The following is a 60,948-nucleotide window of genomic DNA, read 5'->3' on the forward strand; positions in this document are numbered from 1 at the left end:
CTAATCCTTGAGTATTCTAGGTTGCATACCCTGTCTGCAAATTCTAATGCCACTTCTTTTAGGCTACAGTGTTAATCAGCTTCGACAAGCAGAAGTGAAAATTATAAGTACTGCGACTTGTAATAGAAGACAAGTGTACGGTGGAGCAATAACACCTGGAATGTTGTGTGCTGGATACTTGGAGGGGCAGGTGGATGCCTGCCAGGTAAGTCTCTTCATAGGTAATAGTAAAAAGCAAATAGGTGGGGTGGGAGGTGATGTTTCCTAGAAATAAAATATACTTTGAGGAATCTTGATTAAGTTTATGGGGTACGGTATCTTGACAGATGTAAATAGCAAGCTTCATGGCTCATGGGCTCAAGTCTGCACTTAAGTGCTTGGGGTTTATAACTAATGCACATGTGAGAGAATACAGACGTGAGGGTGTGGAGTGAGAGACACTGAATTAGACACAGGCTGTCAGCCTGTGTCTTGTCAGTAAACTGTGTGGAGGTTGAATTATAGCTGTGGTCTAGAGACAAACATCTGTCAGTTGTAACAGAACAATTTGAGGCTTGCTGCATTAGTGAGGTGAACACTGTTTATTTTGTTCCTACCTGTTGACATTTTTCTCCTTAGGGTGACTCTGGTGGGCCACTGGTGCATGCAGACTCCAGAGGAATCTGGTATCTTGTGGGAATAGTGAGCTGGGGAGATGAATGTGGCAAGCCAAATAAACCAGGAGTGTACACGCGAGTGACTTACTATCGAAACTGGATCAACGCCAAAACAGGCATCTGACACCTGCAGCGGGTTAAGTTTTGTGGGCTGTATGCGGCTATTCCTCTGACACATTCTGCTCTGTGGTTACCCTCTAAACAGCTGCTGGCTTAGCTTGTGGTCATGTATCAACTGCTAGCAAGCTTGGAGTGGTCTAGGACTTGAAATTGGTTTAGCCTACAGCCAGACAGGAATAGACTTGATCCACGTGACAGCTGTTTGCTCAGGAAGTACTCTGTCAAAGGGACAACTGTCTTTGTCTATATGCAATCTACTGACCCTTTTTTCTCCATGGCCAAATGTCTTGGCCCCTACTTTTATACCCAGGCAAAGTGTTTGAGCCCAAACAATCATATTTACCAGCATCTAAGACAAGTTACAACTAAAAAGTGGCCCGCTCATTTGCTGTGTGCTCCCGAGGCCCCATCCATCTGTAGACCAGCTACAATCCAGCCCCTCACTCCAACACTGCTGCGCTTCTGAATTCTTCTTGAGCTTTTTCCCACTTCGTTCCAGGGAGCATACTCTAATGAAGAAAGGAAGATGGCTTAGAGAAGTCCTGGTTCCTAATGTCACGTCGAACTGTTACTTAGGCGAATAGAGAATTTTTCCTTGCTGCATTGTCCTGAAAAAGGAATCAGTGGAAAACACCAGCTTCTGTCCACCTTCTTTGAACAAGTATATGTATGCCCACTCATCGCTTCATATGAAGAGACCCTGCCACAGCATTTGCTGTGAGAGTGATTGCTGGACTGAAGACTAAAAGCCACTTTATGTTCATACCAGTCTGTTGTCATATCAGAATATTTGGCTGAATTAATTTCCATTTTTAACTTTCCAGATCTTATTGTTCTGAATAAAAGTCCTTGGCTTTTTGAGCAGGATGGAGGATTGTAACAATCTCAGTATGACCATTGCAAAAAAACCCCAAACCCTCTAAAACTGCTTATTCTTGCGAATACTGTTCTCAAATCTTTATAATTTAATATGTGCATCTTCTGCAAGCTTTTGTGTTATGGTGGAAATACCTGTCTCCTTCAGATCAGGGCAGAACTTCTGACTGACCCAGTAATGTTATGTAAAGATCTCTCTCTTCTGTCAGCAAGTAAGAATTGCCTCTGCCTCGTTGCCAGACCATAGCTAACTCATTTGATCTTGACCATACAAACTTCCTATTCTCTTTGACTTCATGTGTTCAGGAGCCTATGTTTCCATCTGCCAGGTGGATCTCAAACATTTTCTAAACCCCAGCACCAGAACACGCCTATTCCGGGTGAGGATGCTTTCCTTGGTGTGTCTGCAGACTCATTCCAACACTGTGTGTGGATGCTGATCCTGACAACAGCAAGTGCTGTGGTCTTAGTTGCTAGATAATGAGCCACTCAATTGCTCTCTTTTCCCTCTATGGTCAGAAGAGAAAGAACTCGGCAAAGGAGATACCAGCCACACTGCCAAGACTCAGAGCTGGTCCAGTATGGCAAGCAAGCAAGAATCTTAATGCCAGGCTAGAAAAGGCAAACAGCAGGCTTTCGGCATGCTCATAGTTAGAAGATTTTGGGGAAACAGGTCCTCACTGATCACAGTCTTAGGATCAAAGTGTTGTCCAAATTGAGTACAAGTCAGTTGACATAGTCAATGGCTGTTCAGGGGATCCCCTCTGGACTATGCAGTTTACTGCAAATGCTGCCGAACAGAGCAGCAATCCATCGAATTAACAGAAGTATTTTGATTATGCATCCTGTGATCTGGCTGCTTGCCAGTATAGAGAACCATGCTTTTCTAGAGCCTCACTGGAGGTAATAGAATATTTCGATGCCCAGAGAAGGTCTGTGTGAAAGAGAAAGGGTCTGCAGCTGTTGTGTGTTCTATACTTCTGTATATCAGGAAACCTAGCACTTAAAAATTTTTTCTCAGGGAACTTTTCCTGTGGAATGTTGTGAGTTTCAGAAACAAAGCTTGGTGGCTTAATTTCTACAGAAGGAGGGAGGCCTGAGCCCAGCAAGTCTCATGTTAGTCCCTTAAGAACATGGCTTTGAAGTATCTTGCTTGTAGAGGAAGCTTAGTGTGATGTATGACAAGTATATACAATTTTTTTTTTCTTGCTGGTAGCAATTGTCTTACCAGGACAGTGAATAAAATTTGATCTTCATGAAGAAAAGCATCATTACAAGATGCCATGGATTTCCAGTTCCCAAAGCACTTTATTCCTGGGTTTTCAAAGGGCATAATGGTTTCCCTATCCTGCTGGACTTCATTGTAACTTGGAAACTTAATATTTTTAGGCTTGCAAATCCCAGCTATCTCACTGTTTCCCCAAAACAGTTAAGTAGATGTCAAAAAAATTTATTACGCATCTGTGAACTTTCCAGTTGTGCTTATTTGGGGTACAAAATCAGAAAGCCTTAAGCATTTTGCTCTGTATCAAGGGCTGCAGTAAATATTATTTTCCAAAGTGGTGCACACAACCCTGAAAAAGTGAACTCGTCCTTTGCTTAAGGAGCTACCAGTTCTGAGCATCTACTTGGAGAGATACAGTACCTGATCCACCTTAATGCTGAGTGCCAGCACAGTGCACCCAGGAGGAGTGGGGCTGAAGAGGACCTGACATCTACATGGTGTATGTTTTGGGAGCCTTTATTTTGGACTGCCTTGTGGAGTTTTCCTTATAGCTGCTGGAACAAGTCTTCTGATCCAGTTTCTTCTGGAAGCAATGTAGTTTACATGCTCTGAGGCCTCTTGGTGATGCAAAGCAGTATAAATGGGGACTGTCAAGAAGAGCACTTGAAAGAACACCCCTCATCCACTGGGAACATTGGTGCAGATGGATGTGATAGGTCTGAATCCCTTGTGGCAAAACTACGCTGATGTCAGCATTGTCTGGCTTTTCCTGAGGGAAACTATGGAAACCTGAAGCAATGTAGGCAGCCAAAATGTTTTATTTGGTTTAGGTGGCATCACAGATTTGTATTTTTTTTTTAAGCTGCAGACTCACCTATTTATGAAGCCACAAGCTTAATCTTCTCAGCCATGTTTTCATAGGAATTAACATCTTCACTCAAGGCAGAATGGGATGTATGTAACTATACAATCGTGGATGACACACAGGAATATAATTTCTATGTAAATTTAATAAAACCTGTTTAAAAATTTCCCTTCTGTTTCATGTATTTTTTGATTTCTTGTGTTATGGTAAGCAGCTGTAAGATGGGGACTCCTCTGTTTTAGAACGTGTGACACTGATCCTATGCCATGTATTTATGTACTGCCTTTTATATAGCCTTAACCATCTGGTTTTACTGACTTGTTAGAGGAGCATAACTGGAAGAAGAGCGTAACTGTTAGAAGAGCAGGCGGTCATCCAGACTTGGGCAGAATTTACCCACCTGTGATACTGAAAAGCTGGTTGAAGAAACTCTCGAAGACTTGTTTTGGAGTTTTAGAAAGCAGGCATTCTTTATTGCAGTGCTGGATGCACGGGGGATAATTCCACCTAGTGTGCATGCCACAGCTTCAGCACAAACAGGTTATATGGAGTAACAATTACATATTAATCAGATTAGCATACATATACATAAATATTATTGTAACTGATTATCATAGTACTGCCTCCATCCGATCATGCGCAGAAGAAATCATTTGAGTCGAAGGGCTGCTTTTACAACCACTGACCCATTTGAGATTCTGTTGGCTGTCCTTGAAATCTTTGTTCTTGTCCTTGTTCTTTGATCTTGAAGCTTAACGCAGTTTCAATCACATGTGGTCAGTTTCAACATTGTTCTCAGCTAGCGTACAGGAATGTCTAGTCGTAAGAGCAAAGAACTGCAAAACTTATGAGTAATTACCTCTAGTAGTTAATTGCTTGGCTTTACTTTTGTCTATTGTTTCAATCATAGCGTTAGTATAAGATTTCTAATAATTATTTACCAAATCTCACTTTTACAGTCACCTAGCAGCAAAGCAGTTTCCACGGCTGGTACAAAATACTAAAACCATCAAAATATTTAGACATACCATACAGAATGTATAGAAATATGCTATCACCTGGCCAGAGGTTGCCCAAATTTGTGTGCAGGCAAACAGGTCTCCTGTCAGCCACTAGAGGGTGAATCGCGTTGTCCAAGAGCCTCCATCCCTTGGCTGCTGCTGCTGCTGTTTCAGCTCAGTAGAGAGGATCTGGAGGACAAGGCACCGTGTCCCTGTTGCCTTGAAGATGCAGGGATGCTGCACGATTGTCTCGCAAAGTTTGAGGAGACTAGAGCCGTTCAGCTTTTAGCGTAGGACTCTGCAGCACTGGGTGAGTCTCAGTCTTTTCCCCCATCAGAAAGTTGGCATCAAGTGCTCCCCTTTAAGTATGTTAAGTACAGCGTGCTGTGGCTGTGAGCAAGGGGATGAGCAGGTTTTGCCTGCTTCTCTGCCACACCATAGCCAGACCTTTGTCCTGTGGAAAAGTAGACTGGAAAGGCACATTGTCAGGTATTGTTGGCATCATGGGTCTCTTTTCTGAGCTCATCAGCCTTGCTGCAGACAAGATAGCAAAGAGCAACAGTAATTTTGAGAATCTGATAGGATGGGAGGTTTGCAGGGGCATATAGCTGCTGTTTGCTTTGACCTACCATTTCAATAACTCCTAATGATTCTTGTAGATCGAAGACACTTACCAGATTTCTTCTTGTCGCTTTCCCATCAGGATGGGAAACTTGGTATAAATGGCACCATGATCTGAGCTAGAACAGCAAGCTTTTGATGAATGAAACATGCTGGAGTTCACTGATCCTGGTCTATAATACCTAACAGCTAAAGGGATGGTCTTGGAATTTGAGATTATCTAAGAGGGTAAAAAGGAGTGCAACAGCTTTATTGCAGTATTACAGGACGTGCCAGGTTGGCTATGGATAAGAAGGTGGCTCTTTGTTTGGAAGAACAGTAGCCCTTTTGTCACATTTCACTCGATCAAAGTGCAATAAAGAGACAGACTTCTTAAAGGACATCATTTTAACAAAACTGATTTTTTTATTTCTTTTTTATGGCTTAGAGAAAACTGCTTTGTGCTGAGCTTTTGACAGAGCACACGCTGTGTATGTGACACTTAAAGCATTTATGAGCATTCAGTAGCTGGTAACTGTGCCATGACCCAAGGATATGTTCAGCTGGGTGGTCGTATCTGGCTGGGGAATCTATGTGGGTGGAGTTTCTGTCAAGGGGTTTGAAGTGAAGTACTGAACAGAAGAATAACTCTCATATTCTTCTGTATGTGTGGTTGAACCAGGATGCTTCTATAAAACCTAGCTGTCAATATTTCAGCTTGCTTGGGGTCTTTGATCCATTATTGGTGTAAAGAAAACTTTTAAAAACTCATCTGGTTAGAATAGTTCAGAAACAAATATAACAAATGGCAGTTAATCTGCTTTATCTTAGGGTAAAGTTTTATTTTGTTGTGGTTTAACCCCAGCCAGCAACTAAGCACCACGCAGCCACTCACTCACTCCCCCCTCACCCAGTGGGATGGGGGAGAAAATCAAGGAAGAAGTAAAACTTGTGGGTTGAGATAAGAACAACTTAATAGAATATAAAAAGAAGAAACTAATAATGATAATGATAACACTAATAAAGTGACAGCAGTAACGATGAAAGGATTGGAATATACAAATGATGCACAGTGCAATTGCTCACCACCCGCCGCCAATTGATGCCCAGTTAATCCCCGAGTGGCGATCCCCCTGCCCCCACTCCCCCCAGTTTATATACTAGATGTGACGTCCCATGGTATGGAATACACCGTTGGCCAGTTTGGGTCAGCTGCCCTGGCTGTGTCCTGTGCCAACTCCTTGTGCCCCTCCAGCTTTCTCGCTGGCTGGGCATGAGAAGCTGAAAAATCCTTGACTTTCGACTAAACACTACTTAGCAACAACTGAAAACATCAGTGTGTTATCAACATTCTTCTCATACTGAACTCAAAACATAGCACTGTACCAGCTACTAGGAAGACAATTAACTCTATTCCAGCTGAAACCAGGACAATTTTTAATTGAACCCATTCTTAAATGACACTTTTTTGAAGAATATTCTGTTTGCCATTCATTGCTGGTGGCTTTTTCTCAGGTGCAAATAAATTGTTTCCATAAAGACAGAGAAAAGGCTTTTGGGAACTTCTTAGCCAAAAATGCAATTATTTTCTTTTATGTAAGCTTAAGTAGGTCCAAGAAATACACGGCATGTCTCTGATTCACTTGATTAGCTACTTAATTGCTTCCTCCCTCCAGTAAACCTGAAAGGTTGTGCTCACTATTTTGTCCCCCTTGGCTCTTGTGCTTTTCATCTTCCAGTTGTGCCACTGTGCGGTCCCTTCCTTGAGGAAGGGCTTGCCATCAGCCTAGCATCCAGGGCCTGTTTTAACCACAGATCGTTCTTTGTTAGTCAATACAGTCAGCTGCTTGCAATTGTCACGCATCTCTGCCCTTCCCCAGGCTCTTGGGATCACCTGCAGTCTGCAGCCTTTGGAGTCGTGACCCAGACAGTCTGGCACTGTTCTCCAGGCCAGTGGAGATGACCTGCATACCAAGGGGAGCTGTTACTGGGTTCTTTCCTTCTCCAGGAGACAGGCCAGATGGAGGGACTGTCCTAGGAAATAATGCTTCCTATGCTAGAGGATGGTGAGAACATGAGAAAAAACTCTTTTCTGTGAGAGTGGTTGAACATTGAAACAGGTTGGTAGGAGAGGTTGTAGAGTCTCCATCCTTGGAGATATACAAACCCCAGTTGGACATGATCCTGAGCACCCTGGTCCAGCTGCCCTTGTTCTGAGCAAGGATTTTGGGCTAGACCATCTCCAGAGTTCACTTCCCACCTCAGCTACTCTGCGATTCTGTTCTCCCAAAGTGCCTAGCAGCTTCAGGGAAAGGTACATGGCCATGGCTAAGTGGCAGGTACTGTCTCGGATGAGCTGACTGCCCCTCACTTGTTTCTGTGACGGGTGGATGCTTTGGTAGACAACCTAAAGACGACTGAAACCAGGTTGCCTTCATGCTTGACCCTTAGATGTTGTCCCCAACTTGTCTGGCACTGTTACCATTGGTTGAGTAATCAATGAAAATAGCAGGGCACAGGAGGGAAAACAATCCATTCTGTGCCACCTAGGTAGAAAGCAGGTTACCCAAGAGTGAGCTCAGCCAGAAGGTCTCACCGGGAGGCAGCAAACCAAGTGGGACCCTCTTTTGGTACTGAGCAGTCCTGCCTGAAGCACGCTGCATTTTTCCATCGGAGTGACTCAGCTCCTGAGCTGTGGCTGAAAGGACAGCCAGAGTTGAAACAGCTGCAGGACGGAGGTCTTGGACTTGATTTTCATTATGTCTAATTTAGTCTATGAAGCCTTGAAGGCTAATACAGTGTATGATAAATCAGGTGACTGCTCACAAGAACCACATTTAGGATCTTGCATGCTGCTGCAGAGCCAACTGGATCGGATAATAGCTGTGGCAGAAAGCATCTCAAAGAGCCAGACTCCGTTTGGCTTCCACCAGGCAAGTTAGCTGCTAACAAATAATATGAAATCAAATCCAAGCAAACCATTTTCTGGGGACATATAAGTGTAGGAAAAGTCTTGTTTTGAGTGTGTTGTCTTCTGCAGAGCTCTGTGTTAGTGCTCTCAGTAAGTCTCTCTAGCACTTCTGATGTGTGAAACAGTGCTGCTGTTCTTTTGTTTAATTTGAGCTATGCCTTTAAAGGATTAATTTTTATCTTAATGTGCCTTATTTCTTTGTAGGCCTCGTCCCAGTCATATAAAGATCTCCTGCCTCTTTGGAGATGCTGTGTATGTTGACTGGGAGCAGAGGATTTGTGCAGTGGATGTAGAGAGCAGCTTGTTAGCCTGATTGCTAGGCAACACCTGGAAGAAAATGCGGGCTGGCTTGTTTCACTGTACCAAGTAGCAGCTCTGGCTGAGCAGCTGCAGAGCACGGGTAGATGTGTGCTACCTTTTTGCCTCGAACGGGGCAACGGGCTATGAATTCTTTTTTAATGACACTGGCAGTGGGGGACTTCTGTTGTCTAAGGGCGTTGTTGGTATTCTGGGCTGGCCTATCTGGCTGCAACTCAGACGGGTGTAGCAGTTTCTGTTATAAGGGCCTGGAAAGAGGGACTATTTGGAAACCAACCAGGGCAGGATCTAGCATACTTCAGAGCTTGAGGCCATTGCTATAGCATCTGAGAGCTTCCGCACATTCAGTATCTCAAAGCTGCATAGGCATGTAATAAAATCTGGCCCCAAGTGACTTTTCAAGGCTCAAGATAAAGGACCTGGCTTCTCTCCCAAGCCATGACGTTGGCTTTGGAGAATCATTCTGTCTTTTTAGTGGATTTTCTGGTTTTGTTTTTCTACTTATCAGTTATTAAAAGCCATGGCTGGGAATTTCCTGTGGCAAAGGAAAGCATGGGATAATAAACTGGTGACCTTTTTTTGTCAAAGCAGTGAAGTTGTATAGCATGTCCATAGCTGAAGTTAAAAAATATAAAGAAATGCAGCTCATTTAGAGCTTCCCCTGAATTTTGAAGGCCAAATGCAAGATGCCTTTGTATTTTTCAGGAGGAGAAGGCCTGAAGCCATAACTGAGTTGTCAAGGTGTGCTGATTGGAAAATGAGTGGGGACTTGTCCTGGGGAAGGATTTCATTGCAGTGTACCAGTTTGGTCTTATCAGATGCTCACAGAATCACAGAGTAATTGAGAATTGTTGAGTAATCATTGGGAGGGATGTACAGAGGTCATCTCGTCGAACCCCCTGCTCAAAGCAGGTCTAATTAGTTCAGGTTGTTTAAGGCCATGCTATTTAACAGTGCTTCTGTCAGTTCTGTTAAATATTACTGGCAAGAACATTCACTTCTCAGTCTAAAAGTAATGACTGACCGCTGTCTTTGGTCTAAAATTCATGGCCCGGGTTGAGTAACTGGTAGACAATTATGTAAAACATAGTTGCTTGTAAATTCCGAAGATGTCATTGCTACGGGGCTGGCCAATGGTCTTCTCTAAAGGCATTCTTCATCTCTACAGCCAGGGAGCCTATGTAAGTATGCAAACATAAACCCAGGTGGCCTATTATTACCATTTAGGCAAGCAGTCTGTCTGACCGGCTGGGCTGACTTTGCAGGGTTAAATGGAGAGAATGGTCATTACATCTTTTTACACTTTCATTCACAAAGTCTTGTGCACCCACATTCTCAGACTTCCACCCCACACTTTGATAGCTAGTTTCTGTACTGCTTCCCTAGTATTAACCAAAAAGCTTAGTAACTGCCTTACCTTACTGAATAACCCCGTAACACCAAACACTTTGCAAGTTGCTAATTTGTTGTGAAGAAAATTGTTCCTTAATGATTGTCTTTTCTTGGCCTGCCTGTACCATTGTTCCTGGGGGGAGAGGTATGTGTGAAGTGATTTTGCATAATCTGACACAGGCAAGTGTATTTCCTTGTTTTCCACTGTTTATTTTAATGTTTAATTAATTTTAAAACAAAAGCAACCTACTTCAATTTTTATTAGGCAAATCGCAAGAAGTTCTTGATTGTAAGGAAATCAAATCATGTTTTTGGAATATCTCTGTTGTTCATGATCCGGAGTAACAACAGGAAGGTCTGTCCTAGGATACTCTGGAAGTTCCAGAAGTTCATTCGTCTGTTGTCTAAGACCCTTCCTCTAGGACTACCTCCTGAGACACTTCTAATGAATGCTGTTCATCTCCATGAAATCTTGTTGCAGAGCCCAAGATCTCAAGTAACTTTTGTCTCAAACTCTAGCTGTTACCTAAAACCTACTTCTGCTGGAATATGTTTTTTACTTGACCCAGGTAGGTAGAACTGGCCTTTGAAATTCTGGGCATGTCAGGGAAAATTCTGTGCATCTTACAGGGCAAACACATCAAGGGCCACATCCTCCCAGTGTGCTTGGCCTGGGTACTCAGGGCACCTGATTAGTAGTCTCTAAATACTAATGAAGAAATTAATGTTAGTAACCCACTAACAATGCTGTCAACTTTTATCTCTGTGAGCAGACCACAATGCACACATCCCAAACTTAATTAAACTTTTTCTATTCTAGGAGTGTGTTTTGTAAGGATGACAGGTTTTGTGATCACAATATTAAAAGAGAAAAAAAAAGTTAAACCAAGGAATTCTAAGGTATTTTCTTGACTCTGGGATTGAATTGGTTTGTAATTGATCTCCAGCACTCCATCAAGTGCTGGAGTTCCTGTGGGTGTGCATGTGTTTCTGGGTGGAGCAGAGATTTCCTTTGTGCACAAAGTTTTTTGAGTTTTACTAATCTTGACAAAGAAAATAACAGGGCTGGGGGGGAAGGGGAAGGGAATGCCCAGGTCGGATATCAGTACTTGACAGGTAACTGTATATTCAGTCAGTAAAGCCCCACGTAAGGTAGGTAACTGCAACAATGCCCTTTCTACAGGGGACTAGGAGAAGCCAGAAAGAGCAATCGATTTGATCAAAGCAAAGGAAGAAATCAATATTGGAGAAATAGGGGATGCCATGCAGTAGTACTCAGCTTTTCCCATTGTCCTAAAAATGGGCTGCCTAGACAGTTGCTGCTGTAATTGCATTGAAGTGCCTGCGAATGGGCATCTTTGGGGAAAGATGGGAAAGGACTTGGTATGATTAGCTGAAATTTTCCTATTGCTGATTTTTTTTTTTCCCTCTGTTGCTGAGGTTCTTTTTAGAAAATAATACGCGTTCCCACAAAAATAACTGTGAGATCTTGAGACTTCATTGGAAAACCAAATGCTTCAAACTTCTTGGCACAAATCCAAGTGTATCAAAGACTAGAAACCAGAAGCTTGCTTTCTGGTAATTTTGCTTTTTAGTTTGGGATTTTAGATGCAAGCGCAGAATTTCTCACCAGAGAATATCCATTTTTTCCCTTTTCCAGCTGGCTCTGAAGAATCACGTTTGTGCTGGGAGAAGGGAATTCCAAGCAGATTGGTGGCCCTTTTCACAGAGTAAGCATTTTCCACAGGCGGGGTTATGCCAACCATTAAATGACTAACATGTAATTAGGAGGCTGGATACTTATAGTTGTCATGTCCCTGATGCCAAGGGAGTCCAGGACAGCTGTGGAGGAGTGAGCACCGAGGGAGATCAGGCTTGGCTGACCAAGCCGTTTATGTCTGTATTTGTTTTTGCGTTTGGCCTTTGTGTGTTGGCTACCTCAGGAGGCAAGTGACTTGGTGTCGCGGACAGTGCGGTGCCTCTTCCATGTGGGTTTTACAGTGAGCGTATGGTAGAAGGTGCTGCCGCTCGGGAGAGGGCCTGCTGTAGGGATACAAGTTGGACAGAAAGGGAGTGCTGGAAAAGGGAAATCTCACGCACTTCCTGTTCTGCTGTGGTGAAGAACAAGTCTTCTTGCCTCGGCCGGTTTATCTGCTCTGTCCATCTCTGCCTGGGGAACTCTTTGATGCGGAGCTGATCGGAAGGTTACAGTCTCCTTATCAACTCCATGCTTACCTCTGTTTGTTTTTATTCTGAAGTTCGCTCCCTCATTTTGCAATAACCCACAGGGTGCTGGGTGTTGCGCCAGCAGTGCCTCAATGAAGGATCTTCATTCAACACCTTTCCCTTCCCGTCACACCAATCAATGTGACTCCTGCATTTTCCAGCAGCATTCGCTACACGGTCCAGACTTTAGTCAAGCTTTGGTTGGCGGTCAGAAAGGCTACCAGACCTACCGGGACCTACCATGGGATCTTCAAAAGTAGGTGGCATGTTTTAACTCAGCAAGTCTGATTTGGAGTAATGGTGGTAAAGGGTACTGCCTATGGGACAGCTTTAGGACTTCAAGGACTTACATAGGTCCAGAAAAGAAATCTGTTTGTTCTCTTGCCTGATCTTGGACCTCACTGCTCTATCTCTGCCCCTTTCATCCTTATAAACCTAGGGTGCATCGTGGATCTGTCTGAAATGTGCAGCCTGAAAAGGGGCGATAGACAGAGGGAAAGCAAAACAGCAGGTTGCCGGCTGAAAGGGAGGTTTTGGAGGTTGTGGTCTGTATGAAAAGAGTAACATATGGCTGGAGTGAGAAATGCAGAGGGAAATCCTTCCCTAGCATGGCCAGGAGCACAAAGATTTGATTTCAATTTAGAAACATGATGTGATGGCTTAGGTTGGCATTTACCTCTCCTCCCTGTGATTGTCTTATCCTGTCCCCAGCAGGCTTTTATTGCAGTAATGCAGAATCCAGGAAGCTCTTTTGTGTAATAATCAAATGTTAATAACACGATTTTTGGAAGCCATGGCTTTTGGTCAGGTCTAGTTGCAATATTATTTCCCCCAAACCCTACAAAAGATTCCAGTTAAATCAGAGATGGCAGCACAACTACATAAGAAGAATGCTGTAGGTGTTCATCATTCCAGTTTTGACCCTAGTACTTTTAAGGAAGAGGTCGTGATTTCTAGGGCTTAATGACAAGGTGTTTTTAAGACAGTGCTGGAAAGTTCGGAGTATTTTTACAAAAATAAGTCTCCCAGCTGCAGCACTCTACTATGCTCTCTTGGGTCAGAGCAGGGATCTGGTCATAAAGGTACAGTGAGCCTCCTGGAATTTGTTGTTTCTGTTTAACGCTCTGGCTCCTGATTCATGTGGCAATAGGAGATGCTCAGTCTCCCTTGAGTTTGTTTTTTGCTGGTGCCTCAGCGACTGATGAAGTTTAAAAGTATGACCTCAGAAAAAACATCCGAAAGAATCTAATTTATTTTTTTTTTAACACCCAAATAATTTGGCTGGATGGCTGAATTTTTGTGTGTGATTGCTGAAGACTACAATATTAGTCTCCTCTCTGGCATTGCTTTGATTGCAAGATACTACTTATTTTTTCTATCCTCAGTATTTTTAAAAATTAGGGTTTTTTTAATAATTTCTGGACACACTGAAGTAGAAATGTAAAACTTATTATTTTAGTCAATACAGTGTTGACTTTTGCCAGGAGAAGACTAACTTCAGCTTTTGGTTCTGTGCTCCTTAGCATTACCCTGCTCAATACCCAAAGATCCTCTGCCCTGTTTAATATCCATACCTTAAAAGCTATGCTGCTCTAACTGTCAGGGGAGGAAGAAATCCCCATCAGTTGTGAATACGAGTTTGTGCGTGTTATGTAAAGAGAGAAAACTAAGTGAGAGTTCTCTACCTAGCAGAATTGAAAAGCCATTCCTTTTTCTAGTTAGATGTAAATCTAGTTGCCGTGTCTTGTTGATATCGACAGTGGTGTAAATAATTTTAATAACAGTGTGCTAGAGGGTAGTTAAACAACATCTGAGTCCAGTTTGGTTGCCTCCTAGTTAGGAAATTATTTAGTTGTTTAAATAGTTGTTTGGATTATTATAAAATCTAAAGTGCATTAGGGGAAATCTGTGCTCGATAATTAAATATATACACATTCGGGAAGGGATAGAGACTGCTTGGCCTTAATCAAAGACCCTGTGTAGCCTGTTAAATGTCCAGAGCTCTTCACTGGGCAGGGATGTAGATGTGAGCATGGAGCTGTAAGCCTTGCTTGTTGAGCTCATCATGCTGTCTCTTATAAGAGTGGTGCTTCAGTATTAGCTTTACCCACTTCCAAGATGTCTCTTTTCACAACATTTCAAGCTAAGTCGGAATGTGTGCTCCATAAAATCCTTCAGGAAGCAAAGGAAAACTGGGTGGAGTAGACCGCCTTGCTGGTCTTGTCCCTCTGTTGTGCTGTGCCCTGCAGTCTGGGAAGCAAATGCAGTGTCCTACCTGCAACTTCCTCGTGAAGATCTTGTGCCCTGGCAGGGTGAGGTACGGAGTAGCTGGTGTTGTGTATGAGAGTCTAAAAGTGAATATGTAGGTGGAAATGCAGTGCCACTTGCACCAATTTGTCATGCAGTAGGTGGGCAAAATGAACGTAAATTATAGACTGCTGAGGTGTAGCAGGAACACTCATGTCCCATCGGCATTAGTGGGAGTTAACCTTGATTATTGCAGGAGGCAGATGTGGTTCCTGCGTGGTTCCAAACAGAAACCTATTCTGCTCAGTTTGCCCCAGAGTAGATCCTGATTCTGGGAAACCCCAGTGAAATACTTTTGATTCTGATACACACCACACCTGATTTGCCTCATATGTGTTTCCCTGCCACATTCACTCAGTTTCTGACCATTTTAGACAGGAAAACCAGAATGAGAAAGGATCTCTTCCTGAGCCTTAAAATCTAGTAATCTTCATTGACTGAGCAAGCCCCAGTGTAAACCCAGCAGCTTTTCTGGCCTCTGCTGTTTTTATTAGAAGTGCTTCACTATATTAATTTTTCACAGACAGTTTTATGATTGGGCATTTTGGGTCAGCATAAGCTTTTAAAATCAAGTCATTCTGCTTCCATCACATACTCCTTCCATGTCTGTATTTCTGGTTACACAGAGATCTTAATTCTGAATGAAGTCGAGCCAACACAAAACATGGGACGGCTTAATTTGACATGCTTCTGATACAAGACAATCTGAAAACTTCATGTGGACTATGGACAGATTTGGTGATAACAGGGGGACATTTCATATCGAACTGAACATGGGAATTGTCTAGTTTCCCTGCCACTGGAGAAGTGCCTGGAGTTTCAGTCTCAGCTGAACCTCTTGTCTAAGGAACCTTCTCTAATTTCAGCAGCATTTCTCCCATGAAGAAATTTGTCCATCTCTGTTCAGTGAAAATATATTTTGCTAGATGACAGCATCCCATTGTTTATCTACCCAGCCTAGCAATTGTTTATTATATATAAAGTATAAAATACGGAAAAACTTGTTATTCAGCCAGAAATATAAGCTTCCAAACTCCAGGAAAAGCTAGGTACTTTGGGTCTGATTCTCAGTGGATATAAGCTGTCACAGATGCACACAAACTATCACAAAGGCAGAAGGGCTGGTCTGTTCTTTCAGACTTGCAGAACTCTTCAGGAGCGATGTAAGTATAGTTGTTCTACAGTGACATTTCACATACCAGTGAACAGATTTATCTCAGTAAACTTTAAAACACCATCACTGTCCTATTATGAGTATATTTATATATTACAATTATTGCTAAGGCCAATACAGTGGTTTTATCATTTTTTTTTCCTGAAAGCACTTTAGTAAGAGAGAAGTACCGCACGTATTTTAAAATTGTGGAGAAAATTTGTCTGTCTAAGCATGCCTCTCTTATAGGACTAAAACCAAAGGACATTTAATAGCCCGCAAGAGATCATCTCTAGGTGACTGTTTTGGGTTTGGCTGTTAGGCTGTCCTGTCAGCACCTTTCTTGAGCAGACACTTTCAGTGCGTGCATGCCAAAGCAGACCTTGTGCTCTTTTCCATGCTGCATGCTGACTTAGCTAGACACTGCCTCTGATATGAGGCTCACTGCAGGTAATGGAGAGGTTCCCACAGGTGTCAGAGCGTGCTTTCTGCCCTGGTGAGGAAGACCTTTGAGATTTTTCCTCTGAAGCAGGTGATTTGACTCGTAGAAGGCAGTTTTAATTCTGCTTCTTTGCAAGAAGTAAATCTAAATTCCAGTAGGTAAAAGACACTCTTACTTCCTTTGTAAACTAACAGTTTCAGGCTGCAGTGAGGCAAGTGCATGCAAGATTTATTCAATGCAATGTTTATGATATGTTTATTGAAAGGCAACCTTAAAAAAACAAGTTAGGATATTAGGTAAGGTTTTTAATTTTTCTTTGAGACTGACTTTTTTTCCCCCCCGAAACGCCTCTGTTACTAAAAGTCAACAGACATAATTAGCTGTGTCCTTCTTACGTCTGCCTTGTAAAATGCATAAGGGGAGGCATCCCTCTTGCTCTTGCTCACGCTACTGGTGTGAGCTCCTTGTTGAGGAAAAGGTTCCTGGGTGGCCTCTTTGTGCTCATGATGGGTCGGAACACAAGTACAGAATGCAGGGCTTCACCTGCTACCACTCAGGAAAGGTCTCAGCGGGTATTTCTAGGAAAATGCCAGCTGAATGCCAGTTGAAAAAGCCAAGACAGTGTTAGGAATTATTAGGTAACAAAGAGAGGACAACCAAGTAAAATTGTTATGTCAGTGTGGACAATTTTATATCAGTTTTTCTTGTTTCTCTTTGTCAGCAAATATTTCACTCCTCTTCCTAATCGGACAAATCTTAATCTGGGATTTGGCAGTCTTTTGCCAAGAGACAAAATCCAGTCCCTGATTGCAGTGTATTTAAGATTACTGCATGGGCATGGTCTCTAGGAAAGAGCAGAGTCTCTGGGCTAGAGGGGAGGATCACGTAGGCTGCAGGCAGAAGGGACCCTGACAGAAAGCCCACTGAGGGCAGTGGGAGGCTTCCAGCCGGTATTTGGTTCAGGCTTCAAATCTCCGTTTCTGCTCTGGAGGATTTCAGTGACCTTCTCAGCTGGAGTGTTTTTAATCCTGCTGTGCATTTCTAGGTTACGCTCCTTGTTCCCTCTCTGTTGAGCAGATAGTTCTGAAGGAGTCAGCAGGGACTACTTGACTCCTGATCTGAGAAAATAAATTCCCACCGTTGAACTTTTATCAGCTCTCTGCAGAGTATTCAAGCTCTGATGGGTCATCATGTGCATTGAAGCTGTTTCAGTTCTGGGGTAGTTAACTTCTCTTGTGTGTATTGAATCCCTCTAAGTACTGTCCAACTTTACACAATGGGACACGTTGTCAGATGAAATAATTCATCTTTGAGGAATGAACCTCAGGAAACAGAGCAAAGCAGCAATAAAGCTCAAAGTTAATGGGAATGAAAAAATATTAGCCCAGCAATCTTTGTGGTTTTGTCTCACAGATACCTTTGAAAACCTGGATTTGAAATCCTCCTGGTGTGCTCAGTCTGCACTTCTATTCCAATGGGGAAGCATCCAGATGGTACAGCCTAACCAAGGACATTCTGCTCAAAAATACCTGTTGTTTTTAAAACTAGTTTTTGTTTTTTTAAAACAAATTAGGAGTGGAAAGTAAACCTTAATAGTCATTTTGTCTTGTTATTTAAAAGGAAAGGGGAAAGTTTATTGAGAAAAAAGGAAGAAGAAAGAAGACATCCCAAATTTTGAAACAGCCCCCCCCCCCCCTTAAGTGACTTTCTAAGATGTATTTATCAAACAGCTTCTCATCTGAGGAAATTCAGTTTAGAAGCTGATGGTGAGTCCCCTCTGCACCTCTTTGAAACGATGGTCTCAAACAGGTTTCATGAATTAAGTGAAAGTCACGTGTGTGAGTAAAATTACATGTGTGAGTTAACTGTTGTGGACTGGGTTTCTGTTTGCTAAGTGGTAAAATGGAACTTGAAAGGGAAGAAATAAAGAATAAGAGTTAAAAAAAAATGTTATACTATGTAGAAAAGAAGGCTGAAAAGGTTTCAAATTATATAGTACTCGATATTTAACTGTGTCCCAGCCATGTTACTTCTGGTCTGAAACCGCTCTTTCACTGGTATGAGAGGCAGTAATTTCTTCACGTTCACCGACTGCGGTGTAGAGGTGGCATTCAGCCTTTCAAATGGGCTTCTCAAACCCAGCATTTTGGTTTGGGGCAATGCCAGGATCATTATAGCTGAAAGACCTTCTGAGTGTTTTTCCTTCCGTGCAGCTTAATCAAAACAACTGCTTTTCAAATGAGAGTATCCACAAGAATGAATGTGAGTAGTTGTGTCAAGTTAAATGTGGTTTTTTGTTTATTTTGTTGGTTTTTCTTGTAACTTAGTCTCAGTTTTGCAAAGCATGTAAGCCATGCAAAGGACTACTAGCTGGAGTAGTGAGGAAAAAAACCCAAACCAACAAACCCACATGACAAATTAAAGCTGAACTTGCCACTGACTTTATGGTTTCACCTACAAGCTACTATTTAGAAATATTCTTCTTAATGAGGTAGAGTCCTGACTATTTATACCTGCATATTTTAATTTCTCCAGTTAAAGTTTTAAGGCAACTTCCATACAGTAGTTTCAGAAATAACTTTGGAGCTGCTCATCTCCAAACTCTTAACAGGACCGTTTAATTTCCTTTTTTTTTTTTCTTTTTTTCTGCTGTGGATTCACAGATGTATTTTGAAGCAAGCCAGATGAGATGATAGATTAATTAATAGCCGTTTTAAAGGATAGCAGGAGTGAAGGAAATGCTAGCTAGGGGATCCAAGACAAGTCAGAACAGATATGAATGACAAATGAGTATTCCCATTTTCACTCAATCAAATGTCACGATATTTAGCCTGAGTCAGTTGTTTTCCAAGCAGAAGTATATAAGGCTGTAATCATAAGGCTTTACAATGAAATTAAAATGAAATATCAGAACCTGCTCTGATATTTAGATACAGTGCACAGTGTGCTTGTTCTCTCAAGCAGCTGCAGTGGTCGGTTGCAATTATTTTCAGCTTATTTTATTGTATTTAAACTTATAGCTCATGAGGGATGTGTTCTGGAAGTGAGCTATGTGTACTTTGTTATGAATGTGGGAACTTGCTGAGATGCCTCGTACCTTCAGGGGAGGATCCCTGCAGCCTGCTTTCCTGGGGGAGGCTGTACCTTAACCTGGAGGTGTACGTGTTTGCATGAGTGAGGTAGCTGGCTCTAGAGCGAAGGACTCCTTGCCAGAAACTATGGCTTCCTGTTCTGTGTTTTGTAATGGCTGATAACGTAATAGGAAATGGCTTTAAGGATCTTCAGATGTCTTTGAGTTTATAGCCAAAGGCAGAATTTGCTGTAAGTAACCTTTTTCAGGCAGTTTTTTGCCTAACCATACTACTGACCTACTGACTGTTGCCTTGCCTTGAGTTAATTTGGATTAGCACCTGTGTAATTATGAGCATGGCAGAGAGAAGAATCTGGCAAGGCTTCCCAGCTATGTTCCCTGGTCTGCTCACATGTCCTTGTCCTTCCCTGTCACTCCATCACTTCAGCAAATACTGCTTAAAGCAGTGCTTGCCTTTTACTTTTATATTTAGTCTGAGTAAAATAGGAAGCAGAGGCTGGCCCTCTGAAATCTCTTTATTTTTTTTGTCCAGCCCTGCTTTACAGGCTGAAATGGACTGAGAAGCTTGGATAATGTATAGATATGTACTATATAAAGCATGGGACGCTTTTTTGCCAATTTTATTGCACAAAGCAGTTTTGGGAGCAGAGGTGCCAGTGTATCTGTGGTAACTGATTTGTTTAAGCAATTGAAAGCTGCCTGCATTGCTGTATGAAAGTTCACCTAGCTGAAAATGAAGTTTTATTCTTGCAAATTTCCAGTCAGGGATCACGTAAGAAAGTACTTAGTGGGACTCCTATTTAATTTGATATAAGAAAAAAAAAATGCAAACCCTCAAACCCTGTCTGTGTTCCACGACTTCTAGCATATCCCAACATCTATTTCAAAATAATCTTGAGTCATGGTTTCATTTTCAAGGGTGTTGGGTGAGAAGTCAATTAATACTGCTGGGAAGAATCAGCTGATGTTGAGGAAGAAAACTTGAGCTTCATTTTGCGGAGGGGGGGGGAGGATTAAATAGAAAAGGATCTCTTCTTAATCTTCTCCCCTTGTTCTTATTTCCCCCCAGAATTCACCAGCCAGTCATCAAAATAAGACATCTTGAGCCCTGGAAAATTGCTCTAATTGTTATTGGAACAGCAGTGGCAGCAGCTATCACCATTGGTCTCCTAGTTTATTTTCTGGCATATGGTAAGTTTTATGTAACATATCACTGTTCCTATGTTTAGTGCATTTCGTTTGTGCTTGTTGTGCTACACAATGCTGGGAGTTTGCTTTGATTAGTCTGTCTAAAGCCCATTTGGGGAAAAAACACCGGCTTCTCTAGAGCTCTCTTTCGTTCCTCATTTAGCATCATTGCAGATCTCATAGGAACATTTCCTGCTGTGCAGGGTGGTTTAGGGCTGTGGTTTCTGTTGGCGTTTGCTTGCTTTCACTCCTTTCACATCTTCCTCATGATCTACTTCTGTGATGAGGTCAACACGCAAGCCTTCTGGTCTCCCTTATGCGAGTGACAAACAGAGCCTTCCACTTGTGCCTACCTGTGGTGTTTCTCTGTTCCCTTGCCCTCACCACCCGCAGCTGCCTGCCAAGGCTTGGCGTTGAGTGGGCGTACAGGCCAGGAAGGAACGTAGCTGACCAGCAGGATTGCGATCCCGCGTGAGCCCACAGTGCTGTTGGCTGCTCCCAAATGTAACTTTTGGGACAACTGGGCTTTTTGTGCACTACTTGGCTTAGAACTGAGTTCTTGCTCCTGGGCTCCTAGCTTTTGGAAGCTGTATTTGAATGGGTTGGATACAGTTGAAGGCTCATCCATTCCCTAGATGTCTGGGTATCAGTCAGCCCCAGGTGTTTCTCTAAAGTTCATTTGCCTTGGTGCTTTGAGTGTTGCCTGTTCCTCTTCTTTCCCCTACAGATCAGAAGCTGTTCTATTACAGCGGCAACATAAAAATCACCAACATCCGGTACAATAATGAATTGTCCAGACAGTCCTCAGGAAGGTTTAGAGACCTGAGCGAGAGGGTGGAGAGACTGGTAAGTTTGGACCATTGTGACTTTCTGTTATTAAGGACTGCGTGATAATACAGGAGTCATTAATATGAACAGCACACTCTTAGACCACAGGTGTCTGGTGTACCCTGAGCCCCCATGGTTAGCAGACCTGGGAAATGGATAGCATGAAAGTCATGATCATACCTGGCAGACCAGGCACTTGCCAGTCTGCTTGTTCCAGCATGTCACCTCTCTTTGTCCCTGAAGTGGATTAACAATAATCTCAGCTTCCTCCTATATCACTAATCTATGTGTGTTTTCTCTTTCCCTGCCCTAAGCCTGGCTTTGTGATTTATGGCCCAGTGTCTTTAAGGAAAGCATGCTTTTACGCCCTCTCCTTGGGTGTAAAGGGATGGAGAGGGATGGAGAACTCTACCTGTCAGGATGTTTCTGTGTGTTGAGAAAAAAAATACACAAGCCCTTTTTCTGCGCCTCTGGTACGTTTTGTTGGGAAACCCTCCTACAAATAGCAGAGGCTGCTGAGTGGCTCTCAGTCATACAGTAGCTATGGAAATAAATAGACACATTGCAATTTCCTTTCTTGTTTTCTCTTTGAGACACTTCCCCACAGATGATAATTACAGAGTTCAGCTCTTTACAGCAATAAGCATGTGATTGTGCTTGTATCTTTTTGTGTTTCATTCATCAGAGTCCGATGTGTATCTCTTACCTCCTGTTTAGCAACCTTGCACAGATACTCAGTTAATAGGACAATCAATGCTGTGGTCCCCACTATCATTTAATTTAGGGCCATGCCACTTGTCCACAGCAAATTGTGAGCTGTGGTGAACATTGTTCTGGAGAAGTAGGGTGCTATATAGGGATTCAGCAGTACTAATGTCTCTTCCCAGCTCTACTGCTGAAAGCCTCGGAAATCTTAGTCAAGTTGTCCTCTTTTCTGTATTTGTTTCCTTTCTGCCCTCTTTGCCTACAAGGGACTGTACCGTATTTCCCAAGATCTGCTCCTGGTGTATGTCTGTATGTATAGATTCTTACATAAGCTGCATTTACTTAGGTGCTGCCACTTTACAACTATTACCTAATAATTGCAGGCTTTTAACCTTGTGATATAGGACCTTGGAGAGGGAACATTCTCCCTGACCAAGAAGACATTGTGTATTGCTGAGACAGGAGGAAGGCAAGGGCTGGGGAGAAGTCTGAGGATTAACTCTTCATTGAGTAAAGTTGCATCCCTTTCTCTCAGTCCATTCCCTCTTCATTTTTTTAAAAATGTGGCTCCTTTGGCAAAGAAATACTTATTTTAGCTAAGAAGTTCTTTCAAACAGAGTCCAATGCAGTCAGATTTCCTCTGAATGTGGCTATTAATTTAGATGCTTGAATGGAAGCCAGTGCTTTAGAAATCCTGTCTCCTCTATGGGTGTTGAGCACTTCTGACAGTAGTGACAGTAAATACCAGTGCTGGCTGAGCAGTGAGAACCATTATTTCAGAGCACGTTAATTGTAACTGATAAGTAACACCATAAACATACAGAGAACTGTGTTGCCTTTCCTTCATTCCTGTGACTTTTCTTAAGAGCTGTCTTTAATTCAGCCATTAACTTCTACCTCCCTCTCTCAAATTTGGTGAGTTCTTTGCTGTAATTTTAGGTCAGCTGATATAAATGGTACGGTTTTATGTCTTTAGCTCCAGGTGTTCCATCTAACAAGGTTGTATGAGATTGAGAATTGTCCATAAGCTTATTTAAATTGACTCCATACACTGATGAATAACAGTATGTTCCTTGTAAGTCTGATTCTCTACAAGCAAAACTCAGCTTGTGGTGATAAAAATCAAAGCAATCTTTCCAAAGTCAGAAATATCCTCTTGACTTCTTGACAGCTCAGAACATCCACACTTCTATATTCATGGTTTTCATGCCACCTCTTTAACAGAGGACTTGAGTTTTTTATCACATTTTCTGATTTGTCTGGGTTTACCAAAATCCTTTGCAGTCTTTCTCCAGCTGGTGTCAAGGTTTTGGGTGTCCAATCCTTCCCATCCTCATAGTAGTAACGATACCTTACGCTCAAGTTGTGTAACAGTGAGTCAATGCAGATAAATGCAATGTCTTTCACAATACTTGGTGCAAAGTGAACAGAAGTGAATCATCTCTGATAATCAGAAGCATTCAAATTACCTGAGTTAGTGCAACTCCCTGCCAAGTGCTCCCTTCTCTGATCCCTCCCTGATGAAGCCTCCTTTGTTTGTCCCCAGAACAACCCTGAAAGGAGCTCTTTTGAGAGTTGATATTTCATCAGAAAAAATGTTTTTCCTCCCATAGGGAAGTCATCCCAAGCCTTCCTTGGGACTGGCAGCAAACGTTCTGATGTTTTCTTTTGTTTCGAGAGTTCAGTAGTAACACCCATTGTGTGAACGACATTCCTGACTCTCTTATCTCATTGAAAGTGGGAGGGAATGCAACGAGATCATGCCAGAGAGCTGATGAAGCTGGTGCACTAGTCAACATCTCAGGGCTGACTGGAAAGTCTGGAAAATGTCTTGTGGGGTGGAGCTGGGGGGACTGAGGAACAGATGATGAAATGTCTTTGTTCCTTGCCTGGCTTCCTGTAAGTGGTTGTGAGGGTTCCCTTTGTGTTCTCTTGAAAACCAGACCAGACTGAATGCCACTGCGGAAAGAGATGTTCCAGCTCACCAGAGCCTCCTCATTTTTCTAGCTGGACCAGTCATCCTTCCCTTGCCAAGCTAAAATGCACTGTGCCAGACCATTCCCTCTTGCACTGGATAAAAAGGGCACAGTCACAGCCTTCATGGCTCCTTCCCCAAGGAGCCTCTATTTTATAGTGGGTTCACTTAATGCTTGGCTGATATCCACAACTTTTACCCACTGGTTTTCTCCAACTCCTGCACCAGAACTGGATTTTTTTTTTCTTCTCCCACAAAATGTATTCATTCTTTTGGATTTCCCAAGAATGCCTTGGAGGCCCTAACTGCCCTCTTACTAACAGCATCCCAGGGGAGATTTCCAAGGCCCTGCTCTAAGCTTTGCTTCTTCAGCCCATCTGGCACCCCAAAGTGTGGAGGGAGCTGAGACAGCCAGCTCAAGATAGACCTGGGTGATGGGATGATCCCAGTTGCCTGCTCTGTGTGCAGGGAGGAGGGTGGAGGGGCTTTGCGTCCAGTGTGGAAAGTCATCTTTGACCCCAAGGTAAGGAGGTGTGCACTCAGAAGAGCTCGAAATTAGTGCCTCATCAAGCCCATCTTAATGAGAATTGTCTTGGCTGAAGGCTGGCCAAGTGTCTAGTTGTGAGAGAGCAGTGGATACCAAGCAGCCACAGCAGGTTACCCCTTCAGTACCTGGCTGGTTGCTAAATAGAAATGGACACCAGCCTTTACCCTGCCCACCAGTGACTTGCAAATGTACCTGTCTGTTCTTTTTACCACTACAATAACTTTCTGATACTTTCTCCTAGATGTTGTGGACTTTCCCCTCTTCAAGGACAACCTATGCCACCTTTCTCCTTACGCTAGTATCTCCCTGTCTCCTTCTCCTCTGGCCAGAGCTGTTCCCAGCCCTGCTGTCAGGCTGCTTCTCCCTCTCCTAGTCCATGTGTCTTTGTGGACTCTTGCATTAGACACTGTACCCTCCCCTGCTTCTGGGGCTATGCCCTGTCTATTATCCCCTACTCCTTCCTGCTCCCATGTGATGGTAAGCCAGGCTGTGGTTTGGGTGGATGGATGCTTCTCAGGTATGAGTATAGCATGGCTCCCTCCTTGGCTAATTGGGTGGCTGGGGGAGAGGCAAGGTGTTTGTTTCCTCTCCGTGAGTGCCTCGAGCTACGGAATGGACTGGCATGGATTTGCCCTGTCGTCTCATCATCCGCAAGGCACCTGGGCTCTTCCCCTATCCTTCCACCGTCTGAAACCAACACAGAACTGGATCTGGGCAGAGTGGTTGGGGATTGTATTAAGAGGATACCTGGGTAATTCCCCGGGGAAACTACTGCCTATCCCAATATTTCTATTGAAGTAATGGAATTTCATCAAGTGATTCTTGCCTCAGGACTCAGTGTTGTGTGTCAGGACATCTCTCTTAGACATCTTGCTTCAGTGACTTCAAGTGATAAGAGAATCTTCTGTGCCTTAAGTGCAGACATTGGGGAAAGTTTTTAATGAATACAGCTGTTGAAGTTTGTCCTGCCTGATAGAATTGAATTAGTGTGGGTTTAATTTAGAAATAGTGTCTCTATTGGGTATGGCAGAGACACTTGTGATACCACAGGAAAGTGCTGCAGAATAGTTCTGATAACTGTGCCTGTTCTTGGTTGGTTTAAGGACTCAACTGATGAGTCCCTGTACTGGAGCTGGTAAGGAAGGAGGCAGTTTTCTTCCCTGGCAGACGATGATTTTAGAGGTTGTTAACACATTTCTCTCACTATGAGGAGAGAGAAGCAGAGGGGCAGGCAGGTGCTGTGCATCTCCTCCCCCCCCGCCCCCCATTCTTTGTGCTGCTAAGGTGAGTGAGGATCCCAAGGACTGTCAAGCGCAGCATTTGGTACTCAGTAGTTCTCTGCAGCTCTGCACCATCCCTGCCACTTTGTGGCTCACAACTGGGGCTTGTTAGCTGAATCCAATGCCTCTGTTTAGCAGCCTCCTGGGCCACCACTGCAAAGGACACCAGTGGGTTGCAATGGGAGCTCACTTTGTCCTCTGCATCCTCAGTGGTGCAGATTCTCAGCTGTTTCAGCACAATTCAATTACAACCAAAGCACCCCAGTTTCCCAGCCCCCAGGCACTGATGTCTCCTCTCTGCAGACAGGGAACTGAGTTGGAGAGAGTTGAAAGGCCAAATCCATAAAGCCACTTCAGCACCTGAGAAGAGATCCCCAGAGATAGGAAAGAATTTTTCAAGTGCCTATGGGTGGATAATCAGGAAAGGACCCACTAAGTTCCTTTGGCACACTCAGATTTTATTCACTCTCATCAGGGTACTTGAGTTGCTTTGTGTTTGTTCTCTCTTAATTCCCATGTAGACACTTATGCTTCTGTGGAAAGCAGAGCTTTAACACCTGATAACCTTGTTTGGTGGGTGGGTTAGCCTTCAACAGAATGCTTGTAACAGACAGACACACTACTTTCTACCCAGTGAATAAGCTTGCAGCCATCCTGGTATTAGGAAGTACCTTGTATCATTTAAGTTGTGAATAGCTTACTGTACATCTGCAGGGCCAAAGCCTGAAGTGCTGGCTAAAGTTTCCATCTGAGCAGAACTCAAAGGAAGCCTAGCTGAAAAGACAACCAGCAGCAGTGAGTGCGTAGATGAGACTGCTGTTTTATGACATGTGGCCTTTTTAGGGTCAGACGTGACTCAAGTCTTCCTGAGGAGCAGAAGTGTACATGTGTGTATTTGGAAGAGAGAGGGAGGTGAAATACAAATTACTTCAGAGCCAAGAGCTATCTGCAAAGCTGGCTGAATCTGTACACAAGGTGTGTTTGTCACATCTTCCATGTCGGTGTTAAGGTAAAGCTCAGAAGCATGTGGCTTGCTCCATCAGTGCCTTATGGTCCTTGGGTCAGGAGGTTAATTCAGTAGGAGCAGATCTCCAAGGCAGAAGTTTTTTGTAACACTCCTAAAGACTATTTGCTCTGGGAGACCAGACTGTGAGGACCAATTTAGAGGTGATAACTGAACATGCCCCAAGAAAAGGGAGTGTGCTGAAGTTTAAGGGAGTCTAACATGACTCTCTTTTTTACAGCAAGTTGAAAAGTGCAAGTATTTACAAGTATCATGGAGCTTCATTTGCTGTATATGTGCTGTTCGCTCCCCCTCCTCCCCAAAACACTTCTTTTCACCTCTCAGCCCCTGAAAGAAAAGAAAATTGAAGGTAAATTGGACAGATCACAGAAAGATAAATTATGGTAGCTGCAGCAGCCAAATTTTTCCAAGGACTTTTCCAAGACTTGCAGCACCTGGACCAAACTGAGTAAGGATGTTCCTGGTTGTAGTAAGTTTCAAAAGAGATTTGGTAGTGTTTTCAGATATGGATCCCAAAATTTAAACACTAAGTCCTTATTTAAACCCAAGCAGTCCTAGGCTCTGTATGGTCTCCCTCAAGTACTTGCTTATTACTGATATAAGGTGAAAGGAACGGAACGTTTATTGAAAGTTTTTCTTGTTCTTCACTGAAGGTAATTTTATTTAAAAGCGCATCTATAGTACAAAAGCCAGAAAAATGAATCTTTTTAAAGGCTTTTTTATAATACTCTCCTTTTTTTCTTGTTCTGCAAAATAATGTTGTAAAATGCACAAAAAAAGTCTTTTATCTATGCAAAAAAGATCTTTAAGATTAAGGAGCATTTTGAGAAAAAAATATGCTAAAATAAATCTAGGGCATTTGACAACTTCTGCTTTAAAAGCTTTATTTTAAGCGAATGATTCTTGCAAATAGGAAATACTGTCCTTGCACTACCATGGTACAATAAGGGTGCCCTCTATGGGTGACTGGGGCTAGAAACAGAGCAGAAAGCATCTTTCCACAGTAATTCAGCCAACTGGGAAACATGGCAATGTAACAGTGGCCAAGATGACAGTGTGGCGACTTGTTTGTTTAGCTCTAGAATTAGAGGTTGACAGCATACTTGACTGTCCGTGTGTATGTATACAGGTGTGGCCTTAAAGATACAGGTGAAATGCTGTACACCGAGAGAGGAAGTAACTCACAGGAAGCACTTGCATCTCATTTGTGATGCTTTTTTCAGAAATTCCTACTGAAATCAAAAGAAGAAAAAGACCACTGGCCTAGGCATAAATGGCATTGATTTAAAAACTGAGATGCTTTCTTGCTTTAACTTTTGTTTCCAGGTTTTCCTGTTTCCACAGGTCACAGTAGAACAGGAAACTAGAAAAATATTGAGGGAAAAGTACAAAGTACTTTTTAATGCTAGCATGAGTTGATGCAGTGTAGTGCATAAATCTGTAGCTTAGTGTTTTTCCTCACCTGTAAGATCTCAAACTGTCAGCATGCTCTACCTAAACAGCATGAATTTCCAGGATGAAATGGTCAGTTATCAACAATGAGCCCAATATCCAACTTTTTTCTAACTTAAATTCATTGATCCTTCAACTTCATTGATTCTTTGACTTATTAATACAATGTAATTTTCTCAAGTAATAGGCATACAGGCTGAGGTTTTTTTCTCATTTTTTCCTTGGTTCATCAAGGCAGAAGGTCTAATAAACATGTACAAAGCCAGGAAAATCATAAGAAGACACCCCCTACCCCTCCACCCCCCCAACAAGTAACTCTAATTCAGATCCAGTGTGTGGCAAGAAAAGCTATAAAATGTGCACAAGGAAAATGGATGTGAACCTGAGCTGGAAAAAGGAATTCAAAATGGAATAAAGGGCACTTATCAATAGTGTGTGTGATTAAAGGTAGAATCTTATCTTAATTATAGACCCACAATCCAGAATTACTGCATTGTTTACAGGTAATTAAATCAATGAAGTGATTTAAGATGTGAACTGGTGTCACCGAGATAAAAATCTGGCCGGTCAAGAGAGTGGTTGTTTAGAACATGGTGTCAAAAGCGAGAATCCAAATTCAGTCCTGAACTTGCTCGGTTGATGGTATTTGGACACTTGTAACCTGAATACATCACCATTGATCTTCCTTAGATTTCATAAAACTATTCTTTTCCTAAGAGCTATTCACTCCTGTATTTCAGCTCCTTACGTCTAAGTGTTGCTTAAAAAAAACAGAGGGTGCAGAGTAATTTTCCTAGGAAAATCATATTTTTTGGGAAAAAAACCCCAAACCAAAACACACAAAAGCCCTTCTCTGGATATTGACCCAGATGGCGTTCTCTCCAAAGTTGATTTTCTCTCAAAAAGTTGGAAAATCTCCTTCCTAAGTGGACAAAATTTCAATGGCAGTGTGAAAGTTTTAGGAAGGTAATTATGGACAATTGAAAGCAGGGAGTAGGAATGGGAATACTTAGGTGACCTTAATTCCAGCTATAATGAAACTCTTATGCCATTACATGCCTTTAAGATTGGTTGCACGAGGCATAAGCATGGTACTTTAAATCCTGACATTATCCCATGTATTAGTCCTCTTAATTTCTTTTATCCAAAAGCCCTATCTTTTTAGGAACCAATGTACAAGGTCAGTTATTTCTCTTTTGCCTCCAAGAACCATCCGGCTGAGCTCCTTATTTTAGTGCAAAGTTGGATAGTGCTTACTCACCTTCCAGCTTTAGCAGTCCAGTTAGTTTAAATTCTGTGAAGAATTTGTGATACCATTTGCATATGTATAGGATCACACTGCTCTTGCCTGCCATGACACATGCTTTCTTTGTGTACGTATGGTTTCTGATGGGAAGGTTTCTGATTTTCTGCTTTGCTGGAGGGCCCAGGATCATTACACTTGCTCTCCTTCAGGCCCATTTTCTTTGCCTCAGGAAAGCACTGTGGCTGTAGGGCTGTCGCTGCTGTGAGTAGTTGCTATCTCTGATTCTAAGGGGAGTGTGATGTCCACAGCCCGGTTTGGAATAGTGCCGGGTTCATTTTTTGCTGTCCCTGTCTGTCTTTCTCCTCCCTCCCTCTCTCCCTCTAATCTCTGGTAGGGTTCCGAACTAACCCCTCAGCTGAAACCGGGGCATGAGATATATCAGGTTGTCTCAGCAGATTGAGCTGTAAATTGGATGCAAATTCGCTAGCAAGTTGGGTGCTAAGGTACAGAACTAACACAACTGATTAGTAGTAACTCATACTGTATGATTGCCACAAAACTGAACCAGGTGGTATGGTCCAATTAATATTTATAGTCAAAAAGCTTTAAAAATCACTAATAATAGGCTTTACATCCTAAAGAGCTAGTGAGGCAAGAGGAAGAACGCAGTACAAGGATAGCTGTTGGAGGACTACACTGGCAACAGGCAAAAGAGCACCAGTACTGAGCAACAAAAGGATTTGTGCTTCCAAACCTACTGAATGCTTTTGAACATCCCACACAAGTAACTCAGTGGGTTCAGCAAATATTCCAGAGGAAAGTTCTGTCAAGCTAGATTTAAGATAAACTTTTTGATAAATCCTGTTACCCTGCGTGCAGTGGCAGAGCAGTGTGTGGTGGGAGAATGCAAGGGCTGACACAGCCAACCCTTCCACATCTGGGCAAGCCCAGCTCATGTCAGCCCTGTCCTATGCTGGAGAAACGGGATCCCTGTCGCATGTGGCCTACTGCCAGAGCTTGGGGGGTTTTTGGGTCCCAGGGAGGCAGGGCATATTGAGCAACTCTGAAATTATGAAGATTTTAGTAGGTTGCTCACAGGCCTCAGAGGGTTGGCCATGGTGCAACACACAAAAAAGAGGATAATGATGAGATCTGGAGTTATTCAAGATAGGATAGAAAACAAGTCTCATTCATCAATGTGTAAAGCAACTTCTGGTTGCAAGGAACAAGGAAGAATTTCCTTTGTGGCTAGGCTTGTACAGGTGGGAATGTTTTGCCCTCTTATTGCATCTTTAGTACTAGCCACTATTAGTTACTGTGTTCCATAGATGGACCAGTGTTAAGGAGTGAAGTCCAGTTTGTCTTAGAAAATTATACTGCATGGAGAGAAGCTTTGTAAAAAGGATAGAGGATATGAAATTAAATTGAGGAAATACCAGATGGCATTAAGCTAAACTAGCCAGCAAACATTAACTTAAAGAAAAGCTTGTTTGGACGAATGCTAAAATAAAGGCTGTCAGGAAAGTGCTGCTCACTTGAAAGGAGCAGGACTTGGCACTTGGTTAAGAATGCTCACAGGCCTTGCCTACAGCAGCAACTGTCACCATTGAGCAGTTGCTAGACAAGGGCCAGGAAAACAAGTGAGATGCACTTACATCAGTGGTGAATTTAAGGGATCTGGTCATGACAGCGTCACTTTTGAGTGGCTGTAATCAGAGCAAAATGCTTAAAATGAGTGTAGATGCTTTGCCCAGGCAGGACCGGGTCTCGCCTAGTTACTGGGCAGAGTTCTAGTTGGGTTCCAGGGTTGTGACTCAAGCTGGAAAGAAAGCTATAAGCAGGCTGGAGAGAAATGTTTACTGTTTGGTATGGGTATGAAAGGCTTTACTGGAAGGCGAACAGTAAAAATATGAGACAGAACATTAATCTTTGAAAGTTATTATCTGAAGGCATCTTGCTACATCTTTTCCTCTTACATAAACTCTGTATGAATATAAAGATTACTGATAATAATTCAGGTTACTAAAATCATCCTTGAAGGAAAGAGGAGATCTGGGACAGATTCATATCTGTCAAACGAATTCATCAGCATGTGAGAGATAGGGGCCACAGTGCAGAGGTTTGGCTAGCATATCTCTCCTGATAAGATACAGCAGATTACAAAAGTAAAAAATACCAGGTCAAGTTTGAAGGTGTTAAAGGCCCTGCAAGGATCACTGGAAACAAAACTACTCTCCAGTTGTTTTTTTCATCTATTGGTGATGTATTACTAAGGCAACTATTAAGGAGGGGAAAATTAGTGACAGTATGCAGCAGGAAAAGTAGCTAGTCTCTCATTCAGTTATGAAACTGTGAAAGAGAATGGAAGTAACACAAATCCAGTAATTTTGTTATCATTTTAAATCATATGCTTACTGGTCTCTCCACAAAAATAACTAACATCCCTTTTGGATTGAATTTTCTGAAAACAATGTCTGTTGCTGATAGTTCAGTTGCATTTGGACTCCTCAGAGTCCTTTCATAAAAAGCACTGTGTGTAATTGTGTTTTGTCAGATGCTACTGGAAATCTCTGTCTTTGCTGCAGCACGTGGTGTTCCTGATCAGACTGTAGAGAACAGCTAGGAAGTCGTCCAGGGTGAGGAGAAAAAGAGAAAGCTGAACATGTCAGGAGTGCAAAAACCACAATCACATGAGCTGCTCAGGCTGTAGCAAAGATACACAGGAGAATGGGTGACAAGTAAGGATCCCTGTATCTGCTGCAGAAATCCAGGTGGAAACTGTAGCAACAACACTTGCAATCTCTGAGATGAGACAGTACAGACAGCTTGAAAACACTGTTGCCAGGAGGAGATAAAGGATTCAGGAATGTCATATTGACTTAAGCCTCCCTTGCAAGGGATTGTGAATTCTTGCTCTCTTCAGTCCCAAGCTTAAAGACAGACTGCTTTCGCTTTACTGTTTAGCAAGGTAGAAGCTTGAGATGTACCTCAGCCCAACTCAAGGCTCTTTTGTTTCCAAGGCACTCTGCAAAGAAGCCCCTGTCCCAAAGATCTCAAAAGTTCTCAGAGGCAGTGCAGCCAAAGATAGCACATGCCACTGTGTGCCACAAAGCTGGCAGTGCTGCTTAACTACATGCTTCTGCTTATACAATCACTAGTGAAGCAGTTAACACTGTGACAGAAAACGATGAGCAAATGTAATCATTAAAAAAAAACAAAAACCAAGCCACCACGACTTTTTGTCTGAGGGCAAATACTTCCAGTAACCAAGGGGCGGGGGGGGGGCACGGAGGGGCACAGGCTGCAGAGTTAGAGGAAACACAACACTTCATTCTTGATTTCCAACTGTATGCCGCATAAAATGCAGTGGTAGCAGCTGGCAATCTGTGAAGTGACAGGTTAAAGTGCATTCTGCATATATACAGTAGCTTGTCGCAGTTGATCTGGTTTTTTTCCATAGAATTTTGTCTTTTCCAAATGCCTAAGTAATTCCAAATAACTGCCAGTAACAGCAAAATAAAAGATAAGCTCAATGCATAACCATTAAAAACTCTTCTTTTTTTTCCTTACTAAGATATGCTTAAAATCACCTTAAAATAATAAAATGTGCAGTTTTCATCTCGAAATTATTCTGCTTCAGTATCACTGTGTAATGACATGAGGCTTCATCCTATGACAGCCAAGGCTGGAAAGAGGGTCTTTGTATTCTTTGGGAGGAATCACCCCCAGATTTCAGGCTTACATGCTTGTTTCTGTATCTGAAAGATTTCAACATACTAGAAATTTGAGAACCATTATCTTTTCTTTCCTTTGGAAGACAGAAAATCTGGAGATTTGGCTAAATCAGACAACCTTTATGGGCTAAAATCTACAAAAAAGACAACTTGCATGATTTTGTAAAGCATTTCTACGCAGTTTTTCCTGTAATGCATTTGATGTTTACAGGACACATTCGATTAACCGGGTCTTGCTGATAGGAGGAACCGCATAACTCACCAGTGACTTTGCTATTTCTTAATACTTCACTGATCCTGAGCCATTCCTGGCAGAATTTCATGACATGTTATATCACACTGCGCTCCCTCAGACTGATCACGCAATCTTGAGGCAATGTTCAGCCTACAGCAGGATGTGGTTAAGCAGGCACCAGTAAAGATGTCATTTGGGGATTGATTCCTTATGAGTCCTAGGTTTCTGATTTCTGATGAGAGTTGCTTGACAATTCTCCTACCATGTGGCAAATCACAAGGGTATTTGGGGGATATAATTTGAGATCACGGGTAGTTTTGCTATAAGTTTCTCTAGGACCAAGGATAAGTGCTGTACCAGGAAGGACCCCTGCAAGAGAGGCTCAGTGCAGTGCAGAGCACAGCGTGCTGCATCCTTTCTGTAGGCCATCTTTAGGAGCCTGTGCTTTGGGAGATCGCAGCGGTGTGTTTGAAGGATGCTTACGAATGTCTTTCATTATGCCTGGGAGTGGACGGGACAGCACTGTAGTGGCACACTGATGCAGTCATAGGATATTTAGAAAAATGAGTTAACTTTTTAGGATGTGCCTTAGGCCAAATGGGAAACGGTTAGGAAAAGTCTGTGGCAAATGTTATCTAGAGGCTGGGCTGGATTACATTTCTCGGCTCTGTAAACTGTGAGTTTGTAACTGAATGCTGTTTTCTGAATGCTCCTTCCAGCAATACGTCTGTTTCCTTCCTTTTTTGTTGTTATCTTATATTTTTCTTTTTTCAACAGATCGACAAGACATTTTACAATTCCATTTTAAGGAAAAAATACATCCGTTCACGCTTAATCAGAGTGAGGTATGTGAGATTATAATAAATGCACACAGCTGGGACAAAATGAAATGTACACCAAGCAAAGTGCAGTTAGAGAGCCATTTGATCTGATTCAGTAAAGTGTATTTTATGTAAAACTGGAGCATAACCCCCAGTTGAGCATAATCTTATTCTGAACCATGCCCTCCTTTGGATCTTGATGCAGAAGATAAACTTCAGTCAGTCCAAATTCTGTATAAGTTTGTGCTCAGATCTTGAGCAAGCTTTAGCTAATAAAGCAGCTATAACTTGAGCTATCTAAAAATAAAAAGCATTTTCAAAACTATTTCCTTCGCTGTAATGCGGATGTCTTTTTACTTCTAGTATTGCTCCTGTGCTGGGCTTGTCGAGTAAAACCCAAGCATGGCTGTGCTGGTTCAGAAGGTCTCACTTGTCACTGTTGTGTCTCAAAGAACTGGCATAAGTAGGTGCCTCGGGAACAGTAGGAGCCCAACAGACATGTATGATAACTGCTTCTTGGTATGCTCCCTACCTCCAGCTATTTACCACTTGGAATTTCCTGAAGTGGTTGTAGTTTGTTTAGCAGCCCCCAGTGGAGTTATTTTCCAAGGACTTGTCCAGTCTCCCCTGGACTCTTGAAATTTGTGAACCTCAGTCATTTAGTAAGGAGTTACTTGTGAAGAGCCACCTTCTTTGGATTATTCAATGGCCCCTAGTTCTTCTGCTGGAAAAGGTGATGACAAGTTGATCTCTATCCCTTCTCTCCATGCAATTAGTCGTATCGGACACTCCCATTGTATAGCTTTTCTCTCTTGTACCCCATGAGCTCTACTGTTTCTTTCAGTTGAAAGTCCCAGGCTGTTCAACCATTCTTTGCAGGAACTGTTCCTTGTCACCCTGCTCTCGTATCTCTTTCAGGTCTGCTGTCCCTACTTTTTGAGATGAAGGGGTCAGACCTGTGGCTGGGATTATGATTGAGCAATGTTGTTTGGGTTTTTTTCTCTTTTATTCTCTGTTCATTTGCCAATAATATCTAATATTCTATTGGATTTTTTGACCACTGTTGAGTGCTGAAAGTGACCTGTTTACAGAACTGTCTATTGTAATATTAGGGTCTTGCTCCTGAGTGACAGTGCCCATCGCTTTGCAAGTAAGCCTTGAATGTCTTAATAATCACGCGCTAAAGCTGCAAGACTAATGATAGCAGCCTCAAGAGCTTATTCTTGTGAATGTATTTCTCCTTGTTCTTCTATGGTTTGTGAAATCCAGCCCCCTGCTCTACCTTAGCTTAATGCCCAGTTAGGCAAATCACACAAGTCGTCATTTGAATGTAGCTTTAGGAATATTTTTCAATACTGACTAGAGTGTTACAAGTGTAGACAAGGTGATTTAAGGATCCAAGAGGCCAATCTGCAGGGAGAATATTTTTCATTACTTCTTGTTCCCAAGGACAGACGGAGGTATTTACTGTGGTGTTTGCTGTGTTGGATGCAAGACTTGTATGCTCCAAAGCTTGTTTACTTTTTCAAATATACAAGCTTTATGCCTCTTGAAGTGCTCAGACTGCAAGCTCTTTTAAGCAGGGTCATTGTTGTGAATTTGCTTGAAAAGCATTGTGCATGTTTTTTGGCTCAGTATAAACAATGCATTAGTAATAATGCCCACTGCTCACTGAGAAAGACAAAACAAATCTTGACTAGGTGTCTTTGGCTCTAGACCTTTGCTATATAGTCAGTGATTCAAGGCGGGCTGTACTTACCTGAGGGTTTCGAGAGGTGTGGTGTGCTTGCAAGAGTTGATACAGTAATTCCAGTGTGGCACAGCACAGGAAGAGGAGTGGGGGGAGAGGTGCGGGAACACCTCAGAAATGCAGAGCAACACCCACAGTTGGATCAGATAATATCTGGAAAATAAATGGAGTGCCAGTCACGCTGAAGTTGGCACAAAGGGAAAAAACAGCCTGCTGGAAAGTTCACGTATAGCTACTCAGTCTCAATTATGAGATCCTTGAGGCAAGGAACGTGTCTTTCTGCTCAGCTACGAAACACTCGGCATGCCTTGGTGTGCTCGTAACACATGGCCTTTTATTTGCCCTTCACTGGCAATAGCAGGAATGTCTGTTTCATTTTGGTGCATGTTCCTTTCGAAGATCATAGCCTGATTGCATGCCTTCTGTATAAGCTACTTGCCTTCTATTTTTAATTACCTTATTTTTCCTTTATATAATTACAAATTTCCAAGTATCATGGTTTAAACCCAGCCAGCAACTAGGCACCATGCAGCCACTCACTCACTTGCCCCCCACTCCCCCATGGGATGGGGAGGAGAATCAGAAAAAAAAGTAAAACTCGTGGGTTGAGATAAGAACTATTTAATAACTGAAGTCAAATAAAATGTAAAACTAACAATAATAATAATAATTCTAATAATGAAAAGGAATACAATAAAATGAAAAAAATAAACCCAAGAAAAAAAACAAGCAATGCACAATGCAGTTGCCCACCACCTGCTGACCGATGCCCGAGCAGCGATCCACCCCTCCTGGCCAATGGGCTTATCTCACTATCACAAAGATAGTGAGATATAACTGGAAGATCTTCTCTTTTCCTCTTCCATCTGAATGATGCTTAAGACAGAGAAACCTGCTTTTAGCTTGCCCCCTCCATGAAGTAACTGTGATTCCACCTGTTGTGGGCTGTGTCATTGCTCCTTGGCTCAGGCAGGAGAAAGCACAGGAGAGAAGGTTCTCGGTGCATGCTCTTATCTTCCCTGTGTAATGACCAAGGATAAGCCATCTGCAAGCACAGAGCAAGATTTACTATGCCAGATCAGACACTTTGGTGTTTGTAGTCTATCATTCAGTCTCTTGCAGTATCTGATGCTTTAAGGAAAAATAAATACTACTACCAAGTGAATTCAGTCTGTTGGAAGATTTTTCTTCCTTTTCTTTCCTCTGATCTTACATAAAAACTGTGGAAATGTGTGTCCCAGTGTGGGTGCCGCTTGTACTTTTCAGTGAGATGTTAAAGGCCCGTTTTGTGGTCCATCTCTTGGACTGTGATAAGTAGATTGTGGATATGCTGCTGAGTTTCATTTATTGTTGCAAAACATGAGGCTATTAGTCACGTTCTCCCAAGAGATTTCAGTGGTGGAATTGGGTTGTGTGGTCAAGTACCTTTTTGACGGCAATTGGAGATTTTTATTCTGTGTATGTATGCAACCCTGGAAAGGTCTGTCTAGATACTGTTAACCATCTACCTGATGTTTCTGAAGTGCTGTGTATCCAGCTTTTCATTGCAGTCAGATCAGTTCATTCCCTCCTGCTCTTGTGTCTCAAGCATGCCATCAGTGACTGCTTTTGAGACTCCATTGTAATATTGTTCTGGCCATTAGTTCACAGAAAGCATCATGCCTTCTTCTAGCCTAAGACATGTTTGACCATTCAGCATTTGCTTGGATTTCTTTTGGCAATACCTTCTCTCAAAAATGTACAAAATATTCAAAAATGTATCTAATCCTTTATGTTACATTGCCATTGCTAGAGCAGCTAAGATAAAAACTAAGAAATGCAGAAATGGGCTGAAGGTAACCAGACTGTGTTTCATTGGTTTGTAGCCCAGATGCTGATGGTGTGATGGCAGAGGCTTTGCTCACATTCTGGTTCTCCTCCACGGATTCTAGAGAAGCATTGAGAGAAAGAGTTGAAAGGATCTTACGGAGGGGCCTGAAAAAATACACAGGGCCCCTGCGAATAAATGTCAGATCTTCTACCATCTCAAGTAAGTATATTACATCTCTCTTAAAGGTAGTTCTTGCCCTTTTCTGATGGATGAGACTTGATTTTTCCTTTCTGATGATGGCTGTTACTGAGTCTGAATGACAGTCTTTCCTGCTCATTAAGTTAGAACAAAATCAGTGGCAATATATAACCCCCTTTTAAATATGTCTTAAATATGGATAAACAGGAGTAGTTGCTTTGTGGCCTTGCAGTACAGCCTTAGCCTCCCTCCAAACTGCAGTACTAACCTTATGCTACTATCAGGGTGAAGAGTAGGAGCCTCACCACAGTGCTTCAGTACACAGCAACACAAACATGCTCCCTAGGTCTTTGCTTCTCCGAGGAGCCTGAAAGTGCAGAAACCATGCTTGGATGACAGTGGGGAAACAGCCAATGCACTGAAAAAATATATTTGGTGGGAGGATCAAAATCCTTTCCAATTCCCCAGGGGAAAGGGAAAGAAACGGAAAATGTTCTCATCTATATGACTTCTCAGCTGAGGATCTAGCCCCTTCTTTGCAAAGCAGACCTGCATCTGCAGGATATGAAAATTAACAGCACTATCTTTTTGATTTAGTGAATTACCAAACAGACACTGAAAGGCAAGTTTCCCTCCTCTTCTATGCTTCTGATCTGTTAGAGACTTTTTGTGCAGGCTTAGACTCTTGTCTCTGACTTGGCTTCAGTTATATATAGTCAGCATTTTTTCTGGATGTCAGACTTTTCAAGAATGAGTTGCTAGTTGAAAGGAAGGGGCAGGTACTTGCTCCATTTGTTTTTGCAGACCTTTTGCTTACTCCTAGCACAAGGGTGACAGTACAGCACATGGGTGACCACTTGCTGCTTGCTGTTCCACACCAGACTACTTAAACCAGCAGACATCTGCAGAGGCCAGACGGCTGTGTTGAAACACAAGAAGCCTCGGCCAGATTCCATGCTGGATGGATCCAGACTTCCTCCCACTCAGAAATGACCAGGAGCAACCTCTTGTTCTGCCTCTCAGTGCTTGAACTGGGCACATTGCATTGCAGCAATGCAGTGAAACTCAAATATGAGCTGTCACACCCCCATTGTTTCTTGATGGGCCAGCTGGTCTTCCCCATTGGAATGGCTCAGGATGATAGGTGACATCCCTTTGGGCAAAGAAACACCATTTCTCCGCAGTGTTGTTTATATGCTGGTAGTTCCCGTTCAGCAAAGTGCATGTGTAATTTGTCCCAGATAGAAGTACTGTGTGGGCATTAATTAGAGAGATTCAAAGAGTTTGGGGAGGGGGGGTGTGGTTTTTTGGTTTTCTGGGTTTTTTTAAAGACAGTCAGGTCATGATTTAGTGAATTTTGATGCTTCAGTTTAATTTGGCGCCTTACATAAAGGATAAAATTGGAAAGAGTACAAATATGCTTGTTAGAAAAGGACTGCGATCTCCTCATCGAGTTATCTGATTAGCTGCTTTTATTCAGTCTGGTAAATGTGGGAAGTGACTCAAAAGTCTGTTTTCATTGACCTTGAACTGCACCAGGGCTGTTTCAGTAATGTACTAGTTGCTAGTTAAAAAAATTAGTTGATACAATTGAATCACAATGTTTTCATTAAATATTTGGTCTCAGTAAAACATGGCATCTCTCTGTTACTTTGATAAAGTTGTATGATAAACTTTGTGTTGCTTTTCTTGGATCTCTCAGCCTAACCATAAAACACTGACTACTTAGGTCTACCATTCACTACAGGGCTAGCATTGTGCAACCATTACATATGACACAAAGGAACGTAAACAATACCTTGCCATTTCTAAGAGATGACAATAAAAGGTTCCATTTAGATCTTTCTTTGCTGATAGGATTTCAGCAGTACTATGAGGCTTGGGCAAGCTCCTGTTGGTGCTACTGTTTAAGAAAACCAGGTTGACTCAAGTGAAGGGTATAGAAGAGCACTCCCATGCTTTTAGAGGAGATGCAGGTCTCAATTTAAAAGCTTGTCTTCTTCCTCATACCTGGGAGAAGTGACAATTTTGAACAAATCCTGGCAGTCCAGAGAAGGGTCTAGGTTTTGCATTTCCCGCTTCTCTGTCCCCTCCTGAAATATCCTATCCAACCTTAGTATTTAAACCAAGGAAAGCTAAGAAGCCCTAGACTTTTTCCATGCTCTTTAGCACCTTTCTAAATTTTGCTTCATTGTAGCTTTGATGGTTTTGCCAGCTGGAATCCTTGTTTATGTTGAGGCAATCTCAGCACAATTTCATAATGGCTTGTAAAAAAATCATTAACCTGTTCATTGTAATCATCTTATCAAAAGATTCTAATTTGGGGGCCATAATATATAGCTTAGTTTAGCTAAGCATAGCTAACTAGTTGAAGAAATCCAGGTCAGGCACTTATTTACATTGCATGCTAGGAGGGTCTGATAAGGAGAACCTCCTTAAGTCTTCCTCCCCGGATCTAATCATCTTGTTGTTCAACACCCTGTCTCAACTTGCACTTCACTCAAAAGTGTTTGCTTTGAGGATCAGCTCCAACAAACTCCTACAAATTGGCTGCAATGCTCGGATCTTCAGCTGCAGTTCAGGGCAGCAGTACAAAACTAACTAGTCTGCCAGACCAGGGGTAGAACTTGCATTGCCTCTTCATTCCTGAGGATTGGGAATAAAGAGGGGATAAAATCTAAACTGACAATGTTTTATTAGTTCAGGGTTTTTTTCAAAAAGAGAGAGAAGCTTGATTGTACAGATGTAAAAAATAGCAAGTGTGCAAAATTTAAAGGAAAACAATATTGTCTCTGGTTTGTATCATCCCTAAGCAGTAGGTGTTCTTTACATGGGGCTGCAAAAATACATTTGTATCAAGGTAGCTTCAGATGTGTTATTACGGAAGTCCCTGCTTTCTTATTTAGCTAGACTTCATAATCCCCTGGTCAAGGACACTGGTATCTCCAGACATCCACTATAGCTTTGATAGAAAATAGGAGGTGATAGAGGTCTCTGCACTTGTGTACAAACCCCACTGGAAGCCCAAATATTTTTCAGTGGAGAGTCAAGCAAACTAAGTCCTATCTTCTCTCAACAGCAGTGCAAGGGCCAGCAAAATGAGATATCAAAGTTGGGTGACTTGGAAACACCTACGTTAGGACTTGCTCTTCCACTGGCACTGAAAGAAGAAGGTGTTGCAGTTTGTCCTCCGTATAGTTCTGGCACCAAAGAGATCTCATACAAGGCTGAATTTTTTTCCCCAGGGTTTCTTGGTTAGAAGTACAGTCAACTCACAGCCTGGATCCCCATTAAGCCAAGTGTAGAGCAGCTTGCCAGACTATTTCCTTTTGTCAGGTAGGTTGGAAGTCTCCCAGAATGTATTTTTGGGAATGCACTTCTGATGTCAGAAAGAAACTGGTTGCAAGATCACTGGCACTGTTCAAAGTGAGTAGGAAATATTTCCACCTGTTACGCAGCCAAGGGTTTTGACCATGAACAATGAGTCATGAATTCATTTTGATCAACAAGTTAACTGTTATTGTTTCTATTTATCTGGCATCTGGGGCTTGCTAAAGCACCTTACAAATACAAAGTGCAGAACCTGGGAGACAGATTCTCACTTCTTTATTGAGTCTTCTGTGGGAGACATGCAGATGAGTGTCTGACCTGGATGACTGAGGAATATTTAATCTCCAATAATGTATGTAGCAGTCTGATTTTTTTGTACTTTACCAGCCACAACAGCAGCTTGGGGGAGTGGAACAGGACATGCACCTGTGCATTGGGAAATACAGTGGAGATATGACATTCCTCCACTTTGATGCCATTAGTTTGGCACAAGGTGGTACATTTCAGTGTTTGTGAGAGTCTAGAGAGGCTGACTGAAATGGGATGGACTGAAATGTGTTTTAAAATGAATATTTTGCAAGGACATGCTTGTGATGAAGGAATTAAGCAGGAAATCATCCTGGTCTGACTTCTTAGATGACCCAGATAAGTTGATTTAACTAATTTCCTCACTCAGTTCTTGTTTTCCCCTCTCTCTGCCTTGCCTGCAGAGGTTGCAAGTAATTTGGGCTGCTCCTACTGTAGTGAGACCTTGACTGCAGCTGGGGCATAAGTGTAGGTCAAGAAGAAAAATAGTGCTAAAAACTGTATCAGCTTGGATACATGCTGCCAAACTGGTACATAATTCCTCATGCAGATCCATCCTTGGGCTACAGGATGCCCAGATGGAGGAGTTGTAAATACACTGTGAGGTGTGGACCTCTGTCCTCACGGACAGAATTAAAACGTGGTTGATGGGGGGGGAAGTCATGGATGTGAGGACAGGTCCAGTGGACATAAGTAGGGAGGGAAGGGCTGGGTGACAGGGACAATTAGAGGTACAAAGCCTTTGCCTTGTCTCTACCAGGTTACTCTCTCCTGTTGAAGGAATGAGAATTGCATCACCTATATCTAAGCCATGTTTTGCTGCTTCTACAAGGGTGCATAACTCTAGGGAGGTAATTCCTGTTGAGAGAGAGGTGAGAATATTGGAAGGTTAGACGGGAGATGTTCTAAGTCGTGGGCACTATGTAACCACACAAGAGCATGACTTTCCTGCTGAGCCCAAAGCTCATGTTTTGCCATCTTTCAGGAAACTCCTGCATTTCCTTTTGGGTACAGTTTTTGGAACATGACTGAATCTGCTGCTCAATGCTCTCATTCCCATTTCATCCCAGTACCTCAGGCCTTCATGGTCTTTAACGTAATTAAAGAGTATTAGAGTAGAGCTATTATCCCCACCTCTGTCTGCACTGCAGGACAGATGCACTCTGACATTCCTCTCAGCTCCCCAGGTTGGTGACCTACTGAAACTTGTAGAGATCCTTTTTTGCCTGCATGCACTGTTGTTACCCTAAATGACACTGAACTAGGTGAGCCCCCTGTTTCTGATGCAGCTGAGAATTTTGTAATTCTCTCTTTTTTTGACAAGTTTTTATTAAAGTGTGACAAAGGACAGTGGGGAAAACATTTCCTCTGCTCCCTGGTGCACTTCACAAAGCTGTGCTTCAAATGCATGTCCAAGAATGTGTTATTAGTACTGAAGCACATACTTTTTCTCAATTTTTTTTTATGTTTACAACCCTCTCCTCCCTTCATAACCCATTTGAGATAATCTCTACCTTGACTTCTCTGTGTGAAAAAACAACTTACTCAAGCAAGATGTGGGAACTTAATATAATAGAGAATGGAACATGTAGTTTGCCTTTGAAGCTAGCAGTTATATTGTGACATATAGAAAATCACAGGTGGAAGCCTTTAAAGAAAATCAACTTTCTTGTGGGAATCCACATCTGTGAAAAAATGATGTAATTGGGTAAAGCTGTATCAGATTTTTAAAATTAATTTCTCATCTTTAATTTTGTAGCCATCTCTGGCCCTTTCCACACTGAAAATGCATAATGTCCCGTAATAATGCATTTGCTTGCCTTGTTTGAACTACTTCCTTATAATGTCTGGTCCATTTATGTCACTGAGAGTTCTGCCTGTTATTTTCCTTTTAATGCAAACACTGATCACTGTGGCTTAAATGAAATGAGGCAGTGGACACAAGACTAATACTTCTGATGCAGTGACACTGGTATTATTTAAAGACGTGGCAAAGCAAGCACATTTTTCTGTAGGAATCTCTGACTCCCTCAGAGATAAGTGGTCACATTCACTCTGCAGTTAACTACAAACCCACAAACATTTAGATGGTTGACAAATAGATCCATGGGCTTTGGGTACTGAACTCGCTTAGAAATCCTGGCCTTAACTGGTTATTGCATATAAACAATTACCAAAATAAAGATGCTTTCCTGCTCTTGCTTGGTCCCCTTTTCTTTCCATGTTTGCTCAAAGACATAAGTTGAAGAGTAAAAAAGTTATTTACTGATAAGTTATTAATCTCAAATAGTAACTGCAAGTCACTATTCTCATTAGTCAGAAATTAAGACAAATAATTTAAGTGTATTTTAAGGTTATTCCATTTACTAAATATGCAAAATAACTGTATGAACAAAATTGCTTGTCCAGTTGGAGAACAGAGCCTTCTTCTGAAAGATGGAATCCCTAAGCCATGTTTCAGTAGATTGCTGTGATTTTAATTTAAACAGTAGTTTTCTTTTTTAAGTTAGGCAAGCTTTAATTAAATAGCAAGTTCCATTTTACAGGTAGGCAATGCATGTTCAAGTTGAACTTGTTCTTGTTTACAGTGGAAGCCTGAACACTGTTTTCCTAAATGCGGCACAAACAACTATTTTTGCAGCCATATGTGGTTGGGACAAGATATGACACTTAATTGTTACTAATTGATGCTTTTTCTTGGTAGTGCAAACAACTAGGGCAACTAGTAAATGAGCAGGGCAGCGAAATTGCCTCTCGTGCCTTACAAGTGATTGCTTCAAGGCAGGGCTTGCAACATGCTGGCTGGCACAAAGCCAGCAGCTATGCTGTTGACCAGGCCCAAAATGTCAAGCTAGTAACAAATGAAGGCAAGCCCCTAACGAGGCAAGCCCCTAACGAGGTAAGCGACGTGATTTTCAGCAGTATCGTGTAACCCAAAGTGCTCCTTCCTTTTGATGGGATCTGCTGTGGGATGGGCTTATCTGAAAATAGTGACGGTTCAGGTTTCCAAACACACACACATATGCTCTGGGTTTGGGGTCTTGGTTTTGAGTCCTGGGTATTATGCCCTAATTTCACCTATCCTGATCTGCATGATGGATTCCTGGGTCTGTGTCCTGGTTTCAGCTGGGATAGAGTTAACTGTCTTCCTAGTAGCTGGTATGGTGCTATGTTTTGAGTTCAGTATGCGAAGAATGTTGATAACACACTGATGTTCTCAGTTGTTGCTAAGTAGTGTCTAGACTAAAGTCAAGGATTTTTCAGCTTCTGATGCCCAGCCAGCGAGAAAGCTGGAGGGGCACAAGAAGTTGGCACAGGACACAGCCAGGGCACCTGACCCAAACTGGCCAACGGTGTATTCCATACCATGGGACGTCACATCTAGTTTAGGAACTGGGAAGTGGGGGCAGGGATTCGCCGCTCGGGGACTGGTTGGGTGTTGATCGGTGGGTGGTGAGCAATTGCCCTGCGCATCATTTGTACATTCCAATCCTTTTTATTACTACTGTTGTCATTTTATTAGTGTTATCATTATCATTATTAGTTTCTTCTTTTCTGTTCTATTAAACCATTCTTATCTCAACCCACGAGTTTTACTTCTTTTCCCAATTTTCTCCCCCATCCCACTGGGGGGGGGGGGGGGGTAGTGAGTGGCTGTGTGGTGCTTAGTTGCTGGCTGGGGTTAAACCATGACAGTCTGTTGCCAGACAGACCTGCTTTCACCTCTTAAAAAATCCCTTTACTTTGAGGTTTTCTCCATTGCTGTGGTGTTTTCTTTAGTATTTGTGTTCCAGCTCCCAGTGTGGGATACATGGTCAGGGCACTGTATCTGGCAGATCTCTAAAGCAAAGCAGCGCCTCTACCCTGGTGGATACAGCATTGAATTTATTGACAGGTGTCACTGACCTTTTTCCTTCAGTAGTGGGTGGATGGGAGAGTACATCAGCTGCATAGTCCTGATATATTATAAAATATGCTAAAAATTAAAGCTGTACAGACATCCTTTTTAAGACGCAGTGTGTGCGTGGAAGACTTTTTTCTCCAGTTATACACAAGTTGGTCCAACTGGAAACAATGGGTAAAATTTTGCCCATGTGAGGTTTGTACTTTTTTCTAGGTGCCTCGTAAAAAGGCAAACAGAGATATAGACAGGTGCCTTGCAGAACAGCTGCATGACTCACAGCAAAACTCAGTGCAGTGAGAACATGCTAATTGAATTGCTTCCAGCACTGTGCTTGAACAAGCTGGTTGCTCCTTTTGTCTTCTTGATGAGCTTTGCAATATAATGTAAGTGTTAATAATTGACTGCAGGCTTTATAATTAGGCATTGTGAGGTAAATGTCTCTCCACCCAGAGAGGAGCTAAAAGAACACTATTACCAATATTGCACTTGAAGGCAAAAGGTGCTTTTTCATTATTGATTACATTTGTTGGTTTATTACCAGTTTCCACCTATAAAATATTAGAGTGACCCAAATTATGAGCTAGTTCTGAAGGTTGTATGAATTTCTAGGAAAACATTGGATGCTCATCATAGTTGAAACAAACAAGTAGGGCCAGATTTTTCAAAGCACTTCTTGCCAATATAAACATATGGGTAAAGTAGCCAAATACTTAGCACAGTTCAGTACCCTTTTTTTTTTTTCCACTCACTTTGTAACTTACCAAACAGTAATGTTTACACCACCTATGAATCCCTCTTCTGGCCTAGCTTTTACTGTCTGGTATTATTACCTTTTGATGTAAGGGATCTTGGCAACAACCAACCATATTATCCATGGAAATTCACAGAATATAACTGACATTCCTGAAATGCAGAAGTACCTGTATATTCCACCCCTTGCCTCACATATTTAAGAATTATCATTAAAATCCACATTCATCACACTATCTTCATAAAGTTCACTCGCATCAACAAAAAATAATTCCCCACACCAAAATCAAAACAACATAATCACAACACTGAACGAAAGTGGACAATTTACACACAGTCCACCCCTTGTCCCTTTACCACAATTACAAAACCTGAAAATTCCCCACCATTATCCCACTCTCTAACAGTGTTCAGTCCATGTTTTGCATGTTACCTCTCCCAATTACTATCCTTATCTTGAATTCCTCATGCCCCATGTTGGACACCAAAGAAGGACAGTGGTGGGTTGACCCTGGCTGAACGCTGGGTGTCCACCAAAGCCGCTCTACTGCTCCCCCTCCTCAGCTGGACAGGGGAGAGAAAATATAACAAAGGGCTTGTGGGTCGAGACAAGGACAGGGAGAGATCACTCACCAATTACTGTCATGGCCAAAATGGACTTGACTTGGGGAGAATGAATTTAATTTATTGCCAATCAAATCAGAGCAGGATAATGAGAAATAAAACCAAACCTTAGAACACCTTCCCCCTACCCCTCCCTTCTTCCCAGGCACAGCTTCACTCCTGGATTCTCTACCTCCTCCCCTCAGCGGTGCAGGGGGACGGGGAATGGGGGTTGGGGTCAGTTCATCACACCTTGTCTCTGCTGCTCCTTCCTCCTCAGGGGGAGGACTCCTCACTCTTCCCCTGCTCCAGTGTGGGGTCCCTTCCACGGCGTGCAGTCCTTCAGGAGCACACTGCTCCACCGTGGGTCCCCCACAGGGTCACAAGTCCTGCCAGAAAACCTGCTCCAGTGTGGGCTCCTCTCTCCACGGGTCCGCAGGTCCTGCCAGGAGCCTGCTCCAGCGTGGGCTTCCCACAGGGTCACAGCCTCCTTCGGGAACCCACCTGCTCCGGCGTGGGGTCCTCCACGGTGGATATCTGCTCCACCATGGACCTCCCTGGACTGCAGGTGGACAGCCTGCCTCACCATGGTCTTCACCATGGGCTGCAGGGGAATCTCTGCTCTGGCACCTGGAGAATCTCCTCTCCCTCCTGCTTCACTGACCTTGGGGTCTGCAGAGTTGTTTCTCTTACATGTTCTCTCTCCAGCTACTGTTTCTGTGCCCACCGCAACTTTTTTTCCTTTCTTAAATATGTGATCCCAGAGGTGCCACCACTGTTGCTGATGGGCTTGGCCTTGGCCGGTGGCAGGTCTGTCTTGGAGCCGGCTGGTATTGGCTCTCTCGGACATAGAAGTTTCTAGCGGCTTCTCATAGAAGCCACCCCTGTAGCTCCCCTGCTACCAAAACCTTACCATGCAAACCCAATACGGGGTTTTCCTCCTTCTTTCATAGGAATTGAGAAAGTACAAGCGAGTATTTTTACTGAAAGGGGACCTTGCAAGTTGTTGCTTGCCCACCAGTAAAACTTATTTATCTTTATTATGTGAACAGTTCCTTTTTATAGTGAGTAAGACTGTGTTGCTATATAAATGTCCAATTATGACTCTTCTCCCGTTCTTACAAAACAAAGGAGCAGCTGCATGCACATATGGCAGCCCTAGCACTGCCTTTGCTATGTAACATTCCCCACAGTCAAGCTGTACATGCGCTGGAGTTCTGTTTCCTTTTTCTATCATAATCTGATTAATGTCATGTTAAGAAATGAATGAGTACACGTCTAGTAATGGTGGATTGCAATTCACCCTGCATACCAGGAGGAGTGTCAAGGCCACAGGCAAAACACAGGTGATACAAGCACAACAGGCAATAAGTATGAGCCAGAGACGACTCCTGGTTTGGTGTGATTTTGGATCAAAACCAGCACATTATTCTGTGTAGCTGCAAAGAGAAAAGAGAAAGGAAGAAGTGGATAAGGACAGGGATCTGCTGAGAAAGGCTATTCAGCCCCAAAATATGAAGTTGTGTATGCTGTACAAGAATCATTATATATTTTAAAAATTGTATTGAAAGTGTGATTATTTTTTTTTTTTAATTTGTTTTTACTGCTGGCAACTAAAATGGTAGCTCTACTAAAAATAGCATTCTGGAAGAAGGGGAATAGACTTATACCTTGAGCCAATGCTTGTTCTTGTCAGCATGAGCATACTGTATTGTCTCTAAACATACAACATGCATATTAAAGAAGGGAATGTATTGCTAGAACCTGCTGTGCCATGCAATAAATTGCTATTAACTGTCTATTTTAGTATTAATAGTGTACCAGACACTCTGTTGCTCAATAAGATAGGAGAAGGGAGAATGAGCTGCTGCTATTGTAAACTGGCATTGCTGCAGGTGAAGTCACTGCCTTCTGATCTTGAAGAGGGCACAGAGTAGGTACGAGATCTCCTCTGGCTCTCACTCTGGTGTAAAACGCTGCCAGTTGATTTTTTACAAAAAAGGGATTTCAAAGCTTTCCACTGTAAAAATTTCTCCCCAACAAAACTGTGGATCTTCAGTAATACAGGACTTGTTTTGTCCATACTCCCCTCCAGAAACATCAGGGTCCAGCAGGATGGGGGAGACCCTGTGCCTGGTCCTCAGAGGATATTGGCTGGCTGGAGAACAGCGAGCAGCACCGCAGAGAGGAGTGCAATAGCCAGGGCAAGAACGTGACCACATATGAGCTACCCTGGTTTCTCTAGCAGACCCCCTCAGCTGTGCCTCCTGCGGTGCCCTGTACTCAAATAGCTGTCGGGTGGGACAACCGTGCTGATGGAAAACCTCGTCTGTGCTGTCCTGGCGTTACCCTGACTGTTTGTTTCTTTCAGATGTGGAGACGAGAAGAGCAGAAGCCCTCTTCAATGACAGTAAGTGAGGGCTTTTTAAGCCTGGGAAATCTCTGATTGTTTTAATTAGCATTAATAGTCTCTGAGCACTTGTCCCAGCCCTTCAAAGCCTTTTCTCATCCTCCTGTCTAATGAATGTGACCTTGTACTTCACACAGGTGAGCCATGTGTTTAGAAATCCTGCTCAGTCACAAGGAAGCCTTTTTTTATTAGTGTCTTCTGGGACACTTAGGAAGACTGGCTTGAAAATAGTGGTGATGCAGTAAAAATCACTTTTCTAGAAAAAGTCTACAGCCACCGCTGAGTTCCCTGGTCAATTTTTTTTTGCAGTGAGATGTTCCTTCTGTTAAAAATATCAGCAATTCTGTGAGAAAAGCGCAAACAATGAGAAAAGAGCAAGTGCTGAGGGCTCCATAGAAATCCTCCGTGTTGGGCAGAGGGGAGACATGCAGGTCTTTCTCCCTAAGTGCACATGGCATGCTTCTGCCTCCAGCAGTACTGGTGAGGATGCATGTTAAATGTAAACCCTGCCATCTAGGAAACAGAGGACTTCAGCCAGTGAGGCCTGAGCACTGTAATGTTCAGGACACTTGTTTATTTACTAGCCTGATCCAGTTGCTGTTGGTACCAGTGAGAGCTTTTACACTGTGTCTGCTTAGTTGTGGATTTGGACAGGCAGAGACTAAGCCATGTTTCTACATGAAAGCTAAGACATTTCAGATGACTCCTAGGTGTATGTAGTAGAATTGAGTGAGTGAGGAGGACTTCCAGTAAATAAAGGAACTTAATTGCTTGGGGTAGTTGACTGCTTTAATCACAGTGGCTAGCTGAAAGGTGTACTATTACATGCTAAAGGCAGGAGAGTCCTTATCAGGGATTTGAGTGCGTTTTATATTTGAGCAGATTATAGTCAGAAGCAATCTCTATTATAAATTGATTAAAAGATGTACTTGAATAGAATACTTCATCAAGTCTAATCCTGCCTCCACAGGGCAGGCACCGTTCTCTGCCCCCTTGACGTAGTATTAGAACTGCATCTTGGAGCAGCGGCTGCAGAATCTGTTTCATATATGGTTGTGTTGGATGCTGTAGCATAACAATTAATCTCCACCTTGCTACCTGTTATTTTCCTATACACACATTAAGTGATGAGATTTACACCTGAACATGTACCAGCATGTTGTTCAATTGCTTTAAGGGTGGCAGCCTCGCAGAGACCTCTAACACAGTCTGCGAGTGAGAAGTGCCCCAAAAGCTGGTAGGGTTGGGCACATGCAGAAGAGTTTGGAATTATAGCTTTCTGTGTGCTCTCAGAAATCGGGAATATGTCTAGTGTGCATTGGAAGGCAGAAATGACCACAAAGAAATGTATAGAAGTTACATCAGCCTGTGATTCTAATGAAAATGTTCAGGATTTTGGAGTGGCTAGTAGCACAAAATTGTTCCTTATGGAAATATAAGGCAATATGATAGGTCTTCTCTAGGTATTGCTGTAGGGGTTGAGGTAGTTTGTTTTAGAGAAGTTTTTAAGCTTCCAGAGAAAGAAGTCAGCTTGTTTGGAGATTTAATAGTCATAAAAGGCCATCTCTGCTTATGAGTTGGGTTTCTTTTAAGTCTGGGAAAGTTTGATCAGTTCCTTAGCAGTGGGCTGTCAAGTAATGGAAGATTAAATAACAACACTTTCTGGGTCCGTTTTAGGTGCTGGTGTTCTGGGGCACTGATGGAACTGTGAGTTTTTCCCTGTGTTTTGAACATTGCCTTCTCAGGTGGTTGATAGGATTGTGCAGTTTTAGGACCAGTAACTGAGGATTACCAACAGCTTTCAGGAGGGAAACATGCTAGCACAGACAATCTTATCAGTTATGGTATATTCTCCAGTTTTCCTTTCACACGGAACATTTTGGACAAGTAGATTTAGATTTCAGTTATTTCATTCTTTGTCATTTTAAATCTCAGAACAGGGCAGACTCTACACTGAGCACATGAACTTCTCAATATTGTATGGCTTTTTTTTTTCCTTCTCAAATTTATGAACAGCTTTCAATCTGCTGCGTTACTGATGCTGCTTTTGACTATAAGGTACTGTTAACGTAACTCTGTGCAGCTCCTAGCAGGAAGGGGCAGAGGTTACACTCTGCGTGGCTCCAGTGTTTCACTTCTGAGGACTTCGAGGGCCCTGGGGCTGGCAGCTCTTCAGTGACGTACTACTGACTTCTGCTTTGTCCCCCTCTGGGTCACTGTCTGTGGGCGACAGGCAGTGCAATGGTTTGGATTGTGTTGTCACTACGCAAATAATTCTTAGCTCTGTCTCTTTTCAATGAATTGGGATAGTCCTGTCTGTCAACTTTCCTAATGTCTAGCTGAAATCGAGGCCTGGATGAAAACTAGTGGGTCTTGGTCCAGGTAAGATGGATTTGATGCTGTTTGGATGGGAGAAGACAGCTGAAGCTGCTCTGTCCATTGAGGAAGTTTCTAAAGCTACCGGGGAGCTTCAGTTGCTCCTGAATACCCTGAGTTTAGCGGCTGAAATGGATACTTTCATTTCTTTCTGGGTTTGGAGGATAATACTTTTTGTCATGGATGCACACCGTGCTGGAGGTATCCATGCTTTTGTCATCTCTGGCTTGGATTAGTGTGAAGCTCTTTGCCTGAAGTGCCTCTCCAGGTCCACTTGCAGACTGCCATTTGTGCAACGTGCAGTTGCCTGTTTCCAGGTGACATCTTGCTGATGTAATCTGCATGCATGTGTGGCTTGGATCACTCCCATCTTAGATTTTTCCTAGTTTGTGTCTTATCCTAATGACAAAGTACCCGGGACATTATTTAAGAATTGTCCTGGCTGTGTGGTGAAGGTTTTGATTCCTGATTTGGGCTGCTCAAGCAGCTAAGCCTGAATGGTTGACCATCATGGCTTTCCATAATAGTCAGTTGTTCATTCAGGCTTCTAACAGAGTGGGTTGTGCATGAGGATCTCTGATTGGTTGGGGTGGCTGGTGGAAGGAATATTGTCTTGTCGATGTTAATACTGTTAGAGAACCTAGGTGGTGTGTAATTTTACATATGTTTTCCACAGCTATTGGCAGGCATATTTACTAAACAGAAGAATAGCTAATATGCTCTTTCTCCTTTTTGACAGTCTGTGGGTTACGGCAGAATAGATCAGTCAAGTCAATGGCACAATCATCATCATTGCGAATAGTCGGCGGATTGTCTTCTGCAGAGACTGGGGACTGGCCGTGGCAAGCGAGTTTGCAGTACAATAATATCCATCGTTGTGGTGCAACACTCATCAGCAATACGTGGCTTGTATCTGCAGCTCACTGCTTCAGAGAGTAAGTTCCCATTTTAGAGAGAATCTGCAGCAGAATGTGCCCCATGTGTATCAAGTTGTGTGGCTTTCCAGATTTGCACCACATCCCTGACTCTTCCCAGGGGAACAATTTTCTGCCTTGGGGGAGAAAAGTCAGGGTTAAGCAGACCCATCACTTGAATGTTTCAATCAGAAATTAAAGACTGACTCTTTGGAGCAGAACTGGCAGTTTTATGAGCGGAAATCAATAGTAATTTGGCATATTGAGCAAAGAAGTGCAGAAAAGGTAATGTGACTGAAATGGCGGAGTATTTGTTTCCTGTTGCACTATATGTTTTTGAAGGTGCTCCTTCCTGTTACAACTAGGTTGCTGCTCCTGCGGGCTGCTACCAGAAGTTACAATCCCACATTCCTACCCCTCCATTCAGCCATGTGCTCCCAGCACTTCTTTGTTTCAAGCGTGGCAATTGTGAAGCTGCAGGGCATGTAAGATGGAACAGCTGATTGAACAGATTATTAACATGCAAAAAGAGTAATGGAGATAAAGAGTCTTCTAGCAGAAGAGTGTTTTGCTTTGATTACAACCTGCAGCCACACAATGGCTAGGTCAGGAACAAGGAGCAGGGGAGGAGTATGAGACCATGGTTGAGGAGGGAATGCAGAATTGCCACCTTCTAGCAGCAGTCCACAATTATGTGGGACACTGTTATGGAAAGTGATGGATGCCTTAAGAATCTAGTAGGGAGCTGGCTTGAAGGAGCTTTACAATAAAGGTGCTCACCAAGTTTAAAGTCCTGAACATTTATATTTACACCTAAATACTTATGGCACTCTTACCTTTTTCAGCATGAGTCACCCTCAGAAGTGGACTGCTACTTTTGGAGCTCTTTTGAAGCCACCAAGCTTGAAACGATCAGTCAAGACTATTATTATTCATGAAAAGTACCGTTACCCGGAACATGATTATGACATTGCACTTGTGCAGCTCTCTAAAAGAGTTGAGTTTACGAGTAGCATACACCGCGTTTGTCTGCCTGAGCCATCTCAGACTTTTCCATACAATATTTATGCTGTCATCACAGGCTGGGGAGCACTTACCAATGATGGTGAGTCCTGAGTCTACCAGGTGACCTGTATGATACATAAACAGTGGCTCTGATCTACTACTGAGTTGATACCACTTCTGTAGCCATATGTTGTATGGCAGCAAGCCTAATGCTTGTCTATAAGCAATAGGTTTGTTTAATCATAAGCAGCATTTTCTTGTTCTAAAATTAGACTTGACAAAGACAGAGCTACAATCCACTGAAGCAGAAAACAGGAAGAAGACTGTTCTCTTTTTCCAGCCTTTCCATTTCATATTGTAAATTCTTAAGACAGGTAGTCCAGCCATGCGTGTGCTTATTATTAAAGAATTTTAGTCATGGGTTTCTCTAGGTTTGCTTTATTAACAACTCAGAGTTGGGCCACCACCGCAGTGAATGGCGAAAGATAACTCAAAAACGCCTATAGAAGGCGAATATACGATATAGATATAGAATATACGATTTTACAAAACATTATGCAATTGATGTCTTGTCAAAAGAAGTTCTTGGTGTTCTTGGTGTTTTTCCATGAACTCTCAGTTCTCTATTCTCCAGTGATTTCAAAAGTCCAATACATTTTCCTGTCTCCACTGATTCTTATTGTCTCATCTTGGTTCTTCTGAAGTTAGTGGTCGTAGGCAGGTCTCTGGTCACCACAGCCCCTTATCTTCTTACACATCAAAGATCACCTTTGAATTTCTGAGAATCACTCAGTTGTTTTATTAATTCATCTTACTCTAAAGTTAATCACTTACTCTTATCTATTCTTATGTCTTAGGACTAAGATGTATGATCCTTTTTCTGTTGATTCAGCTTGACTGGATTTTAAGCCAGCCATGGTGAGAGCTACACAAGGGACAAATAAGCAACTTATGCATATTGTTTTATAAGCACCTGCATTCTATTAATTGTATCTAAAACAATCTCCAATCATTAGTTATATGTCTGATATGAATAGTCTTAAAAACAATGAGGCTTAAGGCCTAGTTCCCTTTACACTTATATAGCACCTAAAAAATTTTTCTCCCAGCCCTAGCCAGAAGCTACAGATAACTCTGTGGGCTTTCAGGTGACTTACCTAAGCTCGCACTCTTATCAGGCCATGTTAAGAGTAGATTTAGCAATGGAACCAAGATGTCTTCATTTCATATCATCTGCCCAAATTGCTAGGTAATTTGTGTTCCATGGTATTATATGGAACATGTATAAAATATATGCTTTTATACTTAAGGCACTATGTACCATGCAATCATTACTTCTGTCTTAATGGTCCTAAGTGAGGTCCTAAGTGAGACTATGAGTATGTACATTTTCCTTAAGGGCCTAACCTAGACAGATCAACAAGCAAAACCTCCACATTAAACCAAGTCAAGCTGGTCCTCCGTAAGAGAACATTAAATACTCTTCCTGTATCTTAACTACTGCAAATTCTGTAGATAAATACCCAAACTATATTTTCCCTCAGGTCCAACTCCAAATGCTCTTCAGGAAGCAACAGTGAAACTTATTGACTCAAACACTTGCAATAGAAAAGAAGTGTACGATGGGGACATAACACCCAGGATGTTGTGTGCTGGATACCTGGAAGGAGGAGTAGATGCTTGTCAGGTAACTGGAGCTGAAAATTAGAAAGTAAAACTATTTTAATGCTGACTCCAGTATCTGGTTGACCAAATCTTAACCAACAGTGTATTAGTCCTTTAAGTAGGCTCCATTCAAACAGGAATAAGTTGTAAAATGAAATAGCATTTTGTACATATCATTTAGCACATAAAATCCATAGTAAGAGCACTAAATAAGTATAATATTCAAAATTTAAGCCTTTGATAGCATGAAATGAAATTCTTGTTCTGTAACTCAGAAGAGCTGCTACAAGCCCACTTGATTCTCGTCATTTCTTGTGTGTGAAATCTAACTAACAATTTGCTTGGAAAGTGATATGACAAGACATTGACAGAGATACTAAATGCTGAAATACTAAATATAAGCTAAAAATGAAATGTCTCAAGTAGCCAAAACCAGACACCTGTACAGTTGGGAAGGAAGAAGTTTAAGAATGTAGCAGTTAAGTTGCCAGCAAAAATGCACTATTGCTCATTGAAATTAAATTCTGGACTGGATCATCTCATAACAGGTCTGTTATGAGATCTTTGGTAACAGAAACAAAGATAACTATAAGGAAGCTACTAGCTGTAAATGGAATGGTAAGGATACATGCGTGGTACAGGTTTGCAGGTTTGCAAGGAAATGCTTATATTCAAACAAAAATATTTCCATAATGATAACTTTTAAAAAGGTAATTTCTGTTTATGTTATTTACAAAGAATGTACTCCTAAGTGCTGGTTCAAAACAGAACCTTTCCAGTAACCCAGTCCTACAGATTTATGCCTAAAGCAAAACTCCCTGCAGAGTAAGTCTGGGAGGCTCAATTCCTCTGTTCCTGTCTGGCTCAGCATTGAAAAGACCTGAACAGAAGGGTGTGACTGCTGTTTATTACAGTAAAGCATTTAGTTGAAGACGGGGAATTTGGTCTGTTTTGTGAGGATTGCCTTTCAGCCTTTAAGGTTTCCAGTTTAGCTATTATGACCGCGTCATGCTATTAACAGTATCTGAATTCAGTCTCTGAAAGTGGCTGACATCTTAAGGAGATATTGTCTAATTAGAAGACCAAGTTCCTGATGAAATCCTTTTTGAAATGTTATTGCTGCAAGTGACTAAAAGAATTTGTTGAAAGAACAGTGGTTACTGTTAAAAAAAAAAAAAAGTTAATGTTGGCTTAGATTGCTGTATATATTTGTGTTTTCCTACTTTGTACGAGGAGGAAGACAAGGTAGGTGGGAAGCAGTGTTTCACAAAACAGAAGAAAAGCTTTTTTTTTTTTTACTGTAAAAGCACAGAGACAGGTCAGGAGGTTCCATGGCAAACAGGAAAAAGCCACAGATTCTGAGTCAAGTTTCAGAAACTGCCTGGATTCTGCACAAATGGAAGCTCTTGAAATACTGCTTGCTTTCTTCTCTTATTGGACACACACCCCTGTCTATGGAGAGAATTATATTTTCCCTTCTGATCAACTAAATCTTTTTTCCTCCCTCCTCTTTCTCTAGGGGGACTCTGGGGGACCACTGGTTACTCCAGACTCTAGACTGATGTGGTACCTCGTGGGAATAGTAAGCTGGGGAGACGAATGCGCCAAACCAAATAAACCTGGAGTTTACACACGAGTGACTTATTTCCGTGACTGGATTACCTTAAAAACTGGCATCTAATTCCAAACTCAAAAATGGATTTAACTACGTAGACGACGTGTAACTCATATTTGTCTGTAATTCTGAAGCATTATTTTTTTAGTATATATATTCCTATGTAGTTTTGGTTGAAGCAACCTTTGCCCGCAGCAAGCGCTATCTTTGCTGTCAGAGATCCTAACCCCTTGTGAATTTATACTAGATGCATGAGATTGCCTGCCTCATGTTTGAGCCTTGAAACATTCTCACTTACCAGAAATTACAAACTGATGTCATTACATGAACATTTAAAAACTACCAATTTACCTGCTTTATAAATACAAATGTTTTCCAGGAAAAAAAAAGAAATTTTTCTTCAGTCATGGCTGAGGTTTGAAGCTGAACATTCTTCCTCCAGTGAAGCAAATGCTGTCACAGCTGTGTTTCTAGCAAAGCAAACCCTTGATTATTATTCTTGTTAGAGACTATCATCTGCACAGACTGCAGCCAAGACCCTGGATGCTCACCCTGCTCGGAGGCCTTGATAGCTAACAGTGGATCAGCCAGGACTGAGGGTAGGTCCTAGCTGAGGAAAAAGAGGATTTCTGTGCTTCTAGTATGTTGGAATGGAAAAGAGAAAAGCTTGATGTTCTTCTTTTGAAGTACATTTTTAACAGGAAATTTTTTGTGGATTCTGTGAAGTTCAAGTTACTTCAAAGTGCTACTCTGGAAGTGCTTTATCACAATACTCTGCTGCTACCTCTGTACCCACTGCCTTCTAGATCTACTCTGTTCGACTCACAATATGCTTAAGATACAGAAACACAAGCTCTACCCAAATTTGTTTGTAATATGTGTGTCCCCATGAACAACCTCCCTGGAAGGAAACCCAGCATCTAAATTTGTGCTAAAGGAAAAATAAATATTCACCACAAATAAACTGGGAACTGCCTTTTTCATTCAAGAAATAGTGTGCTATTCCAAGGGCATGCCAGCCAGTGGAAACCATCTCACCGCAAAGAAAGCAATTAGTGATACTGTCTTGCTTCACTGATGGATTCATGTCTGCCATGAATGAATATGATCCTGTCTTATGAGACTGAAGAGTAACGTCATATTAAAGAACAGTCCCGATAAGAACTTCAGAGTAAATGCAATCCTTATACAGCAGTTAAGCACTTTTCCTACCTCTGTGCATGACATCTCATGGATTGCTGGTGGAAGGGGGTCCAGTGATGCGGCTATTATTGTCCCCCAGAGCCCAGGCCTTCAATAGGAGGATCCAGAATGTCACTAGTATTGTCTCCTGCAGTTTTTGAATGGCCACCAGACTGCTTAGGCTGTGAATGCAGGACTCAGAGGAGTCTGTATGCGACATGAAAGAAGCTGCAAGCCCCAGAGCTGAACATACTACAGCTGAAAATTTCTCTGAAACATCCTGCCTCCCCTTCTGCTCAGGACTGGGTCTCTCCTCAGCCTTCCTACTGTGCAAGCTCTCCAATAATCAGCATCCCTGGGAATGAGATGCTCAGCATTTCTTGAAGAATTCCACCCTGAATTGCAAGTCTACATATGGATGGAAAATCCTATGTTTAAGCCTTGGTGGCGGAGGAAGGGGTTGTCTTATAGTTAGGGTCCTTCCAGTCTTTCTATATATCTTTTGAATTTCAGTAAAAGACAAGATGCCTTATATCAGAAAGAAATCTACTGAAGGTTTTAGATTAGTTTTGGTTTTGAAATAGTAGTATATTTATTCTGATATTCCATGTCCATTATAAAATGAAAAGGATCTTGGGACAGTTAGGAGGATAGTTAGATGCAGCAAATCCGTTTCCTTAATTTATTGATGAAGTTTGTAATTTATGCACTTTTGAGTTGCTGCTACTTTTCAACTACGAATTTACACTGGGCCAGGTTCAGTTACAAAATAGAAACTTCATGGAGTTTTGGATTAGGTCACCTGGAAACACTGTTTTCTTCTAGTGTTCAGGTCCCCTTTTCTCGAAGGCTTCCTTTGGAAAAAAAAATACATCTAGTTTTTTTGTGCCTCTTATTGCTTTGAAGGTGAAAATCATGACAAGTGTCCTTCCTTATAATCAGCTGATGAATTGCAATTGAAAGTAAACAGTAGTTCACTTTCATAGATAGCTAAGGCTTTGTTTTGCACTGAAATCTATCTTTTTGCCTAGCAAATGGAGGGGCAACAATAAGGAGGTGAGGCCCAGATTAGATACAACCCCTATAAACTGGTTCCTACCTCACACTGCAAGTGACATGTATATATAATACCTTTAAAATGAGAAAGACAGCCTTTATTTCAGGTTTTCTCCTGAGAGGCCAAACAACCAAGAGGTGTGTGGGAGAATGTCTACCTTACTCAGGGAGTCCTGAGCCAGCCAGATGCACTTTTCACAGATTTTTTAGCAAACTGTCTGGCCTGGGTTTGTCTTATACTCCATGTCAGTGTTTTATTTATGAAGACTATTTGTTTTCTGCCCTAGAATAAAACAAAGAGAATATTGTGTGATTAAAGAAAAGATTTTTAAAAACCTTTTATTGTTGTTGATGTTAAGATTTAGCAAGGATTTAAAAAATATAAAGGTAATATATTTCATAACATTAAATGTATTTAAAAACAATTGCTCCTTTTTTGTCCTTTTTTTTCTTTATAATAACCAAGCTAAAAATTGTATATGATGCAAAATAGACTAATATTCCTTATTTTTATATAAGACTATTCTAAAAGTGCAGTGCGCTCTGTTCATTCTCCATCCTAGGAACTGTTTGTCTTTAACAGTGGTTGGAGCTTTACGGATGTTTCAGCAAAGACAAGGTCAGACATCTGCTTTTCTAAAATACTCAAAGGTGAATTTCAGTTAAGCTAATGCTATGCAAATTTGCGAATGGATGTGAAGCTTCATCCAAGAATCCACCACCTTGCTTCTGGCCTTGGAAAAACTTGTCCTTGTAACGCATCATTGCTGGAAATTGGCTGTAGAGAGGTCTACGCAGCTGATGTACCAATTGTCTTGAGATTTCCCAGGAGGATTTAAAGCATCAAGAAACATGTTCCAAACTTCTGTTTATTCAAATTGGTTTGTTTGAGGCTTGCCCAATGCTAATTTTCAGCCTGGAGCACAAGTAGGAAAGAAATAAGAGGCTGATTGCACAAAGCCTAATCATGTGAGGAGGTCTGGTTGAATGACATCAGTCAATCACCAGGATTCCTTATGTAGGTAAAGCTTGTAGAAACTCCAATTCCATATCTGCTGTTCCTGTTAACAAATTAGAAGAGCTGAGAGCCAAAAGTTATTCTTTAACCCAAAGAATATTTATCTGGCAACTCGTACTCTGCGATGCACGTGCATGGGAAAGCTGGCTTTTGCTTTTGGAAATGCATTCATACGCATGTCAGTGTGGAATCAGCTTAGGTAATTGGTGCCCTTGTTTATCTGGATCAGGACTTTAACAACATTGTTAACATGGTTTCTAGGAAGGTGTCACTTGCTAGAGCAGCCCTAAGTGACAAGATCCTTTGGCCCACCCCATTGGGAAGCTGGAGTCCTTTTAAACATGCCAGCAAAGCACTCCTACACCGCACGTTGTGCCAAAAAGAAGAGACAAAGCCTTGCCAATCAGCACCTTGCTCCTGCAGGAGCTGATGGTAAGCCATAGCCTATGGCAGGATGTTTGGAAACCCACTGAAGGATGTTGATGTGGATTTATGGTCATTTCTGCACTGGCCTGTGTGCTAAACTGAATTGTGTTGGCCTTAGTACTTTCAAATAACCCATTTTTAGGGAGAAAGCTACATAGAGTTTTGTCTGCTAATTTGCTTATTAACTAAATAAATCAGGGAAACAAAGGCATGCCCTCCAAATCCCCACTTTGGGATGCCCATTAAGAATGTCAAGTTGTGCCTGGAAATCAAGAAATTAAAAGACTAAAAAAAAAAAAGTGCAAGTGGCTGGGATTTTCCCAACAGATGGAAAGGAGATTTACAGCTATAT

At 42.1% G+C, this 60,948-nt stretch overlaps 2 protein-coding genes across 5 annotated transcripts in view; both read left to right on the top strand.

Annotated features, from left to right (window-relative positions):
- LOC142033415 (transmembrane protease serine 11E-like) overlaps positions 1 to 3,889 on the top strand; it is a 24,900-nt gene extending 21,011 nt beyond the window's left edge. For all 4 annotated transcript variants that reach the window (XM_075033362.1, XM_075033369.1, XM_075033353.1 and 1 more), the window contains 2 exons: positions 63 to 205; positions 619 to 3,889. In XM_075033362.1, coding sequence (XP_074889463.1) covers positions 63 to 205; positions 619 to 780 — 305 coding nt within the window. In that variant the 3' untranslated portion in view covers positions 781 to 3,889. The remainder of the gene's footprint in view (positions 1 to 62; positions 206 to 618) is intronic.
- A 7,962-nt stretch (positions 3,890 to 11,851) lies between these two features.
- LOC142033489 (transmembrane protease serine 11E-like) lies at positions 11,852 to 59,516 on the top strand. Its single transcript, XM_075033381.1, has 11 exons — positions 11,852 to 12,012; positions 12,313 to 12,506; positions 20,313 to 20,434; positions 21,159 to 21,277; positions 34,235 to 34,302; positions 37,894 to 38,057; positions 49,301 to 49,339; positions 52,455 to 52,650; positions 53,475 to 53,734; positions 55,179 to 55,321; positions 56,819 to 59,516. Exons 2-11 carry the CDS (start codon positions 12,343 to 12,345, stop codon positions 56,978 to 56,980), a joined length of 1,437 nt encoding a protein of 478 aa, XP_074889482.1. The 5' UTR covers positions 11,852 to 12,012; positions 12,313 to 12,342; the 3' UTR covers positions 56,981 to 59,516.
- Positions 59,517 to 60,948: the final 1,432 nt, after the last annotated feature.

Source organism: Buteo buteo, chromosome 1 (assembly GCF_964188355.1).
Source record: "Buteo buteo chromosome 1, bButBut1.hap1.1, whole genome shotgun sequence".
Lineage (NCBI taxonomy): Eukaryota > Metazoa > Chordata > Aves > Accipitriformes > Accipitridae > Buteo > Buteo buteo.

Coding starts and splice junctions, on each gene's coding strand:
- LOC142033489 (XM_075033381.1), top strand. CDS start 12,343: ATGAAGGATCTTCATTCAACACCTTTCCCTTCCCGTCACACCAATCAA. Junction 20,435..21,158: donor AGTTTATTTTCTGGCATATG/GTAAGTTTTATG, acceptor TTTCCCCTACAG/ATCAGAAGCTGTTCTATTAC. Junction 34,303..37,893: donor TCACGCTTAATCAGAGTGAG/GTATGTGAGATT, acceptor ATTGGTTTGTAG/CCCAGATGCTGATGGTGTGA.